Source organism: Myotis daubentonii, chromosome 11 (assembly GCF_963259705.1).
Source record: "Myotis daubentonii chromosome 11, mMyoDau2.1, whole genome shotgun sequence".
NCBI classification, from domain to species: Eukaryota; Metazoa; Chordata; class Mammalia; order Chiroptera; family Vespertilionidae; genus Myotis; species Myotis daubentonii.
In genome coordinates this window covers 15690653-15762741 of record NC_081850.1, presented here as the reverse complement: position 1 = coordinate 15762741, position 72089 = coordinate 15690653, and the positions used below count along the sequence as shown (strand labels likewise).

Sequence of the window (72089 nt, the reverse complement as noted above, 5' to 3'; positions counted from 1 at the left end):
TTTCACCTAGCCTCCCAACCCAGTCTCATCTAACATCTGTCAGCTGTTTTCTGTATCTACGAGTATGTTTCTATTTTGTTTATTTGTTTATTTTGTTCATTAGATTCCACATATTAGTAAAATCACATGGCATTTGTCTTTCTCTGACTGGCTATTTCACTTAGCATAATGCTCTCCAGGTCCATCCTTAAAACCATACCTTTCAACTCTATATGTGATAAATTGCTTCCCTCCATTTCATTTAGCTCTTTTCCTGTAGATTTCTCCTTTTCTTTCATTTTGGGCATGTTTCTTTGTCTCCCATTTTGGCTGCCTCTTTGCATGTATTAGGTAAATCTTGTATTACTCCCACTCTTAATAGAGTGACCTTATGTAGTAGGTGTCCTGTGCGACCAGTAGTGCAGTCTTCTTGATTACCTGACCTGGGTGATCCAGAAATGTCCTTTGTTTGAGTTATGGGGACCCTTGTGTTTTATACACCCAAACCAACCACATAAAAATATTGCCAAACTACCCTGGCCAGTGTTGATTAGTGGTTAGAGCATCAGCCCTTGCACCAAAGGGTGACAGATTTGATTATATAGGCTCCTAGTCAAGAGCACATACCTGGATTGCAGGTTAAATCCCTGGCCCCAATTGGGCCATGTGATGGAGGCAACCAATCTATGTGTCTCTTTCACATCGATGTTTCTCTCCCCATCTCTCTCGCTCTCTCGCTCTCTCTTCCACTCTCTCTAAAAATCAATGAAAAAAATATCCATGGGTAAGGTTTAACAACAGCAACAACAAAATATTGCCAAACCTTCCTTAATGATATAGAATTAAAAAACTTTAAAAAACACAGATGCAACTTAAAATGAAATCAGTTATCTTAGTTTCTTTGACCAAACACAGAATCAACATATAGACTGAATAAAAATTTTTTCTTCTAAAAATAATCACATCTTTTATTGCAAATGATTACTTCCAAAAAGCCAAAAAGTTGGTTACAGAAATTAAACACGTTTGAAATTTTACTTCTGATCAACATAAAGTTTAACTGTTTTCCTTTCAGAAATGAAGATATATCTAAGTTGCATATATTTCATCTCCTCAGTCATTAACAAAAATGCCCTTTCAGATATAATTCCACGTAGGTGTTGTCACAGTCTTTCTTCATACCTTTAATTCTTAGAGAGGAACACCTCAGAATGTCTACTAAGCAAACCAGAATAGAACATTTCAGACCTAAAATAAAGCTAAATAGCTATACCTAAATCTAACTGCTCTAAAGAAAGTATATTTCTTTTATGAGCAACTCATTTCAAATATTTGGCATTTTCAAAAATATAACCAAAAGTTTTCTCTCTATTCCTGCTTTATCTGTTTCCATGTAAGCTTTTACTGCATAGTTTAATAAGAGTGGGTTGCACTTTTGTTATTAACCACATTTTTCAAGAGTTTACAACAGTGTTGAAATTTCTTTTCTACCTTTCTTACTTGGTATTACAAGAAAATTCGATTATATGCTTGGAAACTTGAAAAGACTATTTTTAAGAGTTTTTATATTTCTCTTTTACTATTTTATAATAAAACAAAAATAAGCTTTTCTTTCAACAACACAGGGACTAAAATTTCAAGATTAAACAGGAATAGTCAGGCTTATTTTATCCTCATTATATTATCTAACTTCTCTCTACTTCAAAGAAATAATTTAATTCAAAAGGACTGATTAGTGAACTCAATAAATTGTTTTATTAAATAATTTTATTAAATAATTTTCCTTAAATAACAACACTCTCATCATCCTTTCATATTTCCTTCTGTTGGAATGGCAAGATTGTTGAACTAATGTAGTAATACAAAAGAGAATATCTGTATAATACAAAATAAATATGATGTCAATAGTTTTTGAAAGAGCCCCAACAGATTTCAGGAATATTAACTGATAGAATTTTTGACACTCTACAGGTATAAAATATAATTTATATATCATGTTGCATGTTCAATTTTAATAACTAGAAGAACTTGTGCCCTCAAATATAAAAAATTATTTTCTTATAAGTATATTTGATTATTATGCCCAGGGAACTCTTTTTTTCTTTGATGTGTTATGCTAATATAACTGGATATTGCCAATATACATATCAAAAGGGAAAAGTGTCCATGTGTCCATTTAGACTGCAGTATCCCTTTCACATTTTTTTGTGCAATGTCTTATGCTCCATGCAATTATCATGGGCAGTGTCTAAAGTTAGTATGGAATGGTAAGTAAAGAATCAGTTTTGTGATGTTTTAGATAGATATGTTGGTCCTAGTAATTCTACAGCATGAACAATTCCTAGGTAACTGGTACAGTAAACAATATGAATCTTATTAATTATATTAAATTTAATCTTTGATTAGCAAAGATTTCCTCATTTTTTATTATTTTGAGATTACATACTGGGATGCTGGCTTCAAGAATTATGCTGTTATTATAATTGGTTTAGTAGTACTAATTGTTATCATTAATACTATTAATATTATTTGAAGTACCAGATAGTAAAACTACAAGTGTTTTGATTTGGGCAATAATTACTTCCTTATCAAGAGCAGTATTTTCAGTAGATTTCTCAGAATTGCACCTCAGTTTCAACAGACTTCTGCTTTCTTCATTTGTAATTAACAACTAATAGATGTTTAAATAAAATCTTAGGTCTAGTCTAGTTCATGATTACTTTTAGGGCATATAATTTTTTTACCTTTTTGGTTGTCAAAAGAAAAGATTCAAGGTAGAATCTGAACTTTAATGGCATATTCTATTGTGTTTTCCTTTTTTTTCAGTGACTTCAGAGTTAGATACAGAAGACAGATGATATTATTTCCATTCTAAGTTACAGGAGTTCCAGGTTGAGCTGAGGGTAGCTGAGAAAAACTAACAATAACCTTAGTGTAAAAATTCAATTAAAATCACAGAGCAAAATAGTTTGTTTCCAATAGTGAACTAAAGATAATTCATCTATGTTACTTTTGTGCATCGTCACATAGATTAGAGGAATCAAATTCACCATGAAATGCAAAGATCAATTTAAAATACGTTATAAAACACCAAAATCTCTTTTGTTTGCCATTTAAAACCCAGCAGTGGTAACATCTTTTGTTTCAATTATATGTCTAAGTTTAATTTATATAGCGCAAACATATAACAAGTAATTTCTCCTCAGTGCTCTGTGAAAGCTGACAAAACTATTTCTGGGGTAAAATGAAACGCCTCTCTTAGTAAGTTATACATGCTTGGAAAAGCTTTTCATAGATTTTTAAATTCCAATAAAAAATTAGGAAGTGCAAAGGAATGGCATCAGACTCAAATAAAATTTGTCAGAGTATTGACTAGTGAAGCTTTTTATTGAGTCACTTTCAACTAAAGAGATCAACCAAAGAACTTGTACGCATATATGCATAACCCATGGACACAGACAATAGGGTGGTGAAGGCCTAGGGTGGGAAAGAAGAGGGGGGTGAGGAGGCAGGTTATAAGGGGTCAGTAGGAGAAAAAAAGAGATACATGTAATACTTTCAATAATAAAGACTTAAAGAAACAAAAAATAAAATAAAGATGAGTTTTCAGTAAAAAACATGAGTTCAATCCTATTTAATAGTAGACAAACATGGTAATTGACCGTACCTTCGCTACGCCTCCCATAGGCTAATCAGCGAGATATGCAAATTAACCACCAACAAAGATGGCGGTTAATTTGCATACATAGGCACAAAGCCGTGGAGCGAAGACTGAAGGCGGCTCTGGCCAGAGCAGCCAAGGCTTGAAGGTGACTCCAGCCAGAGCAAAGGCCTAGGTCCCGGGTGCCGGAGGAAAACCGGTGCCGGCAGCCAGGGGAAGGGAAGGCCTATTGCACGAATCATTTTGTGCAACAGGCCTCTAGTTTAATCAATAATAGGATAAAATGGGACTGTAGAGTGTAATAAAACAAAATCTAAAAGTGATTGGCTATTTCACACATGTATTTTGGATATAGTTAATATATTTGGATCTAACTTTTTTGATATTATAATATTTAACAAGAAACACATTTGGTGTAAATATTTCTAGCAAAACCTAAATTATAATAATTTAAGTATCTTTACCTCAATTTGCTTGACCTCTGTTAATAATTACTAGAAAGCTATAAAGTCCCATGATTCTTATAATAGTCAATTCCCTCCAATAATCTTTAATGGCTTTCAATTATAATTTTGTAGATACACTTAAGTTTCGAAGTCTAAATTATATTCAACTTTAAAAACTGCAACTGAATTGACCTAAGATGCTTTATCAGTCAGAAGTGGAGCCCAGACAAGACTTGGTATTTAAAAATGCCTCATCTGTGAATCAAGCATTTGCTATTTACTGCATAAAACAAGAGTTAGGGAGTTTCAAATACCCTGTGGCTTTTGGCCAATATTTAAACTATATCATATAAAAGATGTTTTTTCAGTCTATGCTTTACTATCTCCAGGAATATAAAATCTGTTCCATAATCTATTTCAGCATTTGCCAAAATATTTTTAATGACTTATCCTGGACTCCTAACATTTTTCATATGCTTTCATTATTTCTTTTTCTAACTAGAGAAGTGCATACTTAGCAAAAATTCAAACTTATAAATAAATTAAAATGAAAAAACACACAGTTCCCTCAGGTCTTTACCTTGCCTACTACATTTTCAGACCATTTCATTGATCATTGCTATTTTAGTTCAAATAGCAAGCACAACAGAGTCCTGATCAACATCTTTCACATATAAAGAGAGATATCAGATTGTTCATAAGGTTTCATTTGGCTGGAAAATATTAGAGTTGTTTGAATTATAGATCTTCTTGTCTAAAGACATTCTTATAGAACCACCCCTGTCTCTGATTTCGGTACTATGGTTGTCTTCAATTTTTATCAATGGCATTTATTCAGCCAGCGTCCTCCTCAACCATCTAGCTATTTGACAGTGTTTGACCCTTAGTTCATCCTCAAACCCTCCTCTCTGTAGCCATCTACCATATGCTAGTTCCCTTAGTACCTCTCTGCTCCTCTGTTACTTTCTTTAACTTCTATGCCAGCTTCCACCTCCAGAGTCTAGATTTCTCTAAGGATTTTATCTGTAGTGTTCTTTTTCCTCTCTGTACTAACCATGCAAGCTTGTCTTGTTTATTCAAATATGATATCTATTTACACAACAACCAAATATGTTACTGTAGCCTTACTCTCTCATGAAAGAAACAGCCCAGCCCTCTTCTTCCCCAGCACCACTTAAAAGCAGTTACCAAGTCCTGCCAAACTATTACCCTAAAGGTACCTAGAATCCATTTCTTCTCATATAATATCCTCCCACTATTAATAGCCATTCTGTGCCCCAATTACATCCCTACTCTACCATAATCCTCCATGCCTTCCATTTCTCCTATTCCAGAATGGCCAATTGTTTTTGTCCCCTGTGCCAACTTTGATTGGTTGGCAATAGAAGCCCAGAGTGCTGCCTTGAGAAAGATTCGAAGAACACGTCTGGGCTTGGTGAGGAGTTCTGTCTCAGGTAGTGAAGTCAGCTCTGTGGCACAGCTGCAATCCATCTTCTCTGTCACCATCAGAATAATTTTTTTTCAATCAAGGTGCAGTGAGAGTGCACCTTGATTGAAAAATCAAGTACAGTACAACACAGAGCATATCATCTCTGCTCTAAAGTCTTCATTCGTTCCCAACTGTCTGGCTAATTAAGTTCAAGCTCTTTGAATGTTGCCATTAAAATTTCCCAATGATCTGGCTCCCAACATCCTTTACTGCTTCTGTTTCACTCCATCCCCCTTATCTTTAATGACACTAATGGCTATTTCTTATACATTATTGTATTTCCTGTTGTATGTACCTTTATTGATCCAAATCATACTCACATACTAAAGTCCAGCTCCAAGGCCATTTTCTCTACCTGATTTTCCTGGATTTTTCAGGCACTAATGACAAGTCCCTCTTCAACCCTCCCATGGCCTCAAAAATCTTTCCTGAAACACATCTCATTCTGAAATTGTCACCCAGCACTCTGAGGAAAATGTCCTTCTTATCTTTGTGTCCCCTCAGACTCACGGTGCCTCAACATATTAGGAATGCAATAAATCTTTGTTTAATAAGGGATTCTCATGAAGGATCCATAAAATCATTTAAATCAGCATGCATTTATAATAACTTTAGCAACCTAGCACCTTTTATATTCTTTTCTTTGCATAAATAGCATATTTTGTAACAGCTGAAACAGTTAAATTTGAGATATCTCACTAAGTAATACCATAGTCAGAGGAGAATATAGAAATAGAGAAATACCTATGTTTTAACTACAGTAGGTATTAGAGTTCATGTTTGAAGCCAAATACCACATGTGCTTTCCTAGATATCAGAATGTATTTGATAAACAAAACAAGACACATATACATGCAAATACATGCACACACAAACTTGAACTTATGCTACTACTAGGTCTTGCCTGAATTATATATTTTCTTCTCGTACATCTTAATGCTGACGCTATAATTTGACACATGAAAATTCCAATCTTACTAAAAAGGAAATAAATGTGCAAATCCTGAAGTACTATTTCTAATGTACTTCCTGGATGATGTAAGACTGTAAAAATATTCTAGATTCTTGATAATCCAAGTGTGTCCCATGGACCAGCAGCATGCCATGATCTAGGAGCATGTTAGAAATGCAGTACCTCAGTCCCCACCAAAGTTCTACTGAGTCAGAGGCTGTATTTTTTTCCAGAGACTGTCTTAACAAGGTCCCCATGTGATTCACAGGTGGATTAATATTTGAGAAGCACTGGTCTAAAAAAATAGAATCAAATTAGTGCCAAAAAAAACCCCCACAAGCAATCTGATTAAAAAATGAATGGAGAATCTGAATAGACATTTTTCCAAAGATGACACACATATAGCTAATAGATAAAAAAAGATGCTCAATATCACTAATCATCATGGAAATGTAATTCAAAACCACAACGAGATATCACCTCACACTTGTTAGAACAGTTATCAAAAATACCAAAAAAAAAGTGTTGGTGAGGATGTGGAAGAAAAGGAACTCTTGTGCACTATTAGTCGGAATGTAAATTAATGCAGCCACTGTGGAAAACAGCATGGAGATTCCTTTAAAAAAACAACTAAAAACAAACAAACAAACAAACAAAAAAAAAACACTTAAAATTAGAACTACCATTTAATCCAGCAATTCAACTTTTAGGTATTTATCTGAAGAAAACAAAGACACTAACTTGAAAAGCTGTATGCACACCCATGTTCACTATAGCATTACTAACAATAGTCAAGATATGGAAACAATCTAAATGTCCATCAGTGAATGAATGGATAAAGAAAATAAATGGATATACAACATTTATAAAGAACTCATATAACTCAACATGAAAAACAAGCAAACAATGCAATTAATAAATGGGCAAAAGAACCTGAATAGACAATTCTCCAAAGAGGACATACAGATAGTCAATAGACATATGAAAAGATGCTCAATGTCATTAATCATCAGATAAATAAATATTAAAACCACAATGAGGTATCACCTCACACCTGTCAGAATGGCTATCATCAATAAATCAACCAACAACAAGTGTTGGGGAGGTGGTGGAGAAGAGGGACCCTGGTACACTGTTGGGAATACAGATTGGTGCAGCCACTATGGAAAGCAGTATGGATTTATCTCAAAAAATTAAAAATGGAACTGCTTTATGAACCAGCAATCCACTTCTGGGAATTTTTCCAAAGAAACCTAGAACACTAATTCAAAAGATTATATACACAAATATGTTAAATACAGTGTTATTTATAATAGCCAAGATTTAGAAGCAGGCCTAGTGTCCATCAGCATATAAGTGGATTAAAAAAAATAAAAGGCTGTGGTACACAATGGAATACTACTCAGCCATAAAAAAAAGGAAATGGGTGGACATGGAGAGATTATGCTAAGTGAAATAAGCCAGTCAGAGAAAGAAAAATACCATATGATTCCACTAATATGTGGAATCTAATGAACAAAATGAATTAACAAGCAAAATAGAGAAAGACTCATAGATGGAGAGCATGCTGACAGCTGTTGTGGAGGAGAGGCATTGAGAGATTGAGGAAAAAAATGGAAAAAATCATGGAGTGTGGTGATTGCTGGGGGCAGGTAAGGGAGGATATTGAGAAGGCTTAAAAGGGGCTATACGGTGATGGATAGAGACTTGACTTGGGGTGGTGAACACACAATACAGTGTACAGATGGTGTTTTGTGGAACTGTGCACTTGAAACCTGTATAATTTAGTTAACCAGTGTCACTCCAATAAATACAATAAAAAGAAAATGTGGTGTGTGTGTGTGTGTGTGTGTGTGTGTGTATGTGTGTGTGTAGTGGAATACTATTCAGCCATGAAAAAAATGAAATCTTTCCATTGGCAAAAACAGAGATGGACTTTGGAGACATTATGGCAAGTGAAATAAGCCCATGAATGTAGAACGCCGCCCGGGTAGAAGACTAGACGCTTACTCTCTGGAGACTGTGAAGCAGAGAACACCTGGACTTGGGTGTGTACCTGGCACGGGTGAGTACAGTGATGCCGCAAGTGAAACTCTGTACACTGAATTTTGAAATTTCTTTCCTATTCCTGCCTTAGTTAAGATTTTGCACAATTTTTTTCTAATAAAATTAATCCATTTGGAAGAAAAAAAAGTCAGGTTCTAACCTTTGGTGTCTTCCCAATGTAGTGGAGTCAAGTCAGGGCAAAAAATAAAAAATGAAGGAAAAAAAATCTCAGGGAGGTAAGATATAAGATTATATCTGTATGTTTCTAAAGCAAGAGCAGGATATTACAGTTGGGGAAATCTCTCAGAAACAGGCAAAATAAAAAGGTGGAGAGAGGAATACATAACAGATTTTGGATAAACAGAAGAATATCTATTCAGGACGGCCAACATCAGACCTATGAATAGCCTTGAAAGAAAAATCACAGAAAATGAAGATAAAGAAAAAACATGAGACTTTCCTGAAACTGAAACACATTAGTTCCCAGATTTAAATGGCCCACTGACAATAAAATGAATAAACACAAAATATACCCACAGTAAGTAATATCATATTGATATTTCAGAACACCAATAAAGGGACAATCAAAGTTTCCAGAAAGAAAAATAATTCCATTACATACAAAAGATCAGGTATTAGAATGCAATTGGTCTTTTCAATGGCAACTCTGGAAGTTAGAAATCCATAGAGCAATGTCATTAAAAGCATATAAAAATGATTTTTAACCCAGAACTCTACCCCCCAGACAAAACAGCAATTGTGTATGAGGACAAACTCAACATCTGACCTCAAAGTAACTATGTCTCAAGAAACTATTTGGAAATGGAGTCACCATATGCAAGAGAGCAAACAAACCCCTCTCCCCCAAATAAAAACGAAACACACAAAACCCATCAGATCCAAGACAACAACAACAAAAAAAGGATTAGCATCATACTTAATTACGAGGTGAAAGGAATTCGCAAGTAAACCCATGGTCCTAGAAAACAGCTGCACAGAGGCCTAATAATCAATACAAAGAGGTTGGAGGAAGGGGCTGAGAACTCCTAAAGAGATGGCTATAATTTTTTTTTTGTTAAAAAAGGACAGAGATGGTTACCCCATGGATTTGACGAAGATTATGATAGTTTCCTTATCAGCATTTCAGCTCTATTTAACTCAAAACTCCAGACATCCATTACATTGATAATTCTAAATGTCAGTTTAGTTTAGGTTTTCCTGATAATGTAGCAAACACCTAAAAGAACCACCCCTTTCTCAAACAAAAACACATCTCTCTTGGAAACATTTTGTTTATTTCTTTAAATCAAGAAATAAACCAGGATAGCTTACAATAATAAATTCTCATTTACTGATTCTTTCATTCCGCCCCCCACAAATTTCCTTCATCAAATATAGGTTCACCTTCATCAAATATAGGTAAACATACTTCTTAAAGTATTCCCATTTAAACCATTCATTTGATAAAGAAAATTACTGACATATTTTATTTTGAAATAAAGTAGAGTTATAAATACAGAAAGGAATAAATCCAAATTATGATAGAGAAAAAAGAATTTTTTTCTGTAATAGTCCCTTTCTGTAAAGCCACTTTTGATAGAGTAATATAGTATCACCTAGTATTCATAAACTCATTAACTGCCTGGCTGGTGTGGCTCAATGGTTGAGTGTGGATCCATGAACCAGGTCACCGTTCAATTCCAGGTCAGGGCACATGCCTGGTTTGCAGGCTCCATCCCCAGTAGGGGGCATGCAGGAGGCAGTGGATCTATGATGCTCTCTCATAGATGTTTCTACCTCTCTATCCTACTCTCTTCTCTCTCTAAAATTCAATAAAAACATATTTAAAAAATAAATTCAGTAACCAAATTAGTTACAAAATATTAATAAAGTTTTGTTTCTGTCAGTGACATTGATTGAAATAAGTGCACTATTTTGATCTATTTTTTTATAGGTTTTTGTTCACCTGGAAGTTTCTCCATATGAGAAACACCATATTGTCAACTTGGCTTAACAAGGTTGCTACCCACCACCTACATACATCGAAACGTTAAATGAGGCTCGGCTCATTTCCTTGAGTAACCTAGAGTATGTTGACCAGGAATAAGGAATAAAGGCAAAAAGCAAACATACTTGGTACTATACAGATCACATTTTGTCAAGTGAACATTTCCCAGTTACACGGTGAAACATGGAAGAGCTAAATGCTGAAAACATATTTTTAGAAAGTGACACAATGAAGAAGTAGTATTATTTTTCTATGGCTAAACTAGAAATCTGGATTAATACATAACATAACCAATTCATTTAAAAAAGCACAGTCAGTTAGATAACAATGATTCCTGGTATCATTTCACCTATTTTAACCTTTGTGAGCAATGTACCTGCTTAGTCTGACCAGATCAACTCAATTGGCCCAAATCGCTGAGCTTAAGTGAACAGTTATTTCTGATACAGACACATATTCAATTGGTTTTTTTATAAAAGTAAGAAAATTAGAGTTGGATGGGATGTTAGAATATTCTAGTAATTTCATTCCATAGATGAAAAAACTGAAGTTTAGGGGAAAATGGATAACTTGTCATGCACTTTCTGGTAGATGCCATTCTGTTCTTTTTGTTTTTCCTTGAAGAGTAGGACTATTTTGTTAATTTTAATATAGTTGGTATACAATCTTATGTTAGTCATATTAGATTCTGTTATACAATTAGTGATTCGACATTTTATACCTTACAATGTGATTGCACAACTACTCTTTTTAATCATCTAAATGTGTTTCTTTCTGCATGATAATTATATTACTAATCACCAGTATGTGTAAAACACTAGAATAAATACTTCATGTGCATTATTAATAACCATTATAATAGTCCCAGGGTTATTTTTTACACATGAGGAATCCGATTCTTAGAGAAATGAGAAAGCTCTCAACACCACAGAGCCAGTCAATGGCAGGAGGAGACCTTCAAAACTGTACTGATTCTGCTGTGTCGTGCTGGGTCCCACTTCCACTGGCCATATTATCTGATCCAGACACAATTCAAAAAAGATAAAAACCTACACCTGTCAAGTTTTTCATAACATAACCTCAGGTTTAGTCACAGAAGCTGAGTGAAATCATTACTCATTTCATCACACTGCTATACTATTTCCATGACTAACATTGTTGTCATTTTTAAGTGGTGAGCCAAATTTATAGGGCACCATCAAAACCTAAAGTTTGTTTTGCTTTGTTTTAACGAATCCAGGTGTACTAAAGCTTAAGTAATGTTTCTTGAAATATTTATAACTTTACCCTCTGATTGCCTGATGCCCTGTTTGCGATTTAATTTATTTATAAAGATGAACAGTAACACAATCCTAAAAATTCTTCTATCATAACTTTATATAAAAGTTCAGTTTAAAACAATTAAATAACCAAATTTCTTTTATATAAAGCAGAGAAGGAAATAGTAAACATATCCAACAATAAATCAATGCAATATTGGGATTAACTTATTACTATACAGTGAGACTATTCTCAAGGTGGAAGTATGGAAAAGATTATTTTCTTATGCTTTAAAATGTCAATGGGGGGAAAATGGTTGTTAGTCCCACATCTGCTGGTCAGTAAATTGGGGTATAGATTTCTTATTAGTTTAACTAAAGGTATAAGAGTCAAAATATAAAAATAAAAATGGCCCATCTTTAGGGACTTAGAGAAAAAAGTTTAGAAATAACAGACACATCTACCTGTTAGAAACTATCAATTACTACAATTCCATGTACTCTGCACTCCAAAGCATTCATTCTTAAAACTGAAAATTTATTATTGAAATTAATACTTATCTTCCAATGGTAAAACTTAAAGATTACCGAATTCCATTAAAAAGTAAAAACAAACAAAAAATAAAAAACAGCAAACGAACAAAACCTGTAACCTCTTTGGGATTCTGATGCAAGCTATGGACTCTCTCTCCTTTTTTTTTTTTTTTAAGAATATATTTTTATTGCTTTCAGAAATAAAGGAAGAGGGAGAAAGGGATAGAAACATCAATGATGAAAGAGAATCATTGAGTGGCTGCTTCCTGCAAATCCCACCTGGGGATTGAGCCCACAACCTGGGCATGTGCCCTGACCAGGAATTGAACCTGTGACCTTCTGGTTCATAGATTGATGCTCAACCACTGAGCCACACCAGTAGCGCTAAGCTATAGACTCTATACCCACAAAAATTGATCTTGAGTTCATCCACACACAGTGCTGTCTACCATCCCAAGGATTTACAGACACTCTGAGACCTACCTCCCATCGACTTGAAGCAGAGAAATATCAAGGCTCTGAAATTTCATCTGCATGGAATTATCCTTAACATTTTCTAAATTTTAAAAATATCATCTTATCGGTTAAAACTTACCTCGAGTTATAAAATATATCCGTGTTCCTGAATTTTCATGGCATTTCATAACTGGCATTACTGTACGTAATTGTTATTTTTTGTGTAAGCCTGGACTGAATGAGGTGGATTTCCCTCTTCTTCTTTATGCATCTGTTTCTAGCCTGAAAAGACTCCTATTTAGAAATTTATCCTATATTCTTTCGAATTAGTGTTTTGATTTTCTTCAGAGAATTGACTTGAGGTGGTGAATACACAATAAAATACACAGATGATATATTATAGCATCATACACCTGAAACTTATACAATTTTATTAACCAATATCACCCCAATGATTTCAATAAAAAAACCCTACCACAAATAACTGCTCTCTCTCTCTCTCTCTCTCTCTCTCTCTCTCTCTCTCTATATATATATATATATATATATATATATATATATATATATATATATATGCCTCCTGACAACAGAGACAATGTCTTGGTCAATTTTTTGATCCATCTTGCTACTCCTATGATATTGTACTCTGCCTTCAGAGCAGGAATAATGATCTTGGGGGCAATAGTCAAATCAAGAGGAAAGGAAGTATCTTGTTTAGAATAGGAACGTAACAGTATATAAGGCTGTCAAAATATATTTAGTAAATATCCAATATTCTTTATAATTGGTAAATAAGATTACAATCACTCCTCCCACCCCCCAAAAATCAATATATATTAAACTAAATTGTGAGATCTTAACAACCACGTTGCCACTGTCCACTAAGGAAAAGAAGGTTTAGACGGGGAAAGAAAATAAAGCAGTACCCATAGTTTCTTAGGCCCTTCACACCATATTCTCACTGAGTGCTCATACTGTGCCCTGAAGACAGACACAATTACTTCTTTATTACCCATGAAGAAAAAGTAGCTAAACAAATTGCTCTGAGACCCCCAGATGCTGAGTGTCAGGGGTCAAAGTCCAGTCAAGGTATCTAAATTCTCCATTTCGTTTCCACCATCTACTATGTGGGGGAAATGAGAAAAGACAGTAAAATAGATGGCATGTTTGTGATTGAATACGTATTGTGTGGTTGAGGTTGATAGTGATGGAGGTGGAACTCAGGAAAGGAGACAAAAATCTCCTCTTACTCTGGATATTGGATTTTATTTGCACCGTGGAAATGTGTGAGCATGCGGGGAAACAAGTTGTGTAGGATTGATGACTAAGAGTGATTTGAACATGCATCTGAAGAGCTGCACCTGACGTCCAGTGAGAAGGCAAGGGTCCCCAAGAGTCAGAGCGAAAGGGAGCCGACTGCTTTGAAAGTGGAAGATGTGAAATCCAAGTGTTACAGTTGGTGAAGACATGTGAGTCAGAGGCAATGAGGGAGGCATAAATCCCTAACATATTTGATTGTGAGATGTCTGATTTCTGATGTTTCTCCATGCTTAAATAAATTATACTATAATTTCCGTAACTAAGAATGACCCTTACATGCTTTGAGTCAAAAAAAAAACACAATTCTCTGTTTTTCTTCTATAGAAAGAAAGAAAAAAGTTATCATCTCAAGATCTTTCTTCTTGACACAGTATTTGTATTTTCATCAAATCTTTAATAATACCTCCTTTTCTGGCCTTGTCACACATAGTTGAGTACATTCAGAATAGTAAAGGGCATGGCCAAATTTGACATTAAAGTGAGTGCATCTTTAAAGGCACACTACACATTTAGGCTCCCCTCTCCCCCAATGCTCACTCTAAAGTGTCATTTTCACAATGATAATCCCAAATGGAGACTATCAGTGTACAACTGAATGCCAGTGGCAAATTCCATCTTCCCTGAGTAGTTCCATGAGAGGTACACTGATACTAACTTAATAAAAATTTAATGGGCGCGATCAGAGAAATTTACCAAGAAATAATGACCAATCTTAATGGATATGGTCAGTCTTGATGGATACGAGGTCCTTTGGCAAAATTGTCTAAACAGTCTGAGAGGTAATAGGGAGCCAGATCCTATATGGCCTTGTAAGATTCTGAAAAATCACAGTATCTATTGGACGATTGAACAATGAAGAGACATGCTACAACTTAAATTTGAACAGAATTACTCTGGCTATTAGATTGTCATAATAAGCTGGGGAAAGTGGGGCAAGAGGGAAAATAGGAATACCAGTTACTTAATGAGGCCATTGCAGTGCTCTGGGTGGAGGGTGATGGTGGCATGGACGGTGCTTGAAATTTGGAAAGAAAGAACTTAGTGGCAGAGAATATGGTGAAGACACAGTCTGAGGATCTGGAGTGAAAGGTCCCATTGGAACGGCCAGTGACACTGATCCTCCCTCTGGGGCAACATGGCTCAGAGGCAGTGACAAGAACTAAGCCATGGGCCAGGCCCCTCTGTTAGTAACTGGCAGGGGTTTATTCAACTCTGCCCAGTGACTATACAATGACCTTTAACGCAAACCATTTTATATCTTCTCTTCCAGAATCCAATGTTTCTTTCTTCCATTTTCCCCTTTTGAATCTTACTCAGACCTGGCTGTGTCCATCAGTATTACCTCCTTAATGAGCCCTTTTGAGCACAACAGCAAGATCTAGTCGCTCATTCCTCTAAACTATGCTATTAATTTGTAAGAACCACATTTACCTTTGATTTTTTAAATCATCTTCCCTATGACATCACGGAAGTGAGCATGGATCCAGTGCCAGGCTTCACATTAAGCTCTCTGAAAGCACCTCATCATTTACCTCGAACATGGGAGACTCTGCAATAAATGAACAAAGAGTTTGGCTAAAGATGGAAGTGGAAGGCAAGTTTGCTAACTTCTAAGCAAAGTCTCCCTCCACTGCCTAATACCTCAGCAAACTCAAATGCCCTTTCCTCTATAGAGGTAGCAAATTGACTTTCTAATATGGGCCATAAAATACTACATGTTCATCAGTTTGGCTAATTGAACCTACTTCATGCATCAACTTTTATAGAGCAATGCAATTCACGCCAATTGAACACCTTTTAAGCCACTTAGCTTATAGAAGAATGAATTATGCCTTCCATTAACTCGGTTCTCTTTATTTGTAGCTTATGGAAAAACACAGGTGTAATTAAAATACTGATGATACAGTAGAAATGATTCCCATATCACCTTACCTGGGCCCCATTTGCCACTTCTCCTCCTGAGGATGCTTCTGTTTTTACTTATTCTTGACAACTCACTGGAAAATCCTTTGAAGAAATAGAATTAGTAGTCATTGAGTATTCACCAGGTTCTAATACTTATTAGCTTTATCCTTAAATTATCCATTGAGATAGCTGATATTTTTCACATTTTACTATTTGAAGAAACTCAACATAGAGAGCTTAAGTAATTTTCCTAGGACCACATCCCCAGTAAATAATAAAATTTAAGCAGTTTCATATCTGCACTTTTTCTTAGTTGTAAACATGACACTCCAAAAGTCTACTTTTCTGGTTTTTATGAAATAAAACTTTCTCCTCTGGAGGCAACAGAAAAGTCTCATTCAAAAATTAGCTAGTTCCTTTCCTTTTTATTCTAGAAATAGTTGGACAATGTTACATTTGTATTAGTATTATTGGCCTTAAGTTTAAAACAATAAATCAAAAAGAACCTTTCTTATGCAAAACAACTTAATTGTATTAACATACTAAAAATCTACATGTCAGATGAGGCTAGAAAATGCCCTAGTTGGTTGGTTCAGGGGATAGAGCCTTGGCCTGTGGACTGAACGGTCCCAGGTTTGATTCCAGTCAAGCACACATGCCAGGGTTGTGGGCTTGATCCCCAGTAGAGGGCGTGCAGGAGGCAGCCAATCAATGATTCTCTTTCATCATTGTTGTTTCTATCTCCCTCTCCCTTTCTCTCTGAAATCAATAAAAATATTAAAAAACACAAAAGAAAATAAGCCCACATGTTTAAAAATAATGCATTACAACTAAAAGGAATACCACCAAAACTCAAGAAAAGGAAGGTATCTATTTTTTTGTCATTTATAGGAGGAAAGATGTGCATATTTTCATTCATTTTAATTAACTTCTTTAAAGCAGCTTAATGATAATTGGTAAATTTAATAATCATTACCTAAAAAGACATTTTAAAAGCAATTTGCATCTCAGAGGGAAGGTAGAGGTGGGTGGGTGGGCAGGAAGAGATTAACCAAAGAATTTGTATGCATATTTGCATAACCCATGGACACAGACAATAGGGTGGTGAAGGTCTGGGGTGGGAGGGGGTGTGGGCTAAAGGTGTCAATGGGGGGGAAAAAAGGTCATCTGTAATACTTTCAACAATAAAGACTTTTTAAAAAGTAAGCTAATGTAGATATTTTAGTACAAAAAAAGCATTTAAAGAAAAATTTTGAGAACTTGTCTCAATGAAATATGAATTATGTCAAGTAAACAGCAATGAATAGTGAATGAGGTCATAGGAAATGAATATGGAAAATGCTATGTATAAAAAGAAGATATCCCAGAAATAAATGTGTGCCACCCCTTGTTGCTTGTCAGACATTTTTATAGTGTTCAGGAAAATCAGAGGTAAATGTAGGCTAATTCCCTACACGTATAATGATAAAAATGAGAACCAAAATGAGAACTGAACATCATGGATTTACTTAGTAGTTTAGCAAGAATTAGATGACAACATTGTTAGAACAGAATGGTATCTGCTAGGGAAACAGGAACTTTTGGGGGTGAAAAAGACAGGTTTTAGGAAATTTTAGAAATTTTGGAAATTAAGGGGACCATAGAGGAAGCACAGGGCTGCAGAGCAGCAGGAACTATCTTTCCATTGCCTAGGGGAGCTGAAAAGCTGCAACAGGTACATTTCCATAGAATGGGGGAGCTGGGAACAGCAAAAGGTCTATGTTTACAAAATAAAGGGAAGGAGGCCCCTCATCCAGAAGGAGAAGAAGAAAGCCCAAAGGGAATAGGAAACCAATAAGGAAGGATGAGGGGTTGGGGAGAGCCTCACATGTCCCATGTGAGGTTCAACCTTTGAACCCAGGAGTCACTATAGTAACCAGTCTAAGGGCACAGTGACCAATCAGAGGGATATCAAGGCACCAGGACCTGCAGCCTTTATAAGCCACAGGGAAAAGGAACTCAGTGGGACCCTTTCCCCCTCCCCATGTGGGAGTCGGTTCTGTGGGACCCTTTCCCTCTCCCCAGGTGAGAGTCTGTACTTGTTTTTCAATAAATCTCCACCTTTGTTATACTACCCTCTGTCCGTGGATTCATTCTTTCACTCCGGTGGACAAAGAATCCGGGTTCCAGTCCAAAAAATTCTGCTACACTAGTATCTGCTGGTACTAGCTGACACACTGCTGGTACACTGATGGTATCTGCTAGTTTTGATGCGTTCAAACATGAACATGGGACCATTTACAGGGTAACCCTTCGATATTTCAAATTTAAACTTACACATCACTTTCCATTCCGTGTCCATGCACTCATTTCAAATTCAGAACCTTCCTCAGAAGCCCTGACTTTCATTTTATTGTTAATGAATGTGGAGAATTTTAATTACATAGAAATACTTGCAAAACATTTTGTGAAAAAGACAACAGTCAGGTGGAAAGAGCTGTGCATAAGAGTTCTGTGTATTACGTTAGGGGGAGCAGATGAGTCTCCCGTGTCCTATGCCATCCTAGAGTGACTCAGAATAGCTGATTCCTGGCAGCCTCCAGCCTCTTCCGGGTGAGAAGCGAGATTTGTGGAGTAGAGCAGAGAAAGGCGAAGTAAGCTGGAGGGGCGTTTCCATGGTGCTGAGAGTTAGACATTCACTATGCAAAGGAAGAGCGCCTCCAGGAGGCTTAGAGGATGAAGACATTGGGAAGCAGAAACCCCAGACTTTAAGAATGGGTGCTGTGGGTTATAATTCCACCTCCTTTTCTGTGCTTCAAGAGATGCAATGAAAGTTTGAAACATGTTGCCATTAGTTGCTGGACTGTGCTTCGCATGTGACAACACAGGAAATCCGGTCTGCGCGTGGTCCCTGCTAATATTCAGTCCTTGTGATCACCCCAACTGGAGAAGTCACCACTGTGCCAATCATTGTCATCGTAGTGGTTTGTTCAGTTCTTCTGGTCCAATGGCAGTACTGAACACTGTGCGCATGCTGCTATTTCGCTGCATCATACCGTAGCCAAGGAGATATTTTTCCAGAGAAATCGCTCTTACGCATTAATAGAATCAGTAGCACAGGGGCTAAGAAGGAGCATGGGGGGTGGGGGTGGCGTAGGGTAGGGGAAGAACCGCAGGTCTCCTTCATTCTTACCTAACCCACGACAGGAGCCCACTCCTAGACACGGCCCCCCGGCTTCAGGCCTTCCCTTTAGAAAACTAACCTCCCAGTGTGAGGTCAGAATCTGGGAGCATCCCTTCATCAGAAAGAAGTAGAAAGGGCTCTCAGTCTATCACATTCTGAAGTACCTGAGGCCAGTCTTGCTATGGGGGTCTTTGCGATCACATGCCTACCCCCATCACCTGTGTTCTAACCTTGTTAGATGAGGCTAACACCTGGCCTTAAAACTCACCTCCAGTTCCTAGTTTATGGTTTAGGCCTGTTGAGCCCAGGCCTAACCATTCTTCCCTGCCCTCCCCTGCCCTCCCCTGCCCTCCCTTCTCCTCTCCTCTCCTCTCCTTGTAAGATAGAGATAGAAACATCAATGATGAGAGAGAGTCATTTATCAGCTGCCTCCTGCACACCCTCTACTGGGGATCAAGCCTATAACCTGAGCATGTGCCCTTGACTGGAATCAAACTTGGGACCCCCCAGTCCGCAGGCCAATGCTCTATCCACTGTGACAAACCAACTGAGGCCAGGCCTAACCATTCTTAACCCACTTGACAATCTCTCTGAATCTTAGGCCTCCAACCTAACACCTAAATTCTTCTGAGGTCTGAAGTGAAGCCACTGACCTCAGGGGCCCTACATCCTGATGAGTACTATTTTCACACGTCTGCGATCAGAGATTGTAAAGAACAATTTCTAAAGTCCTTGCAAATCCCAATGTCTATTACAGTTGATGCTTGAACAACCCATGCATTCAAAAATCTGCATATAACTTTTGACTCCCCAGAAACTTAACTTGTCTCTCAGTATCCATGGGGGATCAGTTTCAAGACCCTGATGGCTATCATAATCTGGGGATGCTCAAGTTCCTGTATAAAATGGCATAGATCAATATATACAGTCAGCTCTCTATATCTGTAGACTCCCAACTGTGGATTGAAAATAGTACAGGTATTTATTGAACAAAATCCACATATAAGTTGATCCACACAGTTCAAACCTCTGTTTGTACATTGGCAGATACCAACAGTTCACCCAGACAACCACTGACTTTTCTTAAAATTTTAGTTCCCTAACAAAAAATCTATTTCATCATTATAGTCCCAGATCTACTAGTAGACTCTACTTTGATGGACTGAGAGGAAACTAAATAGAAACAGAGAAATATGTCTGAAATACAATGTAGGACTAGTGACAATCAATGAAATAACATAAGATTTGTAGAATTTCTTGAGACGGGAAAAAAAAAGAATTATTGTTTCATTATTTCAGTGGAATTATAATTTCTTACATTTTGACATCTGAATTAGAAGTACCTGAGCCCTAAGGGAGGAAATCTCATTTAAGATTTATATGTTATCAATAATAGAAATAGCTTTAAAAAATAATGACTTGCTAATTTCTGCATATCATGTACCATCCAGTTTCTTCTGCTATAAACTTTTATCAAGCACCAAGGACACTTGTTGAGCTTTGCAATTAGTATGGTTCAAGGAGTGAGGAATATTAGGAATTATTAGGATCACTTTCTATATCTCACAGAACTCTTTTTCCCTCTCCTCCCTCTCTCTCTCTCTCTCTCTCTCTCTCTCTCTCTCTCGCTCTCTCTCTCTCTCTCTCTCCTGGATTCATAAGAAGAATGTGACTTGCAGAAGAAAGAGATGGAGTGACCATAAATTGTCCTGGCTTGAGAGGGTTAGGAAAAGTCTAAAAAATTAAAAGCTACCAAAAATTTAATGAATAATAATTTATCTATTATTTTCCTATTTATACTTTTACTAGCTCCTCCACAAGGGGTTCAAGCATGTGGTCCCTTTATCTGCTTGGCTTTGACATTCAAAAACTATCCACATGACTCTGATGAAAGAGCTAAAGGGAAGTCAGATAACTCAAAAGGAGGCATTGGACAAGCAAAGATTTTAAATATCTTAATTGCTTTCTAGACCCCACATAATGAAACCACTTTGAGGCAATCTATAATTGGTGGAAAGCCCTTTCCAGAGCGTTCAGGGTGCTGGATAAAGAAAGTGAAAGAATTTAAATTCTCTAGGTTCAGAATCATTATCACCATCCAATCAAGCTTACTTAGCACTTTATAACATTTAAAGCCTTTCTTGAATTAGTTGAGCCTCTCAGACTGTTTAAGGCAGAGGTTCTCAACCTGTGGGTCGCGACCCCTTTGGGGGTCGAATAACCCTTTCACAGGGATCGCGTAAGACCATCGGAAAACACATATATAATTACATATTGTTTTTGTGATTAATCACTATTGTTTAATTATGTTCAATTTGTAACAATGAAAACACATCCTGCATATCAGATATTTACATTACGATTCATAACAGTAGCAAAATTACAGTTATGAAGTAGCAACGAAAATAATTTTATGGTTGGGGGTCACCACAACATGAGGAACTGTATTAAAGGGTCACGGCATTAGGAAGGTTGAGAACCACTGGTTTAAGGTATTACTAGTGTCCCCATTTTGAAGATGAACAAAATAGTTTCCAAGAGGTCTGTTGAGTGAGTGATAAGAATGATCACAGTGGAGAGCCAGCGCAGGGAGTGTTCCAGCTCTTTCCTGTGATGCTATTGTTAACTTTAAGAATGCAGAGGTGCAACTTGTACATTTTTGTAATGGTTTTTATCAGGTTGAGGAAGTTCTCTATTATCCCCAGGTTTTCCTATGAATGGATGTTGAATTTTGTTTAATGCTTTTCCTGCATTGATTGAATAATAATAATAATAATAATAATAATAATAATATAATTATACTAGGGGCCCGGTGCACGAAATTCGTGCACTGGGTGTGTGTGTGGGGGGGAGTGTCCCTCAGCCCAGCCTGCCCCCTCTCACATACTGGGAGCCCTCAGGCGTTGACCCCCATCACCCTCCAATCGCAGGATCGGCCCCTTGCCCAGGCCTGACGCCTCCGCCAGAGGCGTCAGGCTTGGACAGGGGACTCCCATCTCCCCCCAATCACTGGCTCTGGCCCCCGCCCAGGCCTGAGGCCTCTGGCCCAGGAATCATGCCTGGGCAGGGGACCCCCATCTCCCTCTGATCGCTTGCTCCACCCCCCGCCCAAGCCTGATGCCTCTGACCCAGGCTTCAGGCCTGGGCAAGGGGACCATCATATCCCCCCAATCCCCGGCTCCGCCCTCCACCCAGGCCTGATGCCTCGGCCAGAGGAGTTGACCCTCATCACCCTCCGATCACCAATCACCGGATCGGCCCCTTGACCAGGCCTGAGGCCTCTGGCAGAGGCGTCAGGCCTGGGCAGGGGACCCCCAGCTCCCCGTGGTTGCAGGCTCCGCCCCTGCCCAGGCCTAACACCTCTGGCCTAGGCGTCCAGCCCGGGCAGTAGGGACCCGCAGCTGCAGCGGCCCCGCGATCGTGGGCTCCGCTTTAGGCCCAGGCAAGGGGCCCCTAGCTCCTGGGACTGCCAGCTTCGACCGTGCCCAGCTCCCATTGCTGGCTCCACCCCTATTTCCTGCTTTCACTGGCCAGGGCGGCAAAGGCACCTGATTCTCCAATCATGGCTGGGGGGCAGGGCAAAGGTGGCCCCAGGGCCGCCTTTGCCCTGCCCCCCAGCTCTTAGATCCCCCTGGGTTTCTGATCACTGTCAGTGGCAGGGGGCTTCTTCCTGCTTTCCCTTTTGCCTCCCTGCATTGTGCCTACATATGCAAATTAACCGCCATCTTGTTGGCAGTTAACTGCCAATCTTAGTTGGCAGTTAATTTGCATATAGCCCTGATTAGCCAATGAAAAGGGTATCGTCGTACGCCAATTACCATTTTTCTCTTTTATTAGATAGGATGACTTTTTCTCCTTTACCTTGTTAGTATGATTAGTAGCTTGATATGTTTAAAATATTAAAAATCACCTTGCATTCCTGGGATAATCCTTATCCTTTTGGATGCATTATCCTTTTTACATATGCCTCTCTTTGAATTTATTAAACTTCGATAAAGATTTTTACATCTACGTGAGGGATATTGGTCAGTACTTTTCTTATAATGAGCATATAGATATAGAGATTATGCTGGTTTCGTGAAATATATTGACTAATGTTCCCTCTTCCTTTGTTTTTTCTGAAAAGCTTTGTCTAAGAGTGGTGACTTTTCTTATTTAAATTTTTGATAGAATTCCCCAATGAGGCCATCTGGGCCTAGAGTTTTCTTGAGGAGCGGGTTTTAATTACTTATTACATTTCTTTGAGAGATGTGCGTGCGAATCTGACTTATCATGTTTCTGTGCAGGAGGGGTATTTTGACAGAAGGTATTCTGCTTCATAGACCTAGGCCTTCAGAGTGATCTTTTGAAGAACACACACTTGATCAATTTATGCCTCTGATGTAACTCATTCAGCAGTTCGCTGTTCTTAGGCTAAAATTCAAAAGTTCAGGAAGATCTCCTGTCTCCTGCTCGCTCTCTCATCAAACACTGCCCTGTGACCTGGTCTCTGCACTCCATGCAGAGTTCTCTTTCCATCCTTCAAAGCAGCTGGCTTCCTACTAACTTAGGGCATTTCGTGTGTGTGCCCCTCGCCAGGAACTCACACCAACCTCCTAAATCCCCTCAGCTTACAACTCCCAGGCCATTTCACATGTCGCATCCAGTGCCACTTCTTCAGGGAAGCCTCCCCTGATAGGTCAGACTAAACCAGGTGCCTCTGTTCTCCACTTTCATGCTTCCCATTGGTTTTCTTGTCTTGTTTCTGTGATAGTTTATAACTATATACTCATATAATTAATGTCTATCTCCACTAGACTAAACTCTCAGTGGGAGGTGGGATCATATCTATTTTCTTTATGATATTTTGGGACCTAGTATAATAATAACTGGCAAACAGAGCCTATGTATTTATTGAATGGTTAAGTAAATGAATTAATAAATGTAACATGACTTTTGGATATTCCTGTCGGTTTTCATGCCTCCACCATTGGCTCCTGTTATGAGCTAATTCACTTTAACATTGCAGGAGAGTACAATGATTCCATGCTTTTCTCAGCTCAGCTCAAACTTTTGAGTTCTTACATTAATATACAGGAGTGAATTATAATGGAAATATTGTGAGCCAAATGTAAAGACTTTGGGGGCCGTTCCCTCCCTAACTCCCACGCTATTTCCTAAAGACCTACATTGACCACAAGTATTTATAAGCTATGTGATTTTGATCTTGGCCATTTGACACCAAATCCAACTTGATTACTTCATTTGAATCTAGAATAAATAATGTTACCTTCCCCTGTTAGTAAGATGTGAAACGTTGGATAAACCATACAATGTTACACAGTGCTGGAGGGCTGTCAATAGTAATCTGAAATTGGGAATGTTTACCTTGGAAGTATACATTTATGTTTCCTTTAAGTCAGTGGTTCTCAACCTTGGCTGCACATTAGAATCACCTGGGAATCTTTTTAAAATCCTGATTTCTGGGCCTCATCCTCTGGAAATTCTGTTTCTTTGTTATGGGGTAGGGCCACACATTAGTAACAAAGAAACAGAATTTCAGGAGGATGGGGCCCAGAAATCAGGATTTTAAAAAGATTCCCAGGTGATTCTAATGTGCAGCCAAGGTTGAGAACCACTGCTTTAAGTACTAATTCAAAATGAGACAATGAACTTTGCAGGAAAATTTTTCTATGACTAGAAAAAGTGCTGGAAAATATATTTCTAAATTTTCTCTAGGATACATGGATTGACATTTATTTCTTTTTTTAATTTTGTTTTATTGCTTAAAATATTACAAAGAGTAGTATGTATGTCTCCTTTTTTTTTAATGAGAGGGGAACACATTTAAATGGAGAAAAAGGAGCTGGGAGGCATATTACCCTTTTACTATATAGGATTGAGGCCTGGTGCACGGGTGGGGGCCGACTGGTTTGCCTTGAAGGGTGTCCTGGATCAGGGTAGGGGTCCCCACTGGGGTGCCTGGCCAGCCTGGGTGAGGGGATGATGGCTGTTTGCAGCTGGTCACACACCCTTCAGGGTGGGGGTCCCCACTGGGGTGCCTGGCCAGTCTGGGTGAGGGGCTGAGGGCTGTTTTCAGGCTGGCGGGTGACTGAAGCCCCCAACTGCTCCTTTTTTTCTTTCTTTTTTTAATTTTTTTTACTCTGGGCCAGCTTTAGCTCTGAGGCTCGGCTCCAGCTATGAGACCTCGGCTGCTGAAAGCAGGTTTCTGGCCTTTGTTTACCTTCTGTATTTGAAACAATGTTGTGATCCTGCTGGCTGAAGCCCGGTGGACTAAAGCAGGTTTCTGGGGTTTTGTTTAGCTTCTATATTTGTAACATAGTTGCTTATTATTGCAGCTCAGAGGCCTGCAGCGGCAGGTGGGGAATGTTGGAGTCCTCCGTCACTGAAGCAAGCAAGCCTCATGTTTGCTTTAAGCTGCCTGGCTGCCGGCCGCCATCTTGGCTGGCTGTTAATTTGCATATTGTCCTGATTAGCCAATGGGAAGGGTAGCAGTCGTACGCTAATTACCATGTTTCTCTTTTATTAGATAGGATTGCCTCTATGAGCTATCCCACCTCCCTGTATTTTTCCGTAAAATCGTGGTCAGTGCCCTGAGAAATCTCCCTAATGAACCACAATGAAGTCTTCTCTTCAATGTGGAAATGAAGCCACCGGAGCTTGGCATTTTCCAAGTCCTGGAATTCTTTGAGATGCTGGGAAGTGAAATGACCCAAAGCACAAAATCTAGAACTAGTGATTCAGAAATCAAACGGCTGCTTTGACACAGTTCAAGTAAGATAACAAAACCATTCAGTGATTTTACCAGCAAACAGGCAGCAATGACCTTGGAGAGAAACCATACGATGGCTAGAAATAATTTCAGCTGCCATCAGCAACATTATATATTTATGAAGTTATGTTTGTCCTTTGCATCAAACATACTCAAATTAATCAAGGACTTAAGTTGTCTTTGCCCTCTGACATCAGCATGAACAGCAACAATTCACATTACACATCTAACCACAAAGAAAATAACTTTTATAAAATATGAAAATATGAGCTGAAACCTGTTTTTCTCCTTCTGCTGTTCCCACTGTCAATTGAACCCTGCAGATTTTTTTTCATGATTTCAATGTGTGAATATAAACATCTCCTAACCTCTGTTAATTCTAGAGGCAAGGTCCATGTAAAATTTAGAAAAGAAAGGAAAAAGCCTATCTATGCACACTTAGCTGCACAGAGACAAATGCCCTGAAACAAAACGCATTTACGTGTTGAGTTTTCTCTTCTAATTATAAATGTATAATTTCAAAATAAAGGACACAGTAAAGTGACAATGTGTCCAGAGAAGCAGGGGGATGGCTCCCAGGAGGCTGTAAGAGGACAGTTCCTTTACCCAGTTAATCCCAGGCCAAAGTCTGCCCTTGGGTGATGAGTAAAAATCTGCTGCATGCGGTCTGGAAGAAGTGGGAAGTTCACATTAGCCAAGCTCACAGAGAGCAATGTAAAACAAACTATCAAGTCATTAATCAACAATGAAAATTGTGACAGTCATGAGGGCAGGGCCAGAATATCCTGTATCTCTTGAATGATCTGCATTGGATGCTAAATTATAATCCTATAGTTCCTTGGAGAACAGGGACTCAAAGACAAGAGAATTGCCTGGATGACTTACAAATCTAATGTCTTCAGGACAAGATAACTAACCTCGTGTCCATATTTGCTACAAAGGATCTGTTTGTGAAGTTGTCCAATCCACTATTTGATCATCACTTTCTCCTTATTCTTTGTAAATCTGGCTCACTAGTGGGAGATATATCATAAAACTTTAGGGCCAGTCATAGATTTTTGTTAAGCTCTCAGGGATTGATCAAATTGTTAAAAACTAACTTAAAAAGCATTGGTGCCTTGAATATATAATACATATATTCTTGGGAAAGAGAAAATGTTATTGGTGAAAGTGGGGAATCTCTTTCCTTACTGAGTGTTTGGAGTAGGTCCTTATGATATCTTGAGAAAAAGAGTTTTCTGAGACTCGCATGGGAGGATGAGTGATTTTTATTTGCATTGAATTACATCTCTCGGTTTCCAAAGTCCCATTTCCCTTAATCCAATCCCGGAAGTGCAGTTGGGGATTCAGTAGAACTAAAAGCAAAACCAATGTCCCGAGTTTCCGTTCCATGGTGGAGCTGAGTCCGATACAGCATTAGGGTAGTTGTTGTCCATCAATCCGTTGTGTGGGGTCTTCATGGCTGTGGGCCATATGGGCGGGTGCAGGGGAGCCAAGAGAGTGCACCCTTGCAACAAGAGTCCTGAGAGCACCAGGAGCCAAGAGAGCAAGAGAGCAAACTCCTTTGTTTAGGAGCTTATGGATCTCAAATCTTCCCAGGCTTGCAGTGGCCACACCTATGACCTGTTCCCAGGTGTGACTGAAAAGTACCTGCCCTATCTCACCCAGACTTTACTGGGCATGCGTCTATTCTCCACCCTGTTCAACCCCTTCCTCCAGTGATCTGTGGGGAATAGACTGGTGCCTTCCTGGGGAATGGCAAACTGTAGCTTTCTGGCAAAGCTGCACAAATGGCATGGGTGTCCCCAAAAATGTATACACACTTAGCTGATAACTCACTTAATTTTGAAAATGAACTGTATGCGAATAAACACTGACTTTTTAACCACTCAAAGTGTGTATACTTTTTGGGGGGGACACCCTGTATTTGGCCTTTCCTCTGCTTCTTTCCTATTATTCATAACTAGGTTAATTACAACGGTATCAAAAACATCTTAATATATTTTTAAAATATAAGGTATACTGTAGAAAGCTCTACTTTTGCTATGAGCATATCACAGAACTCACACACAAAGTAGTACACTGATTTGTCTCTTCCTCCCACTCCTCTGACCTTGTTACTATCCTGGACTCTGGGACTAAGTTTTATTCCACTCCATTGCAGAATTTACATCCCAATCCCTGGGTCCAGACTGTTTACTCACTAGTTAGATGTAAGTATATGAAAGAGCATCATTTCCTGTGACTCATGAATAAGACTTTGGGTGGATTCTGAGAACCTGCTAGGGTTTGTGGAGGGGTTGATGGAGGGTAGGGTTTGTGGAGGGGTTGATGGAGGGTAGGGTTTGTGGAGAGGTTGATGGAGTGTAGGGTTTGTGGAGAGGTTGATGGAGGGTAGGGTTTGTGGAGGGGTTGATGGAGGGTAGGGTTTGTGGGGAGGTTGATGGAGTGTAGGGTTTGTGGAGAGGTTGATGGAGGGTAGGGTTTGTGGAGGGGTTGATGGAGGGTAGGGTTTGTGGAGGGGTTGATGGAGGGTAGGGTTTGTGGAGAGGTTGATGGAGTGTAGGGTTTGTGGAGAGGTTTATGGAGGGTAGGGTTTGTGGAGGGGTTGATGGAGGGTAGGGTTTGTGGGGAGGTTGATGGAGTGTAGGGTTTGTGGAGGGGTTGATGGAGTGTAGGGTTTGTGGGGAGGTTGATGGAGTGTAGGGTTTGTGGAGGGGTTGATGGAGGGTAGGGTTTGTGGAGGGGTTGATGGAGGGTAGGGTTTGTGGAGAGGTTGATGGAGTGTAGGGTTTGTGGAGAGGTTTATGGAGGGTAGGGTTTGTGGAGGGGTTGATGGAGGGTAGGGTTTGTGGGGAGGTTGATGGAGTGTAGGGTTTGTGGAGGGGTTGATGGAGTGTAGGGTTTGTGGGGAGGTTGATGGAGTGTAGGGTTTGTGGAGGGGTTGATGGAGGGTAGGGTTTGTGGAGAGGTTGATGGAGTGTAGGGTTTGTGGAGAGGTTGATGGAGGGTAGGGTTTGTGGAGGGGTTGATGGAGTGTAGGGTTTGTGGAGGGGTTGATGGAGGGTAGGGTTTGTGGAGGGGTTGATGGAGGGTAGGGTTTGTGGAGGGGTTGATGGAGGGTAGGGTTTGTGGGGAGGTTGATGGAGTGTAGGGTTTGTGGAGGGGTTGATGGAGGGTAGGGTTTGTGGGGAGGTTGATGGAGTGTAGAGTTTGTGGAGGGGTTGATGGAGTGAAAGGGGATGGGAAATATAAGTGGGTGTGAAGCACAGACAGAAAAGGTTGGGGATCTCAGATATGTTTTCACTATAAATTTTGCACAGGGTTGATCTTAATCATAAATGGAATACTTCAAAATAATATAGCCTATATATTTTAATGCTGTCCCTTCTAGTTGTGTTCCTAAGTTAGATTTTATGGAAAAATCCTAAGGAGCAAACCCTCCCCACCATTTTCCTTCTTTATCTTCTCCTTCCTTGATGTAAATTCCAGGAACATGCAGATTTCAGGGATGACAAAATAGCAAAACTGAGGTAAGAGTTAAAAGGAATGGAGCAAGGCACAAAAAAATGTTCTCCAAGTTTACAAATTGAATTGCTACCTCGGTAAATTCTTTTTTAATAGCGTTGAAAGTAAATCAGAACTTACAAAGATTCAACAGAAGTGCTCCCACTTTTGAGGGATAAAATTGCATCTCAAAGGACTTTGCTAAAATTAAATAACAGAAGCCAAAACAAAACATTTCATATTAATTACACAAAGAAACACACGCAGTCATTATAAGATGAAAAAAACAAAAATAAGAACTCAGCTATAAATTCAATAACAAATAACTTAAATGGATACAAATTATAAAATTAAATCTGCCATACTACTGCAGAGTAAACAAATTCCATTTTTCCCCATGAGATTTCAGCCCAACTGTTGGTTTATTTCTTCTTTAACTTTTATTATGTTTTAAGAATTGTGTGACCTTCATTCTGAATGCAATTTAAAGAAACCAGGTAAGAGCAATGTGCACACAAATAGAAGTTGGGTATGTAAATGGAGCTGTGTCAGGATTCCAGTCTACTCTGGCACCAAGGCAGCCTATAGAAAATTGATTCATCTTTTCTGAGTCTAGTAGGCAGTCTACCTGTTCTATTGCAATTGCAGAATTATATAACTCATAATGAAAGTCAGATCACAGGTGATTTGCAGATCCATGGTAGGAATGCCACCAACACAGTTAAGTGTAATATATTTAGCTCATGGCAAAAAAAGAGTTCATAGAAGTCATAGAGATCCCTATATGATATAATAATTTGTATTAAGTGATTTCACTTTCATGAATCCAATCTGTACAAGCAGATATTGATTTATAACTGTCAAATCTTGAAGCAATTTTGTCTGAGTTGCTTAGAGTTGAACTGAAAAATTATACAAAAGTTTGAATAACAAATATCTTCTCATAAGGACTTTAAAAAAATTAGGGTGGAAGAATTTGGGTGTTGGTTCAATCTGATTTCTGTTTGTCCAGTGAAGTGATATGATGGTTAAATGCATGGATACTATAGACCTGTGGCAGGGGATTAAGTCCTGGAATTGCCATCTCTTAGCTGTGGATCACAGGGTGAGTTTTAAACTCTCTAACCCTCAGTCTTTTTATCTGTAAAATGGTGATAACAATAGCACTTAACCTGGAGAGTTATGTTGATTAAAAAAACGTAATAGGTGAGCCCTAACCAGTTTGGTTCAGTGGATAGAGTGTCAGCCTGCAGACTGAGGGTCCCAGGTTAGATTCCGGTCAAGGTCATGTACCTTGGTTGCGAACACATCCCCAATAGGGGGTGTGCAGGAGGCAGCTGATTGATGTGTCTAACTCTCTCTCTGTAAAAAAAATCAATAAAATAAAATAAAAACATAATAGGTGAAAAAGTGGCACATAGTAATTACATAAAAATAGAAGTAGAAAACTCCTAGAATATATTTTTTACACTCTATGAGACTTTAGAGATTTTTAAAGTTAAATAATAAATAGAAGTGATACACTATTTTTTCAGAACAAGATATTAATATAGACAATTTATGACTCTAAAAAGAATAAGTACACATTCTCATATTTTGGGCCAAGTTCCTGAATGGAACCCAAAGCCTTAGCACTTGAAGTCACCAGCGATGTCTTCTTCAGACTACAATCTTATCTTTCATAAAGATAGTAAAAAAAAACACATTTTCCTTTCTCCATTTAGAAGGACTTCCAAAGACATGAGCAACATGATAAATGAACAGCTAGATTTTCCTAATCCAACCTGAATTACTTAAATCCACCCAGAATCCATGTGGTAAATAGGATAAACAGATGAAAGGAACCACTGTTCATTTTATCTACTACAACTGTTCCATCAACTTTCTGTCCTGCCATAATCTCAGGCTAGTCTGTGGCCTTTCATTCCCTGTCCCTAAGCTGGCCTGAGAGAAGGGAAACTAAGACTGCGTAGCTGTCAGTGAGAGTGTAGAGATACACGTTGAGAAGATACCTGGATAGAACAAACGAAAGTAAATCACATAGTCAAAACGATCAATGTGTCCTCACTTTCTAAGAAATCCATATTGTTATCATTTTCAAATAATGGCACTTAGCCATTCTTAATTTATCCACACAGACAATGGCTAATAATGTCTACACTCAGGGTTGCTGTTAGAGATAACGCATGTAAAATACAGCATAGCATGTGACACAAACCGCCATACCAGAATGATGGCTATTATTACAAGTATCATTTGCTATGAAATATCTAGGAGGATATTTTACTAAGCTTTCTTATTCTTGAATGCTAGAGGCTAGCCTCCTGCTATATTTTTAAATCAAAAAAACCCCAAAAATCAGCTACAGCCTAAAAGCGAAGCAATACCCAAACATAGGAAAAAACGGTGAATGAGTAATGGTACATCTGTCCAAGCATATTCCCACTTAAATGACATTCAAAACAAGGGCAGTGTTCCCGTGAACCTGGAAGGTTATATATATACTAGGGGCCCGGTGCACGAAATTCGTGCACTGGGTGTGTGTGGGGGGGAGTGTCCCTCAGCCGAGCCTGCCCCCTCTCACATACTGGGAGCCCTCAGGCGTTGACCCCCATCACTCTCCAATCGCCTGATCAGCCCCTTGCCCAGGCCTGACGCCTCCGCCAGAGGTGTCAGGCTTGGACAGGGGACCCCCATCTCCCCCCGATCACTGGCTCTGACCCCCGCCCAGGCCTGAGGCCTCTGGCCCAGGAATCATGCCTGGGCAGGGGACCCCCATCTCCCTCTGATCGCTTGCTCCACCCCCCGCCCAAGCCTGATGCCTCTGACCCAGGCTTCAGGCCTGGGCAAGGGGACCATCATATCCCCCCAATCCCCGGCTCCGTCCCCCACCCAGGCCTGATGCCTCGGCCAGAGGAGTTGACCCTCATCACCCTCCGATCACCAATCACCGGATCGGCCCCTTGACCAGGCCTGAGGCCTCTGGCCTAGGCGTCCGGCCCGGGCAGCGGGGACCCGCAGCTGCAGCGGCCCCGCGATCGTGGGCTCCGCTTTAGGCCCAGGCAAGGGACCCCTAGCTCCCGGGACTGCCAGCTTCGACCGTGCCCAGCTCCCATCGCTGGCTCCACCCCTACTTCCTGCTATCACTGGCCAGGGCGGCAAAGGCGCCTGATTCTCTGATCATGGCTGGGGGGCAGGGCAAAGGCGGCCCTGCCTTTGCCCTGCCCCCCAGCTCTTAGCTCCCCCCTGGGTTTCCGATCACTGTCAGTGGCAGGGGGTTTCTTCCTGCTTTCCCTTTCTCCTCCCTGCATTGTGCCTACATATGCAAATTAACTGCCATCTTGTTGGCAGTTAACTGCCAATCTTAGTTGGCAGTTAACTGCCAATCATAGTTGGCAGTTAATTTGCATATAGCCCTGATTAGCCAATGAAAAGGGTATCGTCGTACGCCAATTACCATCTTTCTCTTTTATTAGATAGGATAAAACAGGGCCCTTTAAGACATGCACTCATATAATTTATAAGGTGGAGAGGAATGTAGGGGAGAGTTAACCCTATAGACTTATCTTAGAGATTAATAAATTCATGCCTAGAAAATTGGTGTCCTAGGTTACCAGTTAGTTACCAGCACTGGAAACCAAGTATCTGCCAATCTTTCCACTAAGACCAATAGCTTTCCATACAGTTCATTCCTGGCCTTAATTACCAGCTATGGTAGAGTTTCTTGTTAGGAAGAGTAGATTCTGAAGTCATTTCTTGGAGTGCCTCTGAACACTGACAAAAGCAGGAATTAGGACAGTGACACTTTATATTAGATTTTTGGGATGCTTTAAATGGCGTCATTTCTCCATTTCATTGCAGGACCATATGTCTGGGTTTTATTCTCATGATTCAAAGCAATGAAAAAAGTCAAGCACAAAAGGTAGTGTTTACCTGAATAATTGGAACAGCTTTTTATTTATTCTTTGGATAAATATATTTATTATTCAGGCAGTTTACTTTTACGCATTACATATTTATATAACATTTTAAATGCATATGGTTTTATAACCCTTGTCTAACATACATTGTATGCAGACTATAATTACCAGAAATTGAAGCATATCTTAAAATATTGTAAGAACCTTCAGAGAATGTCTAGCCTCTTTTATTTTACTACTGATAGAACCACTGTGGAATCTACAGAATGTCATTGCCAAACCATCTGATAGAATAATAATTTCTTGTCCTTTTCTGTGACTCAGTTCCATGATCTCTTAAATGGGATGTTTAATACCTACTCAATATCTGCCTGACTGCTAGGCTATTATAAGAAAGGAGAAGATAAACTTCTAAGAGTAAAAACTTATGCTTAGTATTTGGTGAGAAAACATTATACCAATCATGGTGGTCTCTGGAAGGATACCTCCCAAGCTATTCATTTTTTTAAAATATATTTTTATTGACTTTTTACAGAGAGAAAGGGAGATTGAAGGATGAGTGATTTTTATTTGCATTGAATTACAAGAGTCAGAAACATTGATGAGAAAGAAACATCAATCAACTGCCTCCTGCACACCCCCTACTGGGGATTGAGCCTGCAACCCAGGCATGTGCCCTGACCAGGAATCCAACACGGGACCTTTCAGTCCATGGCCCGATGCTCTATCCACTGAGCTAACCCGGTCAGGGCCCAAGCTATTCATTTTAATGCTTTCACCACACAAACCTTCTTTCCCATCCTAGCCCCCCCCCCCCCCCGCCAGCCACTGACTTTCCTCTTCTCTCTCTCTCTCTCACTCTCTCTCTCTCTCTCTCTATCTCCCCCCCCCCCCAACACACACAGTAATACAGTAATTACCCCATACTCTCTCAGGAAAATTATGATTCAAATCATAGAAAGTACAATGAAACAAATAGTTCTACTTTCTCAAATGTTTCATCTGTCATTTAGTGGATTACATAATAAGTACATTAATTTAAAGTATACTTCAGAGGTAATGAGAGGGATAGAGGGGGAAAAGAGAAAAGAAGAGAGAGCATGAGACATCAAAGACAGTGGCAAATCCTTGATGCTCCTCCACTGAGACAGGAAATCTAATGTTTCTACTCTTGAATTTGAACTGGCACTAGTGACTTGCTTGAGCAATACAACGCAGCAGTAGTGACATTCTAGGACTTCTGAAGGTCTATAACTATATTTTTAAGCCTTACATATTCAGCCCAAGCCTTCTGAAACATTTAGTGTTGCAGATTGAATGGTGTCCCCCAAAAAGTTACTGAATGAACCACAATACCTGAGAATATGACCTTATTTGGAAAGAGGATCTTTGCAGTTGAAAATATGAGGTTTATACTTTATTAGCATAAGCACTGAATTCAAAGGCCGGTATCCTTATTATATATCTGGAGAGAGGTATTAGGAGAGACAAAGGCACACACTGGGGGAAGAGGGCCACGAGAATACAGAAGGAGAGATTGGTGTCACGCAGCTACAAGCTAAGGAATGCCCGTCGCGGGAACCCTCCAGAAGGTAGGAAGAGGCAAGGAAGGGCTCTTCCCTGGAGCCTTCAGGGGGAGCATGGCCCCTCCAGCACTTTGATTTTAAACAGCTATCCTCCAATGCTGTGAGTATAAACTTCTGTTGTTTTTAAGCCACCCGTTTATGGAAATGTATTACGTCAGCCCCAGGAAACGAATATATCTGGTCTTGGGATGCTCTCTCTGGGAATCAACACTGCACCCAATGAGAGCCACAAGTCTCCTGGACAGACTACAGGCGACACTCATCAGCAGCCCCGCTGAGCTGCGGGTCAAGCCAGGATCACCTGCCAGGTGTCCCAACTGAAACAGCAGCTCGTGTGCGAAGTCACCGTGGAAGCTCACACTGGTGGTTTGGACGTGCTCTGCCTAACCAACCCCTTCTGGAATTTCTGATCCACAAAACTGAGAAACAAACATGCTGTTTCAGCTACTAAGTTCTGGCGTAATTTGTTGCATGGCCATCATTAAGTGGAGCAGAATCTAGTAGCTGAAAGTTGGTTACATAATAAACACATAAAATACATAGCCTTGGCTTTGGAACTGGGTAGCAGGTAGAAACCGGAAGGACTTTGAGGAGTCTTCTGGTGAAGATGGGAAGGACAATGAGGAAACTAATGGAGTCCAGAGAGCAGGGAGTCGTTATTCAGTGACAAAAAGTTTGGCAACCCTGTTGCCTGCAATATCGTGTAAAATAAAGTTTGCCCAATGAACCCTTGGATTTTCCTAGAAAGATTCCTAAACATAATGGACAGCCAATAGGCCCACAAAACCTCTCTCAAATTTCTGACCAAGAAATTAATCAGCAAAATAAATGATGCTGTAAGCCAAGCCACTGTTTGGGGTCAGAGAAAAGGAAGAATGGAGGTAGAAGAATAGCAGAGGGGAGTGTGCTAAATTCAGGATGGTGACAAATCCTTGGCACTCTTCCAACTGAGGCTGAACCTGAGCCTCCGGACCCTTGAATCTGGACTGGTGCTGCACAGCATTCCTCACAGGGATTTGCCAGGGAGCAACTGAAATAGGGAAAACGCTAGTGAGGGCACCAGAGCTCAGCTTAAATTGAGAACATTCTGAAGAGACTAAAACATGAGCTGCCCTAGCCGGTTTGGCTCAGTGGATAGAGTGTTGGCCTGTGGACTGATGGGGTCCAAGGTTTGATTCTGGTCAAGGGAACATGCCTGGGTTGCAGGCTCCATTCCCAGTTGGGGAGGGGGGTGTGCAGGAGGCAGCCTATTGATGATTCTCTCTCATCATTGATGTCTTTATCTCTCTCTCCCTCTCCCTTCCTCTCTGAAATCAATCAAAAAAGCAAAAACAAAAACCATGAGCTCATTCTGCCTCTTGATGCTCGAGCACTTCACCTGTAGCATGTTATTTTAATGTTTAAATATTGCATGTACAGCCACAACATGGTCACTAACACAAACCCACTACTTTACATGATGTTTTACCAAAGAATAGCTATCTGTTTAATTCTGAAGGAAAATCTGTATTTATTGAGAACTGTCATTTTTGTTCCTAATGTAGTATCTCCCTATAGAATTTTCAAGGGTCACCCCTCTTGCCTTAGGCACTACTTCAAAACCTCAACTGAACCTAAGATGTCATTCCATTATGTCCTCACAAATGGAAAGCTTTCACACAAGGAGGACACTCCTGACAAAGTGTTTGAGTGTTGGATGAAGAAGACACAATCTAATACTGTGCATTTATTCCACAAAGTATTTAAAGTGGCTCATGAGTGATATAGTCAACTCTCTATAAAATAAAAATATGTACAAATACTGAATCAGAGAAAATCCAAGGAGAATAAAAGCAACAATTTATGAATACTCAAACATGCTGTATTGTTATTAAGGTGAATTTGATTCTGAGCTTCCAGATAGCTAAACAGAAATGGAAAATACCTGTTGCATGTTTTTCATTGAAAGTGAGAAGAAAATATTTCTGTTGCAAATGAGAAACAAAGGTATTCATATCAGAATTCTGAAAGTAATATTCCTTAGGGAGTGACCACTAAGGACACCATGATCTCAACATCTCTAGTTAGCACCTTACACAGAAATACATTCCATTAATATGTTTCTTCAAGCCTTTCTCATTGGATAAGAACACAATTCCAAAGCTCAATTCAGTCAGACACACACAAGGCCAAGAAAACATGTCCAAAGATGCAGTTCTATTTTTCCCTACTCTACTAGACTATGAGCTAGCTCTTGAAGGTTAAAGAATCAGCAAAGAGAATTTAAAAAAGGGAAAAATAGCATATGTATCTGGCATGTGTGGACCATAGTATCAGAGATGGGCCATGGTTCTCTTTTCTGAGAGCACATGTGAGGCAAGGATCCATATATATATATATGTATATGTGTGTGTGTGTGTGTGTATATATATATATATATATATATATATATATATATATATATATATATATATATATATATTACATAATGTAAAGCCAACAGGCCCAGCAAAACCACTCCCAAATTTATGTATCCTTTCATTTTTGATGTTGTGTTAGTAATACGTATAATATCTACAGTAGTTTGTATCCATAAGACAATATTGATATAGGTACTGACAGATGATTAATCTTCTAAATTGGGCATAAACTTATGGTATTGATACAGTACAGTGCTATAAACAGATTTTATCTCCTTATGGTTTTCTTAGTACCATTTTCTTTTCTCTAGCTTACTTTATTGTAGGAATATAGTATCGAATATAAATTAACACAGAAACGTGTGTTCACCTACAGTTTATGCTATCGGTAAGGCTTCTGGTCAACAGCAGGCTACTTGTTACACTTCTAAGGAGTCGAGAGTCCTATGTGGATTTTGACTGAGCAGGGCTTTGGTGCCCCTGACCCTGCAGTTTGCAAGGGTCTAGTGTAATTCCTTTTATCCTAGTTTAACTAGCTGCCTAACTTTGGGAAAGAAGGTTCATCTCTCTGAGTCTATTTTCTGGGTGTTTTGGCTAAAATACACTCTCCATAAAGCCCTCTCAGATCTAGTAATCTGTGAAACCATGGACTCGAAGTGCATCATAAACTGCTCAGACCTCCAATGTGGAGGCCTGCCTTCAGCACCCGGGGGGTGGAGGTGAGTGGGGGGGCATGCTGTGGGTTGAAGAGGGGGAGCTGGCTGCAGGCCAGGCAGCTGAAACAGCACTTCAGTGCACAAGTCCCTACAGAAGCCTGCTTTAAAACATTTCTTTTTCCAAAATCTTGAAAATGTTCATGGTAGACAAGTCTCTATTCAAAAAGCAATTCTTACAGATGTTCAAAGATCAGAAGCAAAACTTGATATTAAAAAAACTATCTCCATAAAAAACATGTTGATCTGTAGGTTTAAACAAAACTAGAAACCATTCACATTATATACTTGATGCAAATTTTCCAAAATTTCTGTAGCGCCTATAATATATTTTAAGATATAAACTTCTGGATGGAAATAAAATTCCCCAATAGTGACTGGGACGGAATGAAACGTTGCCTCCTTTGGTGATTTTGCCACTGTTATTGTAATTCCATGCAAAACAGAAGCATGGTGTGACGGAAACAGCTTGAACCCGGGACACAGACCCAGCTTTAAGTCAGACTTCAACTGGAAATTATGAGAGGAGATCCTGGGCAGGTTTCCTAAACTCTCTAACGCTCAGTATTAATATATGTTCTGTACAATGGGGATAATGTCCAACAGATGGAAATGTTTGAGGATTAAAATGCCAAGTAGCAGGTGGTTTCAACCCTTAACTCCACTGTAATGCAGCTCTTCCATGTACAGGAATGTCTCCTAGAGCCGTTTGGCTTGTTAGGTGACAGACCTTGATGTAGTCGCTGTTGTTCCTGCACCGCTTCCCTGACTTACCATGACGACGGGCCTCCCTGAGAAAGGGCATCGAGTTGCTCCTCTGTGCCAGGCACTGTGCCAGCAGCATTCACCTCTGTGATTCTGCTTATCCCTCACAGCATCCTGAGGGTTACTGACACTGCAGTGTGCACGCGGTGCCAGGGCACCTGCTGGTGACCACTCACTACTCTGCAGGTGTCTTCTCTGGTCATGACTGTTATTCCATCAAGATCTCTTATTGGAGACTTTATTCTTTTTTGTATTTTTCCAAGTTATTGAAGGTACTAAAATGATAAACCCTTAATAAGTGAAGGAATCACCATGGTATAAAAATATTTCAAGCATTGAAACTATCAACCATATAGCTAACTACAAACAGAACTACCCAGCACACAAAATTAATTTGGGGCATCCTTCCTTCCCTCAAGTTCCACGTGTCTGGAGTAGATGAAAGGCCCTTTCGTGGCCTTATCCTCAATCTTTTCTCTTTTCCCATTATCCTATTGAAATACTTTTCCATTATCCTATTGAAATACCTGTCCTCTCTCTCATATTTTTGTTTGCATCTTCTCTTCTCTCATCCCCTGCCCTCATCTTTCCCCCTCCTTCTCTCACCTCTGTTTTTCTTTCTGAGCTGGCTTCATTCTCCTCTTTTTAAACTGGCTTACATGGAGACCAATTTCTTGCTAGCTGATTTTTCAGCTCAACATGTTTTCGCTATCACCCTGAGTCTTGTTATGTTCCAACTTTAGCATCACAACTTATCTTAGAATGAAGTGACCCAGCGAAGGGAGGCAGAGTACATGGTATCTTTGAGGCTCTGTGGAAAGGAGGAAGCGGCACTTTCAATCAAGGTTTTGGGGGGAGCAGGGGAGAAATCACTATATAGAAGCTTTTCCTATTTCTGAATGTACAGATTTCAGAAACCTTTGGTACAAACAAATGGGAACATCAGAATGGTCTTAGATCAGCCGTGGGCAAATTACGGCCCGCGGAGCCGAAAGAGCGGAGGGTTCTCTTACTCTCCCCTCCGCTCCTTCACCAGCAGCAGTGTTAACATGGCAATGTCGGGAAACACGGCCGCAGCTCCTTCTTCTGAGTCCAGTTTAAGAACCCATTGTGGCCCTCGAGTCAAAAAGTTTGCCCACCCCTGTCTTAGATAATGAAGAAATTTTAAAAAAAAAATTTGGAAGAGTGAGCAAGTACTTTTAAGAACTAAGAAAAGAATTATCCTGATTTTTATCCACCTTCTCTAAAGAACCAATTGTTGTGGAAAAACCATAAAAGTCTAAATTCAGGACTGATTCCAAAGAACTGACACGTAGACGTATTCAAATTCAAAAGAGCTTTACTAGGACACACTGGCATACACAGGCAAAGCAGCTGCTTGCTCCCAGTGGAGGCATTCCAGCTTTCGGGTAGTCAGCCAAGGCTGAGGCTATAGAGAGTTAACAGTCGCAGAGGGTTAAGCAGAGAGTCCAACATTTCCCAGTGGCTTTACTGCTGGAGCCATACTGCATCTCTGAGTTAGTTCCCGTACACTCCACCCCAGATGAAACATGGGTCCTTCCATTCTACGCGCCAATCTTCCGCAAATTCCCTCGGACCCTTCATACCATAATCCTTTGGAGTTGGAGGCACAGCAACAGTATACTCCATAGGGGCCCGACATAACACACAAACAGTAATAATAATGCCCAACAAGAGCCCCCTTCCAAGGTAGCTACACAGACTGAAACCAAGTGGACAGAGGAACAATTCCTAACTGCTGAAGAGCTGAGATGTGGTTAGTCCATGCGAGTCCCTTGGCAGCAGAAGAGGGCATTTCTCCGCTGACCCAGCAGTGGCTCTCATTCTGGAGTGCCGCCAAGGCAGGAGCCCAGGGGGGGAACAGGTTTCCTTGCAGGCTGTGGCCAGAAAGACACAGAAGTTACAGGCATGAGCAATGGCAAATCATAAGCTTCAGGAACAATACAGGCTACTTTGTCACCTGTACAAGCACTGTGGCTGGGAGTGGTTTCTGCCCTGGCTTATACCACCACACTGAGCTCCCAGCAGGGGATGGGGCAGGTGGGGGCACTAATGTAAGGGGAGGAATGATAGTACCCCAAATTGCCGTGAAGGGTGTGCCCTTGGCCAACGAGGGGGTGTTAGAAGCAACCAAGGAGTTATCTGCAAGATTTGTCCCTCCACGTAGGCTCCAATGAGCCCAAACCACCTGGGGGGACGTGCCATACCCAAGGTACTCGTAGGTGACTGGTCCCTGGCCCCAGGTCATGTGGAGCCGTCAACAATAAGGCACTATGTGGCCCAGGGGCAGAGTCCATTTGGGTCCAGCTCTCTACCTGAATCCTCATCGCTGTCAATGGTCCGCTGGTTAAAAGATGATTTGCACTAAGACGTGCTTGTCTGGCTTGGCTATTGGGGTCCACCAGAGCTCCTGGAAACCTATGTGTCCACCTCTTTAAAGAGTGGGTTTCTCTTCACAGAGCCTGTCTCAACAGTCCATCCATGCTCTCCATCCATCCAGTGGCTTTAGGATTATAGGGCAGATGGACGTGCCACATTATACTGTTCTCGTTGGCCCATTCCTGCACCTGGTGACCAGTGAAATGAGTCCCTTGGGCTGTCTGTATGGAGAACCCAGTTGCCTAAATCCCTGTATGGTAGCCTGCTGGGTTGCTTTCTTACTAGGAGCTGCTAGCAACAGGCCAGTAGCAGTACCAATGCATGTTAACATGTATCTGCACTTCTGAGATGGTGGCGAGGGTCTGATGTAGTCTACCTGCCACCTCATGGCTGGTGCCCTTGCTCTGTCCAAGATGCCATGGCAATTGGCGCTTGCATTCAAGGGAACAAGGGGTACACTCCTGGTATGCCTCCTTAATAGAGGCATGGGTGAGGCGGATGCCCACTTGTTAGACTATTTCCCAGAGAGTGTGTACCACCTTGTGTTCAGTCTATGGGGCCAGTGGGCGACTTCTGGAGGGTCACTGCTTTCCTCCATGTAGCGGACCTGGGCGGCTCCTGGTCTCCGGGCGGGGTTGTAACACTGTGGGCCGGTACATGGCGCACTGTGGCCTCCACAGCCTCTTGTCCTTCCCCAGATCTCATTCCACATTTCAGCTCCCATCATGGGTGGTGCTGCACTTGTCCTTTGTTCATTGTCCTCTCCACCGCGTGAGGCCTTTGTAGGCAGCCCAGCTGTCAGTCACCAGAGCGACAGGGCTCGATTCATGCATTAGAACCATCCAAGCGGCTTGCAGATCTGCCCACGGACTGCTCTGCGGGTTCCTCCATCCAACCGTGTAGTGTCTGCACTCCGCTGCAGGGCCACTGCAGTCCAGCGGGGAGGGTTGCCCTCAGTGGGCCCATCAGTGTACCAGGCAGGCACAGGGATTGATGCCTGACCTTCTTTAATAGGCAACTCTAATGGTGGATGTGTCTGTCCACAAACCCGTGTCAGTGTCTGCGGGCATTTCACTTATACACGTTACTGGGCCCAAGATGACATGCGGCTCAGCACTACTGAACTGGTCGGTAGAGCACCTCGCTGCTGCAGGGAGGCATACCACTCATGCAGGGTAGTGGACTGAGCCACCCAACTGGGGTTTGGCAAATTCCCAGGTCCATCTGGCAATGGGGTCTCGTGTCCTCAGTGTCTCTAGCAAGGCGTTGGTGATGCTCTCTGCATGCTGCAGACAAAGGTATGCTGCCAGCAGTTGCTTCTTCATAGCGCTCTCCCTCTGCTCAGTGTCCTCCCACAAGCGGGACCAGAAACCTAGGAGCACCTTCCTCCCATCCTGCTTTTGCCATAAGCCCCACCCAAAGCCCTCCGGATAGACCGAAACATCTAATTCACGGGGTTGGTTGCATCCACTACCCCCAATTATTGAGTTTGTTTAAATGCCACCTTTACACTTGCCAGGCATCAGTGTGCTCTTGTCTCCAATCTCAATTGCTCCTTTCTTTACAACCCACACACGTGGCATAACAGCTGAGCTACATGGGGTATAAAAGAGAATAAAAGGCCTCCGATATCCCAGCAATGGCACGAACGTTTACAATTGTTTCGCTGATTCTGGCACAGAATAATTTTGGATCTTGTCGAGCACAGCAGCGGGAATGACTTTAGTCTTACCAGACAAGTCCCCAGAATCTGACAGAGGACCCAGGCCCTTGCACCTTTTTTCAGTTAACGACCCATCCCTGTCCTTCTAAGGGCTTCAGCAGACGCTCTGACACCTTATATAAAATAGCAAGGTCATTACCAGTTAGCGTAATGTCATCAATATAATGGTGTAATGCCACCCCCTCCCCACCTTTCCACATAGATATATCTTTGCTACTAAACCATGGCACATGGTGGGGCTATGGAGGTAGCCCTCTGGCAGCACCTGAGACGTCCAGTGTTCTCCATTCCAGCTGAAGGCAAACTGGTCTTGGCTTTGAGGGTCTATGGAAATACTGAAGAAGGCATTAGAAAAATATAATACAAAATGGTATGTTCCCAGAGACTCACTGACTTCATTCAATAATTAGGCAATATAAGGAAGAGCAGCATGGATTTGAAGGTCTACGTTATTAAGCTCCCCGTAGTTCACAGTCACCTGCCACGACCTGTCTGGTTTATGGACTGGCCAGACATGGCTGTTAAAAAGACTAAGAATCCTGAAACACCAACTGGAAAGAATATGTGCACCCCTATGTTCATAGCAGCACAATTTACAATAGCTAAGCTCTGGAAACAGCCCAAGTGCCCATCAGTAGCTGAATGGATAAAAAAGATGAGGTATGTTTATACAATGGAATACTATGCAGCTATAAACAAGAAGGATCTCTTACTCTGTGAGACAGCATGGAGGGACCTGGAGAGCATTTGCTAAGCAAAATAAGCCAGTCAGAGAAAGACAAGTATCACATGATCTCACTCATATGTGGAATCTAATGAGCAAAACAAACTGATGAACAAAATTGATCCAGAGACATGGAAGCATGGAACAGACTGAGAGCTCTCAGATCGGGGGGGGGGGGGGGGAGAGAACGACAGGAAGAGATTAACCAAAGAACATCTATCTATATATGCATAACCCATGGCCACAGACAATAATAGGGTGAAAGCCTAGGTTGGAGGGGGCCAATGGGGATAAAAAAGGGAAAATCTGTAATACTTTCAATAATAAAGATAAATTATAAAAAAGGACTATGAGTTGGATGGATCATGCCCACTCTTTGTGGCTCTTTAACAGTATCAGTGACCTCTGCAAGCCCCCCAGGGTCTCACCAATGTAACCCTCCTCCCTGCACGGAGCTCCAGTGTCCATTTCCCCTTTCCCCTCGGCCCGGGCTTCATTCTCCGCAGCCACAAACAACGGAACTCTCCTCTTGTTGTGGATATTTGACTTAATGGAGCGAAGATGGAGATATCCGATTGATATTCAGGTAGGGGGGAAGTGAACACCTCACAGGCCCTCAGGGCAACTGAACAATCTGTGTGCAGAGCAAGACTGGCTTCCCCTTTACAGAACTACCCCACAGCCACCTATAGCAGTAACACAGCCAGTAACCGCACGGACATGACCATAGATCAGTGTAGCAAGCTCCTTGGCATGCTCCAGTATCTACCAGAGGCAAGATCTGTTGTTTATTCCATGGTGTCCACTGGATGATTAGCTGTACATGGAGGCTCTGGTCCCCTGTACTGCCCTTACAGTGGAGGTGAGGAGCCATAGGCCACTTCCCTAGCTCAGCTGCTCAGGGTCCTCTCATAAAGGGGTCCTTTCTTATGAGGTAGGTTCTAAAATTGCTGTCCAGGCTTGAGTTTTTGCCACACTTGTGCCAAAACAGCATTTGGCTATTTGTCAATTTTCTCTAATGGTGTACCCACTTTCATGAAATCAAACCACAGTTGTTGGTGGGGAGACCCCGATCACACCCTTCTCTCCACACTTCCCACCCTTCTTGCAGGTTGTCAGAATATTAGCCCATCTTCTGGCTGTTTCTCCTAAATCTGCAATAGCCTGGGCCATGTGATTTACCGGCAGTCTAACGGTGGGGTTCAGGATCCACACCAGGGGTTGGGGGAAGACTGTGGTATATTATCTTTCATGCCAGAGGTAAAGAGCTCGCTATCAGGTGCCCAGAAATGCTGTCCATAAACAGCATTCCTCATCCCAAGATCTAATTCCTACAGTTCTTCTAGGACCTGCCAGCAGGGTTGGGAGGAGGGCAGATGGCCCACACTGGGCCAAGCTTCCCCCCATGCCACCGTATCCATGCCAGCAGGGAGACCCGCTCTTCATTCACAGCCTCAGAGAGGCACAATCTGAGTTGGTTGTGTGGTAATTAAAGCTAATTTAGACTTATCTCCCCATCAAGGGGACACCCGAGTCCCACAAATGCAGCAACCAGCCTGCTGCAGATTCCTTCCCTTTCTGTCTGTTCCTGTTCCCTACCTCTCCTGACAGCTGAGGTACGTTCTTTGGTGAAAGTGAACTGACGCCTCTCTTGCACAGAGATTGGCCAGGTTCAATCCCTGCAGCCACGGTGGTCTGTTTTAACCTTTGTCACCATTACTGGTCATGTTTGTAACTCCGGTATCTCTATTATGTTCCCCTCTTCCTCCTCCAATGAGGGGGAAGAGCAGGATGAATCCTCCGTGGGGTCACAAGTCCTGGGATCCCAATGTGCCCTGATCATGACTGCCCAGACCCTTTCAGTTTCACTGCCCTACAGGCTAAAGTTTCTACTTTCTGTTATAGTAATCATTATGGTACTTAATGTTAGGACCTTAGACTGTAAGACTTAAAGCATGCAGCCCTGTGTGGACTGTTACAGTAATTATTATAGTGCCTAATGTTAGAGATAGGAACACTGTGTGAGACCCAAGAATGCACCCTTGTAACCCAACTAGTCCTGGTAAACAACCTATCTGATGGGAACGCCCAAAGCCTGTACACACCCATAGATTAACAGACCCCGGGTGGATCCACACATGGCAGCCGCTGATAACACACACACCAACGAAGACCACGCCTACAGAGGGGTATATAACCAGACAGTCTGATGGACCCAGCAGCACACAGCTCTCCTGTCGACAGAGCCTGAGGACCTGGGTGTGCTCATGTCTCCGTTCCCAGCATGAAACTCTGCCCAATTAACTGTCGATCGACGAAAGAGCCAGCAGCCAACGGCGCCATCTACCCCTTTTGTGTGTATCAGCGAGCATCGCCAGGTGGATCCTTCCCAGCGTCTGAGACCCATCAGGAACTGGTAAATAAACCCCCTGTGTGCTTGCATCTAACCTGTTTGTCTGTGTGTAATTTCTCCGGTTTGGCTCAGCTCTCGGTGCTGTCTCTGTGAAAGTGTCTGACCAGAAGGTACTGGCACAAGCCTCAAGCGGATGGTCCAGACCACCTGTGCATGCCCCACTTAGGAGCAGCACCTATATGGGAACCCCCCGCACCTCGACATAGGTGACAGGCCTTAAATATATAAGAACTAGAAGCTATTTGGGACACCTTCTCATCACTAATGCACAGATATTGCCAGAGCCCTTCAGTAGGAGCAGCCAGCGCTATGTGGGTTTCCCCTTCTAACCGGAGATTCTCCAAATGGTGATTCCTAGCGGCTAGTGCTAGTGCCTCTTCCCAGGAGAACCACACGCACAAAGGAGGGGCCAGCGTACTGCGACCACTGTGGCCTTCACATCTTGCTTTTCCTTACCTATCTTCAGCGGCTCCCATAACTCTGCTACTCTGGCAGGCGTTTTCAAGGCATCTCCATTCTCACTCACTGATCCCCAAGCCTTCGATACTCCTGCAAACTGGGCAAAGCGTGAGCATGGCCATCCTGGGATTTCCTCCAGAGGAGCCCGTTTCCCCCCATTTCACTCCGGGCTTTCATGGGTTCTTCAGAAATCCTGCTCACAGCACCAACTGTTGGGGAAAAGCCCCAACATTCTAAATTTAGGATCAATTCCGAAGAACTGATATGTAGCCTCACTCAAACTCATAAGAGCTTTCATAGGAGAAACTTACCTACACAGGCAAAGCAGCTGCCTGCTGCCAGTGGTGGCCGGCAGGGGAGAAATCCAACCCCTCCCAGGAAGGGCTCTTTCTCATAGGGGGTTAATAATAAAGCCATGTGGTGGGTAGTCACATAGACCACCAGAAAGAACAATGCATTTCTAAGTTAACAGATCACAGCAGGCAGTTAACCACACTCTATAAATTCTTTAACCTTCTTCCTGGGGCCTGACATTTATCTTAGGGCAGCATTCTGGCTTTCTGGGTAGTCAGCCAAGTCTGGTACTCAGCCGTGGTGACCCTCGAGTACGTGGACCAGGGGCTGAACTGGACCATGTTCAGCATCTCGGACAGTGGCCACTTCAGTGACAGCTCCCCAAGGAGGGCGCGCTGGGCCTGGTGGGCTTTCCGCGTGCCAGGGACAACCCTGAGAGTTGCACGCCAATATGCACTTCGTGGTGCCCGTGCCGGGTGGCCGCAGAGCCACGCTCTGGGTTGCCCTGGTTGCACGTGGGAGCTGCACCTTCAAGGACAAGGTGTTGGTGACGGCGTGGAGAAACGCCTCGGCCGGCCATGGTGATTTGTAACAAGGAGTGCCACAGGAACCTCACGGCGCCCATTTCCCACGTGGGGACAGGAAATATAGGTCATTATGGTTAGCTACTCAAAAGACAAAGAAATTTTGCATCTGATACAAAAAGAAATCCAAGTCAAAATGACCATAGGGGTTGGGACCCGCCATGTCCAAGAGTTCATCAGTGGCCAGTCAGGGGTGCTCCTGGTCAGCGCCTTCATCACCATGATGATCATCTCATTAGCATGGCTAACATTTTACTATATACAACGTTTCCTTTATACTGGCTCACAGTTTGGAAGCCAGAGCCATAGAAAAGCAACAAGTAAGTTATTGGCCGGCGTCCGCTTCACACAATAAAGCACGGAGAAAAGGGCACCGCCGTGGACCCTGAGAATTGTGCAGTGTGCATAAGGTGAAGCATGTTATCAGGAATCTGCCATGCAAGCATGTTTTTCACAGAATGTGCATTGACCCATGGCTTTCTGATCACCACACATGTCCAATGGGTAGCTTGATGTCATCAAAGCCCTGGGATACTGGGGAGAGCTTGAGGATGCCCAGGAGGTGCCCGCTGCTGAGGCAGGCCCGGGAGGTGCTGTGGCTTCTGGTTTGAGTGTTACTGTTTGCAATGAAGACAGCAGTGTCGGGGGCCCCTCGCCATTGCCCTCCACAAGTGACCCCGTGCCGCAGTGCAGCGGGTATCTTAAAGAAGACGCGGGAGAAAACACAGCCTCCTGGAGACTGGCAGTAGCAATCCTCAGGGCAGAGGACCTGTCTCCTCACTTGACCACTGACAGTGGCCTGGGCGGAGCTCTGAATTAAAAAACGTTTTTTTGTTTGTTTGTTTGTTTTTTACTTTAGCTTCTAGGTTATATATTTGAAAATAATGTACCTTTTGATGAACGATTTTACCTTTCATGGTCTGAGTTGATATACAAAGGGCTAAATATTTTATTCTTAAAGAGACTTAATTGATTACTGTTCATATATTTACTGAAGTCTATCATCCTATCTAATAATAGACAAACATGGTAACTGACCGTACCTTCGTTACACAAATTGGCTAATCAGCGCGATATGCAGATTAACCGCCAACAAAGATGGCGGTTAATTTGCATATACCAGCTGGGAGCAAAGACTGAAGACAACGTGGAAGCGAAGCACTTACAGAAGGGAGCAAAGTAGAGGCAGCGGAGACAGGAACGGAGCCAAGGCTGCAGAGGCAGGAGGCAGGAGGCAGGAGGGAAACCCAGCTGGAGCGGCTGGGAGCGGGAGGAAAAAACCCAGCCACAGCAGCTGGGAGCGGGAGCGAAACCTGCCTCAGTGGGTTTCGCTCCCTTCTTTGCTTTGCTCCAGCGGCAGGAAGCCCTATTCTTGCAGGAATCTTCCTGCAACTGGCCTCTAGTCTATACTAATAAAAGGGTAAAATGCTAATTAGATCAGACGACTTCTGGACATCCTTCTAGACAAAGCTACAGCGGCTGCGAGGGCCGAGGGACAGCGCTGCAGTAGAGGCAGTGGCGTGGGCCGGTCCAGCACCATGACCCCTTTCGCAGAGGCTGGCACCGCGGGAGAGCCAGCACCATGGGAGAGGCCAAGGCTGCGGGAGAGGGTCTGGGAGAACCAGTGCTGAGTGAGAGGCTGAGTCCTCTGGAGAACCTTGCGACGTGAGAGGCTGAGGCCGAGGCCGTAGGAGAGCTGGCGCTGCGCTAGAGGCTGTGTGGGATAGCCAGCACTGCACGAGAGGCCAAGGCCGCAGGAGACGGCGGCACTGCATGGAGGAGGGCCGCACCTTCCCCCCCTTTACAGAGGTGGCGCGGGAGAGGCATTGTTGTAGGAGAGACCATGGCTCAGGCCAGTCCAGCACCACGGCCCCTTCCACTGAGGCAGCCACAGAGGCATGGCGTGGGCCTGGTCCCGGTGCCACACCTCTGCAGAGGCTGGACAGGATGCGACCTGCTGTGCCTCAACCTCCCACAGCCCTTCCCCAGCCGAGCTGGCCCCAGATTTCCCCCCACCCACCAGTGGTGAGGGTTGGGGCCAGCGCTAAGAAGCCAGGGTCGAGGGCCAGCAGTGGCAGCAGCAGCATCGTGATGGGGGCGGCACTTTCCCCTGATCAGCCCAGTTGCCTCCTACAGAGGAAGGCCAGACTGCAGATTAGGCCTGCTCTAAGCTGTCAGTAGGACATCCCCTGAGCACTCCTGGACTGTGAGAGGAGTCAGGCTGGGCTGAGGGACCCTCCCCCCCCCCCGCAGTGCACGCATTTCGTGCACTGGGCCTCTAGTCCTATATAAAAAAAGGACAGAGACTGTAATGGCATCATGACCGTAATGACTGTTAGACCAGAACCACCATGGCCCCTCGCTGGGCAGGCCCCGCCCCCCAGCAAGCAGTTAGGGGCAATCAGTCAGGCAAGCAGAGCGGTTAGGGGCAATGAGGCTGGCAGAGGAGTGGTTAGGGGTGATAGGGGTGATCAGGCAGGCAGAGTCGTTAAGGGCAATCAGGCAGAGTGATTAGGGGTGATCAGACAGGCAGGGGAGCAGTTAGGGGCATAGGCAGACGGGCAGAGGGGTTAGGGGCGATCAGGCAGGCGAGCAGTTAGGAACCAGTGGTCCTGGACTGCGAGAGGAATGTCTGAGGGGTCCCGTATTGGAAGGGTACAGGCCAGTCTGAGGGAACCCTCCGCCCCATCCCCCGCATATGAATTTCATGCATCGGGCCTCTAGTTTACAATACATATGTTGTTTCAGATTGTTTATGAGGAGATGGCTAGGAAGGCATGCTGGTGTCAAGTGTTTCTAATACTAAATGAGCTCCTATGGTACTGCATGAATGAGGTTAATTCCATCCCATCTCTCAAGGGTGGCTTTATACTAAGCATACTGAATTTAGACTAGTTGAAGTGGAATTGTGTAATTAAATCCCATAATTTGACCACATCAGTTTTCCCTGGAAGGAAGGCATTTTTAGAACATTATACTTGTAAATGCAATGAGAGGAATCTACACCTTGGTATTACATAGAAATATTTCAAAACCTGAGAATCTTTTTCATTGTTGTATTACCCAATTTCTTGCGACACTTTGATGGGAAGTTTGCTCATTTTTTTTCAACAATTAAAAATGTTCAGAATCTGTATTTCTGTGAATATTGGGTCCCCCGTTGCCTGTGGGAAAACGAGTAGACAGCAAATGGTTTTCTTTGTAAATGACGAATACAATATATTGGTTCCAACAATAATCTGATATTTAAAATTGTAAGGGTGAAAGGTGGAGAATTTTTGATTGTTGTAACAAAATAAAACAATTAACCAGTTTCTTGATTAATTTTAAAGAAAAGCAAAAGAATACGTAAAAGAAACTAGTAAGATTGATGAGTTTAGGGGAGAACAAGATAAATCAGGACAAGGTTGGAAATAGAATTACTTGTCACTTTCCATCCATTTATATATTTTGATTTCTGTGCTAGGTGCATGAATTTTTTGCTAAAGGTAAATGGTCACTAAAACAATTATCTTTAAATGCCTCTTATCAGGGCTAGGATACAAAGAATATGAACATGAAATAGTGTAAATAGTGGTTACCATGCAGAAATAAAGCTTATGTAATTGGTCTGGTCATTCTGAGTCAACACCTAGAATGACAAATCCCAGAAAATACAGATTATGACTCAAACAGTATCCTAATAACCTGAGTAAAGATGGCAGCGCCAAGTCCCCTCAGCCCCGCTGGAGTGTTTGGGTCTGTCGGCCGGGCCAGGGGTCGCGGGGAACAAGCAGAGTGGCAGGATCCGCCCATTCTGGTAGCAGATCAAGCCTCGCTGCTCTGCTGCCTCTGGAGTGTCTGCGGCCAGAGGGCCTGCTTGGCCATTGCTGCGGCAACCCCCGAGCAGGCAAGCGCGTCTGCAGACAGCACCCAGCAGGGCCTGCTTGGCCGTCGCCATGACAACCCAGGAGCAGCCAAGCGTGGCCCAGGAGCAGGCAAGCGCTGCCCACAGGCAGCACCCAGCAGGGCCTGCTTGCTCATCGCCATGGTGTGGAGCAGGTAGGTACCGCAGAGAGCAGAGAACCACAGGGAGTGGGCCAAAGCCATCAGTAGGACATCCCCTGAGGGCTCCCGGATTGGAGAGGGTGCAGGTCGGGCTGAGGGACCCCCACCCCATGCACAAATTTCGTGCACTGGGCCTGTAGTCCACACTAATAAAAGAGAAACATGCAAATTGCCTGTCACTCTGCTACATCCACCAGCCAATCAGAGCAAGTATGCAAATTAACCCAACAAAGATGGTTAATTTGCATATGCAGGCATGGAGTGAAGACTGAGGACAGCGTAGAAGGAAGCCAAGCACTGCAGAAGGGAGAGAAGCATCAGAGAAGGACGGAAGCCAAGGCAGTGGAGATGGGAGCGGAGCCGAGGCAGCTGAGGGACGGTCACTTTGCATGTTTCCCTTTTATTAGTGTAGACTAGAGGCCCGTTGCAGGAAGATTCCTGCAGGAATAGTGCTTCCTTGGGCCTATTCCCTTCACTGTTTCGCTCCGGCCGCAGGAAGCCTTATTCGCGCAGGAATAGGCCTGAGGAAGCCCTATTCCTGCAGGAATCTTCCTGCAATGGGCCTCTAGTCTACACTAATAAAAGGGAAACATGCAAATTGACCATCCCTCAGCTACACCCACCAGCCAATCAGAGCAAGTATGCAAATTAACCCAACAAAGATGGTGGTGGCCACGGAGCTGGAGGCTTGGGTTGACCCGGCAATGGAGGAAGCCAAGCTTCCCGCCTTCCCTGGCCGCAGCTGAAGGAGTGGCTGGGGACCTGGGTCTACGGGGGGCCTGGCCAGCCTGCAAACAGGCATCATCCCCTCACCCGGGCTGGCCAGGCAACCCAGCAGGGACCCTCACCCAAGGGTGGTGTGGCCAACCTGCAAACCACCACAGGCCCCTCGCCTAGGCTGCCCAATGCCCCAAGGGAACCCCCACCCTGATCTGGGACACCCTTCAGGGCAAACCAGCCGGTCCCCACCCGTGCACCAGGCCTCTATACTAATAAAAGGGTAATATGCTAATTAAACTGGGAGATCTACCAGGAGACCTTCCAGACATTCTTCTGGACAAAGCCATGGTGGCAGGGCCAAGGTAGAGGCAGTTAGAGTCCAAGGGGAGAGGGCAGTTGTGGGTAATCATGCCAGGATAAGATGGCAGTTGTGGGTGATCAGGCTGGTGTGTGGGGGCCATTGGGGGTGAGCAGACCAGCAGGGGAGCCAGTTGGGGGTGATCAGGACTGTGGGGGGCAGTTTGGAGTGAGCAGGCCAACAGGGGTGGCAGTTGGGGGCAAGCAGGCTGGCAGGGGAGCAGTTGGGGGCGAGCACACTGGCACAGGGGCAGTTGAGGGTGATCAGGCTGCCGGGGGGGCATTTGGGGGTGAGCAGGCCGGTAGGCAAAGTGGTTAGGGGCAATCAGGCAGGCAGCCATGTGAGCAGTTAGCCAGCAGTCCTGGATTGCGAGAGGGATGTCCGACTGCCGATTTAGGCCCAATACCTGTAAACCAGCAGTAGGACATCCTTCCAGGGGTCCCAGATTGGAGAGGGTGCAGGCTGGGCTGAGGGACACTCTCCCCCCTACCCCGCCCCCGTGCACGATATTTGTGCACTGGGGCCACTATTATATTATGACTTCTAAAATACAGAATTTCCACCAAACAGTTCCCTCACTCCACTCTAAAGCACATATAAGTGCACACACACGAAAGAGAGAATTTTACAGCGTCTCAGCTCATGAACAAAATTTAAAGGTCTCTACCTGGTTTAATCCTGTGTATCAAAGGATTTTTAAGCTGTGTTCTATGTTGCTGTACAGATGACTTGAGGTATAAGAAGGTAGCCACATGGATAGCTCATGCTTCAGCTAGAGAAGCTCTGTTTTATATAATCAGTTTTCATCAAAAGTTTTTGTCTGAAGAAATGATTCTAAAAAATGTTTCAAGACCGCTGATGTGAGAATCTCTCTGTAATATGCTGGTAAGAACAATCCAAGTGCTGCAGGGTCTTGAGTGCTAGGAATTCTCCAGCTCATTATGTGCTTGAATAGCTCAACTTTTAGAAAGTTTGTCTTACAGTAAGCCAAACCTTGCCTCCCTATAACTTTGATCAATTGGTTCATATTGTTGCTTTGGGCTATTTAATTGCTAGTAGAGATTTTACTTGCCTCCCTGAAGGCAGAAGACTTAATGTTTTGTAACTACTATTGATCTTGGGCCAGCTTTGGCCTATAGCTGGGCAGCTAGATAATTTATTTCTCTTTGAGTTTCTCTGATATATTTCTGGCTACATTTTCTGTTTTACTTCTTGAAACTTTCAATTCTTTATGTGAAGAAATTCGAACACACTAACTTTTTAGGGGCAGGAGGTCTATGAGCTACACATTTTTACATAGATACCAATTAGCTGTTAATTATTAAATGTGTGGGTGAGAGTGCACAGATACATATTTATAGCTCAAATGAAAGCCTGGGGCAATTAAGATTAAATATGAAAATATTTATAACAGTAATATCAGAAAACTAAGTGATGGAACAGGTTGCTAAGAAAGGATGCATAATGACTGCCGCTGGAGGTATTCACAGCAGAAATAGCCACTTGTTGGAAAACGACAGTTTGGAGCTAGTTGTATCTTCTGGATATCATCTGTGGATATTTATCCAGACTACCCTCTTCAGGTTACTTGAAACTGTAGTGATTTTTAAAAGGTCACTTTCACCCTGGCCAGTGTTCTCAGTGGTTAGAGCACTGGCTCATGCACTGAAGGGTCTCAGGTTTGATCCCCAGTCAAGGGCACACACTTGGGTTGCAGGTTTGTTCCCCACCCCTGTCAGGGTGCATGCTGGATGCAACCGATCCATGTGTCTCTCTCAAATCACTGTCTCTCTCCCCCTCCCTCCCTCCCTTCCACTCTCTTCTCTCTACAAAAATCAATGAAAAAAATATCCTCGGGTGAGAATTAACAAAAAGGTCAATTTAAGCATCCTATATAATAAAAGCCTAATATGCAAATAGACTGAATGGTGGAACGACCTGTGAACCTACTGACCACCAAGGGGGCACTCAATGCAAGAGCTGCCCCCATCCCACAAGCCCCAGGCCAGCCAGGGCAGGTGCCAACGAGGGCCCCCAATCACTGCACATAGGGAGGCGACCGGTGGCAGCGGTGGGGCCGGTGAGTGGGCAGCGCCAGGCCAGCCAAAGTGGGTGCCAGCGGGGGCCTCCCAATCACCTTGCCAGTCACGCTGCAGAGGGAGGCAACTGGTGGGGGGGGGGCAGGGCTGGCGAGTAGCCGGCGCCAGGCCAGCCAAGGCAGGTGCCAGTGAGGGCCTCCCGATTGTCCCACTGGTCACCCCACAGATTGGCCCTGATCACAGGTCAGGCCTAGGGACTCTACCCCTGTACAAATTTTGTGCAACGGGACTTTAGTATTCATATAAACACATGACTGAGTTTTTGTAAAATTTTTGTAAAATGCTTAGAATTTTCAATTCTAAGGCTACTAATCTGGAATAAAATGGGGAACAAACATGTTCAACATAGCCTTATTTATGAGAATACATAACTTATAAACAACCCAAATGTCAAAACATAGTAAAATGGTAAACATAATTTATGGTACATGCATGGAGAGAAATACTTGATTACCAATTAAGTTGAAGTCTATGGAGAGCGGCTACAGCGTTTGGACAGGTTCAAGCCTTGGCCTGATGCGAGGGCATGGTCCTCTTGTGGCAAAGCCACATACAAGTCCCAGCTTGGAGGGCAAGGCTCTCCCAGCACAATTTTAGACAAAGGCTGTGGTTGTAAGCCTGACCTTACAGTCCAACCTTGTAGTCCTAGATCAGTGGTCAGCAAACTGCAGCCCCTTGAGTGTGGCTCTTCCACAAAATACCACGTGCAGGCACGCGCACACAGTGTTATTGAAACTTCGTGGCCATACTCAAGGGGCCAAAGAGCTGCATGTGGCTCACGAGCCGCAGTTTGTTGACCACCTGTCCTAGGTAGCTGAGAGATGTGTGCTGCGGGAGGTGCAGCAAGTGCTGCCAAAACAAAGCTTGGTAGATTTCAGAGAATTGCCACAACAGGAAAGAAGCACATTTGAAACTTGCAAAAACAATGTAAACATCTTGACCAAGCCCTTGTTTTGCTTTGTGTGATCTGACTATAAAATAAGGACTCGGCTTTATAGGCTGTGTCACTGTGTCCTCATCCAGGTGAGGTGATCCACCTGGCCCCAACTATATTCTCTTGTCTGTTTTCTTTAATTCTTCACTGCCCCTCCTCAGGTTCACCACTGGCCATGCTGGACACGGTTCAGAAATCATAGTTTGTAATAACATAGACAAACTTATTGTTATAACACTAAGTGAAAAACTAAAGCCTTACTAGGTGTACCAGTTAATAATGTGGATTTTTTTCAATAGATGGAGTTACACATATGTTGATATATATAAATTTGATATGTATGCTATTTTGTTGTATTAACAGCAAACTTCAAAACTTATGTCAAATGTTCTTAAGGCATTAACATCATAGATATTCTTACCTTAAAAATGTCGAATTTCATGCCAAAAAAAGACCATTTGTGGGAATTTTAATTCATTACTTTATTTTGAAGAAAAGATTATCATAAACTTCGGGAAGCTTATGGTGAACATACTCCATCTCAAGATACTTGTGAACGCTGGTTTAAACGCTTTAAAAGTGATGATTTCGATGTGAAATGCAAAGAACGTCAAGGTCAACCGAAAAAGTTTGAAGATCAACAATAACAAGCATTATTGGATGAAGATGTGCGCCAAACTCAAAAACAACTTGCAGAAATATTAAACGTTGCTCAGCAAACAATTTCCGATCATTTACAAGCAATGGGAAAGATGTTAAAGGAAGGAAAATGGGTGCCACATCAACTGAACGAGAGACAAATGGAAAACCGAAAAATCATCAGTAAAATGTTGCTTCAGTGGCACGAAAGAAAGTCTTTTTTGCATCGAATTGTGACTGGCGATGAAAAGTGGATTTATTTTGAGAATCGCAAATGCACAAAATCATGGGTTGATCGAGGTCAACCATCAACATGGACTGCAAGGACAAATCGCTTCGGAAAGAAGACAATACTCTGCATTTGGTGGGATCAGGAAGGAGTGGTGTATTATGAGCTTCTAAAACCAGGTGAAACCATTAATACTGATTGCTACTGACAACTAATAATCAATTTGAACCATGCTTTGATTGTGAAACCACCAGAATGGGCCAGAGGACATGGCAAAGTAATTTTGCTTCATGACAACACACCATCACACACTTTAAAACCAGTTAAACACACGTTAAAAGATCTTGCCTGGTAAGTATTAACCTACCCACTGTATTCACTAGACCTTGCTCCTTCAGTTTACCACTTGTTCTGATTGATAGCACACACACATTCTGAGCAGCACTTCAAAACGTACAAAGAAGTGGAAAATTGGGTCTCTGAATGGTTTGCCTCAAAACAAGAAGAGTTCTATTGGGACGGTATCCACAAATTACCTGAAAGATGGGGGAAATGTGTAGCAAGCGATGGACATTACTTTGAACAAAGCACTTTTGATGTTTCTCTTGAAATTACCATGTTTCTTTGATTATAAAATCTACCATTATTAACTGGTACACCTAGTAAAAGTTGCATACAAAATATGATTTCTGCTATAGGAAAAACTGAATAGAAAAAAAATGATGCAGCATTTCCATCAGAATGGAGAAATATTTTAATAATGACCACCTCCTCTGCTGCAAACACTTAGAAAGGCTAGATAAAAATATATGAAAAATATATGAAAATATATGAAAAACAGCCCAGGTGATGTGGCTCAGTTGTTTGAGCATCATCCCATGAACCAGGAGGTCACAGTTTGATTCCTAGTCAGAGCACATGCCTGGGTTGTGGGCTCCATTCCCAGTAGGGGGCAAGCAGGAGGCGGCTGATCAATTCTCTATCAATGCTTCTATCCATCTCTCCCTCTCCCTTCCTCTCTCTGAAATCAATAAAAACATTTTTTAAAAATTAACATAACATTACACTATTATAGAACTAATAATATTAGAGGAAATCCCTTTTGAGGGTTTCAGGTTCTCCCCCACTTGGCTCTCAGTTTGGTATGTAAAAACACAGATATATGAAGATGAATTTGTAAAAGGACCATTTTTATAGGTAAGGTCAAAGTATTTTCTTTGATAAACCTTATCAAGAACATAGAGTGGAATGAATGTATGATCCACAAACTAGGTTCTGAGAGGGATTCACGATAATGGAAACTGAACTATGAATAAAACTAAGGACAACATAAAATGTAATTAGGCATATCTGTCCCCTCTCAGCTGCAGAATACTGAACAGCCATTTCTGCAGAGGAGACTTGCCTTCATAAGTCTCTTTTTTGCTGATCTTTCCTGCATCTGCTCTCTGGACTTCTCTCTCCTCTCTACTGATTAAAGAATATTCAGGGAAATCTATGGCTGAAGAAATCTTCTGCCTTCACTTTCCAGTTCCAACAGCCTATTTTATCCCTATCCCAGTGTAACTTGGTGAGACTTATATTTTGGTGAGTGACCCTAACTGCGTATCTCTTCCCAATTTCCCACTGATTAGTCCAAGTCTATGGAAGGAAGCAATAGCATTCTCTCTCATTTCAAAGGCATAATATTTATTCCGTACTAGTCTCCTCCATTCCATCCTATAATCGTAGAATTTCTGCTTCACTTCTAAAATTATATGAAATTTGCTGTTCAGTATACATAATATCATCATTTGGCCTTATATATGGACACATTTTGTGAATGTCACTTTCGTCTTGATAAGACTAAATCTGTTCTAAAGGTCAGCTGGAGAATTTTAGATACATCCTTAAGATCGGGCTTATTATAATGAAATTTAAATATTCTATATTCTTGCTAATTTTATCTTCTACTATCAGTTTCTAGGAGATAATTATTTTAAGAGTATGGATTTGGTTGATAGGGTCAAAATTTTATAAAATGTTAACCTCGATCTAATGCATATACATGTAACTTACACATCATTAAAAGTAGTTTCATTCTTTTTAAGCATACAAAAATCAGTCCAAAAAACTGAGGATGAACTATGCAACAAAGAGAGTCTTATCAATACTAAAGAACAACTATCCTACAGAGTAAGTTCTTTGATGATAATGTTCTAAATTAAAAATTAACAAAAAATCAGCAGTTTTTAAAAATTTATAAATTAAAGAATACTTCCAAGTGTTTAATGTGTTACACAAGAATTCACAATTAAAATAATGATCTATCTATAATAATAAAAGTGTAATATGCAAATCAACCAAATGACTGAAAAGCAGAACAACCATCTGCAAGACATTCCGGATGACCACGCTATGACACGCACTGGTGCCAGGCCAGCGAAGGTGGGTGCAAGGCAATTGGTCGGGTGGGCCCCGCCATTGCCCCATGATCACCCCACAGAGAGAGGCCCAGGCCACCCTCTGCGGGGCAATCAATGAGGGGGCTCTGCAATTGATTGCCCCAAAGAGTGAGGCCCAGGGCACCGGCTGGTGGGGCAATCAATTAGGGGGCTCCATGGAACTGGGGCACTGGGGGGGTGTGGTGGGGGACACAGGCAGCACCAGGCCAAGGAGGGAACAGGCAGGGGGCAGAGCCGTGAGGCAGCCGGGGCTGAGAAGGCCTACCTTTGAATGAATTTCGTGCATTGGGCCTCTATATATATAAAAGCCTAAGCAACCAAACGACTGAACAACTGGTCGACTGGTCACTATGACACGCACTGACCATAGGGGGCAGATGCTCAATGCTGGAGCTTCTCTCTGGTGGTCAGTGAGTTCCCATAGCGGGAGTGCCGCTCAGCTGACTGACCTGTCCAGGCAGCCCACCAGCCCGATAGCAGCCACTCCCTCCCTCAGTAGTGCTGCAGGTCTAATCTCCAGAGAATGGGCCAGGCACTGTCGGACCAGCACTGCCAGCACAATCCCGACAGTGCCACAGGCCTCCTGCAAGTCAGCCCTGGAAACCACGGCTGCTTCCCCTCTCTAGGCCCTCAAGGAAGAAACAGTATCAAAGCAGCCACTCGGTGGCTCCAAACAATCGGCAAGAACGTCAGTGGGATGGATCCGGGTACCAGGCTGGCAAGGGAGTCCTACTGCCCGCCCACAGGGCCGATCGCATCCTGTCCCCCTCACCTTCCTTTGGACAGGTGTCAGACACAGGGCTCACAACTGGCAAGCGCCGCTGCAGCAGAGCGAGCCTATCCTGATCAAGACTGACTGGGCACAAGCCCACAGCAGGAGGAGCAGGGCCAGGATGAGCTGAAGCGGCAGGCAGGACTGGCAGGTGGCATTGGACTGCCGGTTTCGGCCCAATCCCCGCAGGCCATGTCATGGAACCCCATTGGTACATGAATTAATGCACTGGGCCTCTAGTTTAAAATAATGGAAAATCTATTTATCTAGGAACGAAGTATATTTCTAGAGAAATTTATTGCCTCAAAGCATACGGTATAATGATAATTTAACCACCAAATGGTGTTAGGCCAATGTCAATTTATATGTTAAAATACAGATCTCTGCCTCATACCAACTAAAACAACAAATTTAAAAAATTAAATGTTAATCAGTTAGTGTGAAAAGAAAATACAACTTTTGAACTCCTGGAAGAAAATATTAGAGAAAATCTTTATGACCATGAAACAGATATGGATTATTCAAAGAAGACATAAAGAGTGTTAACTGAAAGGCGCACCGCCCGCCTCTCCGGGCGGTGCGGGGGGGGGGGGGGGGGGGGGGGGGTTCTGGCCGCCGGGCTCTGGAATCCCTCTGCGCCCGCCGTAGGGCCTGGCCTCCCCAGAGCGGGTCCGAGTGTCCAGACCGGCTGCATGGTGGCCAACGGCGGGCCGAGGGGTGGGGCCGGGCGACGACCGACCACGGGGGAGGTCGTGGGAGCGGAAGGCCTCACCGCCTGGCTCTTTCCTCCCCTCCCCCGTGGTCGGTTCCCCGCTTGCCCGCGCTGGGGCCGGGGGTCTGTGCGGCCCTTGGGGCCCGGTCGGGGGGGGGCCGGAGCCTGCGTGGGCCAGCCACCAGGCCCCATGAGGGGGGCATTGGCTCCCCGGCCTACAGCGGGAGCCCGGCGCAGGCTGCCACCTGCACACTGCACCTCCCCCCCCCCCGACTGGGCCCACGCAGGCCGCGTGGACCCCGGCCCCGGTGCAGCAGCGGCGGCAGCGGAGTGGGGCGCGTGCCCTAGCCCGGGGAGGCCGCCATGCTGCAGTGCACCGGCCCCGAGGGCTGGGCCTGCTCCGAGCGGATGCCGCTCCTCCAGAGCTGGGCCGCTCCACCGGCCGCACCCCGTTTGTTGGGCCTGTGCCACCCAGACGCACCGCTGCGGGAGTCCCGGTCCGCCCGCAGGCCGGCTGCAGGTGCTGTGCGGGAGGGCCATCCTGCCTTGTGGCATGTTCAAGCGGCAGCAGCGGGAGCCAGGCAAGGACTGTGCCCTCCATCTTGCCTTGGGTCCTCCATTTTGGGACAGAGCCATGTGCTTCTTCCCAGAAGAAGCCGCTGCTAGCCACACCCAGGATTTTTCTGGACTAACCAATAATAATCAAGGGAAGTGCACGCCATCACTATGACCACATCTTGTAGCGACTTGTGCCTGGCCAATCGGTGGGGCACACAGTCCCCTCTCCTGCCCTCACTCCACCCCCCTTTAAAACTTCCCATCAGGCCTCGCTCTCTCGGCCACTGGACTTTCTGCTGTGTCGGTGGGTCTGGTGAACCGGGAGCGCAACCTGGCTTGCATTAAAGACTCTTTGCTTTTGCATCGGACTTACTGGCTCCCTGGGGGTCTTGGGAACCTTGAAATCTGGGCACAACATTTTGGGGGCTCGCCCGGGGTTCCCAAGACCATCGTGGGAACCCAATCCAAAGAGTCTGACTGACCGCGGTAGGGGTAGGTGAGTTGTTGTTTGTTGTGTGTTCTGTTCTGTGTGAGCTCGTTTCTGGAATCTGTAAGTGCCTGGGGTTGTCTAGGTGGACGCGCCCGAAAAAGACCACAGGCGGGGGGGGGGGGGGAGTTGGAAGACGTTCTGCTCCCCAGGAGGGATGGATATGCCCCTCATGAGGGATGAGTATGCCCCTCGCGGATTTGAGATGAGGCGGGTCGCTCCCGCTAGTTTGGCGTAAGGCCATTGTCTAGCTTTCGGGTTTGGCTTCCATGGAATTGGAAGCCTGTTTTGGTTCTGCTTCCATGGAGTTGGAAGACTGTATTTTCGGGCCCGTTTGTTGTTTGTGTTTGTGTCTTTTTGGTTTTATTTTGTGGACTTACTAGACGGACATTATGGGACAGACTCAAACTACTCCTTTAAGCATTATGGTCGATCATTTTAAAGAGGTAAGGGAAAGAGAGCCAGGGACCTCAGTGCAGAGGTTCGGAAAGACCGGTGGCAGACTTTTTGTTCCAGGGAGTGGCCAACTTTCGACGTTGGGTGGCCGCCGGAGGGGACTTTTGACCTCCCCACCATCCGCCGGGTCAGGGATGTCGTCTCCCAACTTAGGGGGGGACATCCAGTGCTAGGGTGAGGGGGGACTGCGGCATGGAAGGGTTACAGAATGTTACAGAATGTGCAAAGGGGAGGAAATGGGACATGAGAAATTGAATGTGCTGGGAGGGGGGACTGACGTATGGAGGATTGTTTCAGGGTTAGGAACCATAGAAGAAAAATTGCTAAATTGTCTTAGAAAAACAATGTATTATGATATTCTCCAGCCAGGTGTGACTCTGTTTACCCCCCCTTTGTTATTATGAACTTTCCATGAACTTCTAAGGTAACACTGTTTTGCTATAAAGGATCATACTGCACCCTTGATCTCTGCCACATGCTCCGAATCTCCCAGAGGGGGAGATAGGCGCTGTGGTCAGCTGGCCAGCTTAATAAAAGGCTCTTAAATTTAAATTCTGAGTCGGTGGTCTATCTCGTTGAGCCAACCCATAACATTTGGAGGCCCACAGCGAGATACCCGGCAGGGAGGAGAGGGACCCCTTGTTTAGGGCTGGAGACTCTCCCCTGGCAGGGAGTAGAGGGACCCCCTATTCAAGGCAGGAGGCTCTCCCCCACTTTTTGCCGGGCACTCAGTGAGATACCCCACACCTGTGGATTACGACTACCAAGGAGGCCTCCAGTCTACCCCAAAACTTTCAATTTGGAAACCGAGCCACCTGGACTCTCGAGAGAGGTAAGGACCGGTCGTTAAACTGGAATTGGGACGTCCCACAGAAGGACCTATACGGAGGGCTGGACGCAGCGGTACTCCTGGTCCTGACCAGCGGCCACGATGGTGGCCAGGGTCCCTGGTTCGTGCGGCTGTAGGCTGCACTGGGTTTGTCTGTCTGGTATTTGTTTGTCTTGGTGTTTATTGTCAAAAAGTTGTATTTTGTCTTTGTTCTTTGTTGTCTTTGTCTTTGTCAAATGGGATAGGGTCAGTCATCTTCGTCGATCCCCTATCAGTCAGGCCCACTCCGGGTGAGTGGAAGGGGAGCTTGATCACCTCCCGGGAAGCTATAGAGCTCCCTCAGGAATTGGGAAATTGTTAGGAATTGGGTGGATTGTTTAAACTCTGAGTGAATGTCTGGTGAAAGTGTGTGAGTGTGGAGGGAGGGGGCCTGCCCTCTCCTCTCCTTTGTGTGGCTCCACGACTTTGGTTATGGAGTCCGAGTGGGCCCCAACCTGCGGTTTTGCGATTCGTCATATGGCATAACGGTGACTCACCCCCATGTGGAGGTGACCAGGCCCGGGGTTTATACGGGTGCACCTTAGCTACGACGAATCTAAGCTCCCAAGGGACGCGGCCAGGCGGGCATCTGCTTGAGGATCTGTGAAAACAGGTCACCCCCTCCCTTGTCTGTCTCTCACCACCGATCATCATGGGGTCGGGAAAAAGTTTGTTTGTTTGGGACTAGCCAAATTACTACAGAGAAGGAGGACTAGATACAGCTCCAGCCTGGGCTGATCTACTAAGAAAGTGTAAATCATTACTGGTCTATGTAAAGTAAAAGCTACTTTGATTTGTTCTGCTTTCTGTTGATACGCTTGGCTGAACGTTTGGGCTGGCCCCTTTAATAGTCTTCAAAGCCTCTTGCAGCTGCGAGAATTATTTTTTCTCAGAGTCTTTTGCTCACTGTTAAAGGGAATCAGTCTACTTAGTTAATAAAGATTTCTGTCTATCAGTTGCTCTTACCTGGGTTGTAATTTACTGTATTAAACTGAAGTTCTGGGGTAGATTTAAAAGTTATAATGTTAATGATTTTGATTTACAGCGATTCTGTGAATGGGAGTGGCCCACTTTCCAGGAGGGGTGGCCGGATGCAGGGTCTTTTGATCTGACCGCTGCCTACCGGGTCCATTATGTCATATACGGCCGCCCAGGGCATCCTGATCAAATTCCTTATATTCAGGTTTAGATTGACATATTGTCCAAGAAACCCCGGTGGATGAGGGCATGCCTCCCGAGGGGAAAGCTGGGACAGAGACAGACAATTCTTTTGGCCGGGCCCCAGAAGGGAAAGGCTCCCCCCGGTCCTTCAGGGAGAGAGAGGGAGAACCTGCAGGACCTTGTGACATCCTCCAGTCCTGCTGTTCCTATGTTGCCACTAGGGTAGGCCGGCCCTCTATAGATCTGGGGCCAGACAAGCAGCCCTCTGGGGATGCAAGGCAGATAGAGGCGCTATTCCCCAGCTACAGACCAGGAGATTGGGTCTACGTCAGAAGGCACTGCCGGGAGACCCTAGAACCACGTTTGGAAGGGTCCCTACACTGTGGTGCTGACGACCACCACCGCTATCAAGGTCGATGGTGTCTCGACCTGGATCCATCACACTCTCGTCCAGTCAGCGGATCCATCATGACCCGGAAAGACTTCATCACCAAATGGAGCATCAATCGAGATCAACGCAACCCGCTCAAGCTTAAGCTACGGCGTGCTCGACCTGCCTGATGCCGGTAACATGGCTCGCGATCACTCCTGTCACCAGGAGTCCCCACAATACTGTGTAATACACTTAGATAATGCCTGCATCTTCATGGACAAGGCTCCAAAGAGACAAGGACAATTTATAGGATCACATGTTTAGTAGCAGAAGATTTGGCTGCCTAAAGCGGCCATGATGTTTCATTGTATTGATATGTTATATTAACCTTTGATTCTTTTGCAGGTTTTGAATGTATGTTGGCTGTCCTGGAAGGGAGCTGTGTGGGGTGACCCCCAAAAGTAAAGGGTGTCTAGCTGGCAAGGGGGCAGGTGCCCAACTGGGCAGGAAAGGGTGCCCATCAGGTTTTGGACTCTGTTGAGAGACAACTAACAGTTGGCAGCCTGTATACTGCCTTGCAGGCCTGAGTCACCATGCCCATGTCAGGGGTAGTAAAGCTGGAAAAAGCCTGTTTAGAATAGAAGGTCTGGGGCATAGTTATGCATAGGAAGAAGGTTTTATACCAACAGTTACTGTTTTGTTTTAAATCCATGAAAAGGAATTAGCAAGGAAATTCAGAAAATCTTAGAGTAGATCAGTATGTTCTCCTTATGTAATTCCTCTGGAATCTGGCAATATGTGAAGGGATTTATTCCCTCCTGGGAAGGCACTTAAGCATTCTGTATTGGCAAAAGGATCCCAATCGTCTACAGCTGTTGTCTGAGCTCTCCATTCAAGCTGGGTTTATGAAAAGCTGGTACCATGGATCTGTCTCTCGCCCAATGGTGTAAGCTGGGCCCTCTCTGGAGAAGAAACCTGAATTTCCCGAGAGATGTGATCAATGCCGGGGCCCCGCCAGCAGGCGAGGGGAACCCAAGGCGGGTGCTGGGCGTGGAAGCCACAGGGGGCATAGGCTAACAAGGAGATAGAACTGAACCTCACATCACCCTACTTGGCCCAGAGATGGCTGGTAGTCAAAGATGGGTAAGACTCCACAAAGGTGGGGCGACCTAAGACAGACACAGCCGGGGGCCAGTAGGAGAGAACTTGGGGTTCAACAGAGGTGGGGCACAGATCCTCACCCCCCCCCCAATGGTGCAGGGGCTTGAACACTCGCCCCTTCTGAGGAAGGTCTCCTGTCCCCGTGGCTGCTTCTTGCTTCCCATGCCCAGCCCAGACCAGGAACCAAGTAACAGAAGAGACTTGGTCCAGCTGAAAATGGTGCCCAGAAAAACGGAGGCTTAGTTCAACAGACTCTAAATTTAAACCTAGCCTAACAAACAGGAATGCTTGAGCCTCTTCAAGGCAAATAGTACTAAATCTTGATTTGGTTTTTCTTGATAACCATGGAGGAATTCTAAGAAGAAAGATCCTATTTCAATAGAAGTTATTCTTTCACTTCCACCGGACCATTTGTTAACCTTATAGGGATAGTTCAGTTGATAGTTTTGGTGGAATAGAATTGCGGTCCATCTCATGATTGAGCCAGAAGTTCCAAGACAAGGGGGGAATGAAAGGCGCACCACCCACCTCTCCAGGCAGTGCGGGGGCGGGGGTGGGGGGGAGCAGAGTCTGGCCGCCGGGCTCTGGAATCCCTCCGCGCCCGCCATAGGGCCTGGCCTCCCCGGAGCGGGTCCGAGTGTCTGGACTGGCTGCGTGGTGGCCAACGGCGGGCCGAGGGGTGGGGCCGGGCGGCGACCGACCACGGGGGAGGTCATGGGAGTGGAAGGCCTCACCGCCTGGCTCTTTCCTCCCTTCCCCCATGGTCGGTTCCCCACTTGCCCGCGCTGGGGCCGGGGGTCTGTGCGGCCCTCGGGGCCCGGTGCCTGCGTGAGCCGGCCACCAGGCCCATGAGGGAGGCATTGGCTCCCCGGCCCATGGCGGGAGCCCGGCGCGGGCTGCCACCCGCACGCTGCCCCCACCCCCCCGGACCGGGCCCACGTGGGCCGCGTGGACCCCGGCCCCAGTGCAGCAGCGGCGGCAGCGGAGTGGGGCGCGTGCCCTAGCCCGGGGAGGTCGCCATGCTGCAGTGCACCGGCCCCGTGGGCCAGGCCTGCTCCAAGCGGATGTCGCTCTTCCAGAGCTGGGCCACTCCACCGGCCGCACCCTGTTTGCTGGGCCTGTGCCGCCCAGAAGCGCCGCTGCAGGAGTCCCGGTCTGCCTGCAGGCCGGCTGTAGGTGCTGTGCGGGAGGGCCATCCCGCCTTGTGGCGTGTTCGAGCGGCAACGGCGGGAGCCGGGCGAGGACTGTGCCCTCCATCTTGCCTTGGGTCCTCCATTTTGGGACAGAGCCATGTGCTTCTTCACTGGAAAAAGCCGCTGCTAGCCACACCCAGGATTTCTCTGGACTAACCAATAATGATCAAGGGAAGTGCACGCCATCACTGTGACCACATCCTGTACCGACTTGCGCCTGGCCAATCGGCGGGGCACACAGTCCCCTCTCCTGCCCTCACTCCACCCCCCTTTAAAACCCCCTGTCCCATCAGGCCTCGCTCTCTCAGCCACTGGACTTTCTGCTGTGTCGGTGGGTCTGGTGAACGGGGAGCACAACTCGTCTTGCATTAAAGACTCTTTGCTTTTGCATCGGACTGACTGGCTCCCTGGGGGTCTTGGGAACTTTGAAATCTGGGCACAACATTAACCATCAATTACATTTTTTTAAATTTGATTATACTACTTTTAATGTAACAAAAAGACACCACATGTCAAGCTTAAAATAACAACTTAATAATGTCCAATTGTTTTAAATAGCAGTTATAAAATACATACTGCTTCCTGCTGTGGGAACCATGGTCCTGTCAGGGAGATGATATTTGCAAGCTATAAAATTTTCAAAATTAAAGTGAAAATGCATTGTCTAAGAAAATTACAATGATATGGTCAGGCAGGCAATAAAACAAGATAAAAATGCTGCCCTAGCCGGTTTGGCTCTGTGGATAGAGCGTCAGCCTGCAGACTGAAGGGTCCCAGGTTTGATTCTGGCCAAGGGCACATATCTGGGTTGCGGGCTTGGTCCCCAGTAGGGGGCATGCAGGAGGCAGCCGATCAATGATTCTCTCTCATCATTGATGTTTCTATCTCTCTATCCCTCTCTCTTCCTCTCTGAAATCATTAAAAATTTATTTTTAAAAAATGCCATTATATTTATGAAGAATCTAGAGGCCCGGTGCACAAAAATTTGTACACTCGGGGGGAGGGGGGGTTCCCTCAGCCTGGCCTCTGCCCTCTCGCAGTCTGGGACCCCTCGGGAGATAACAACCTGCTGGCTTAGGCCTGCTCCCGGGTGGCAGAGGGCAAGCCTAATCCCTAGGTGCAGCCCCTGGTCGGGCTCAGAGCAGGGCCGATTGGGGAGTTGGGGTGCCGCCCCCTGTCATACACAGAGCTGCAGGGCGATCAGGGGTTTGGTCCCTGCCCCCTGTCACGCTGATCCTGGTGCTGGGAGGTCTCCTTGCTCCGCTGATCCCAGGGCCAGGACCCCTTTCGCTCTGCTGATCCTGGGCCTGGAGGCCTCTCGGCTCCGCTGATCCCGGGGTCCTGAGGCCTCGTGGCTCCACTGATCCCAGGGTCCTGAGGCCTCGTGGCTCTGCTGATCCCAGGGGCCGGGAGGCCTTTCTGCTCCGCTGATAACCTGGACAGGGAGGCCTCTCGGCTCCGCTGATCCCAGGGGTCCTGAGGCCTCTCGGCTTCGCTGATCCCGGGGTCCTTAGGCCTCTCGACTCCGCTGATCCGGGGGCCGGGAGGCCTCTCGGCTTCGCTGATCCCGGGGTCCTTAGGCCTCTCGACTCCGCTGATCCGGGGGCCGGGACTCGGCTCCGCTGATCCCGGGGTCCTGATGCCTCGCGGCTCCACTGATCCCGGGCCGGGAGGCCTCTCGGCTCCACTGATAACCGGGGCCGGGAGGCCTCGTGGTTCCACTGATAACCAGGGCCTGGAGGCCTCTCGGCTCCGCTGATCCCTGGACCAGGATGCCTCTCAGCTCCGCTAATCCCGGGGTCCTGAGGCCTCGCGGCTCCGCTGATCCCAGGCCAGGAGGCCTGTCGGCTCCACTGATCCCAGGGCCCTGAGGCCTCTCTGCCCTGCCGCTTCAGGGCTGTTTGGCTTCGCTCCGGTTGGAGCCTGAGTATGCAAATTAACCACCATCTTTTAGCTTCTATAATTGAAACATTGTATCTTTTGGAGTTGTTGCTTCAGGAGCTCAGAGCCCCCCAGCTGCAGATGGGGAACCTTGGCTTCCTCATGCTGGGGCAAGCAAGCCTCCCTGTTCGCATCAGCTGCCTGGCTGCTGGCCGCCATCTTGGCTGCCAGTTAATTTGCATATCTTGCTGATTAGCCAATGGAAAGGGTAGCGGTCGTACACCAATTACCATGTTTCTCGTTTATTAGTGTAGATACCTAACCTCACTAATAGTCCTAGACATGTAAATTAAAACAATGAGGTAATATGGCCCAAATCCTATAAAATAAAAGGCTAACATGCAAATTCACTGAACAGCAGTATGACTGGTCGCTATGATGCGCACTGACCACCAAGGAGCAGATGATCAACGCAGGAGCTGCCCCCTGATGATCAGTGCACTCCCACAGGGAGAGCGCTGGTCAGCCATAAGCCCAGCTCCTGGCTGGCAAGCGCAGCAGTAGTGGTGGGAGCCTCCGGATGGCGGTAGGTCAGGCTGGCAGATGGTGCTGTCCCGCCCTGCCTGCAGTATGCAAATTAACGGCCATCTTTGTTGGGTTCATTTGCATACTTTTCTGATTGGCTGATGGGTGTAGCGAAGGTATGGTCAATTAGCATCTTCGTCTTTATTAGTGTAGACTAGAGGCCCATTGCACAAAGAGATTTATGCAATAGGCCTTCCTTCCCCTGGCTGCCAGTACTGGTTTTCCTCCGGCACCTGGGACCCAGGCCTTCGCTCTAGCCGCAGCGGAGAAGCTAAGCCTCTTTAGTCTTCAGTCAAGTTCAGTCTTCAGTCTTCTTCAGTCTTCACTCTGGCAGAGCCTTCAGTCTTCGCTCTATGCCTGCATATGCAAATTAACCGCCATCTTTGTTGGGTTAATTTGCATACTCATCCTGATTGGCTGGTGGGCATAGCAGAGTGACACCAATTTGCATGTTTCTCTTTTATTAGTGTAGATTGATTTCTTTCTACATCTTTTTAATTTTTTTTCTTCAATGAGAATGTTTTATTATTAAAACAAAATTCATTTTATTTAGAAAGAAGGTGTATCCTTTGAAGATTTCTTCTGAAAGTAAGTTGCCATCACAAATAGTGATATCGCTAGAGAGGGTATCATTTCTTTGAAAAGTTAACAGAAACATATTTTGGATTCCTTTCAATCCAATTATGGGGACTGCCTTTACTTACAACAGCTGACATGATGCTAACTTTTATTATCATAGAATCAGTGGGAAAGAATGAGTCTTTTTTTAAAAAAATGAAATTCAGGTTCCTGAAGAATAAAACTCCCCCCCACCCAAAAGCAAGTGGTCAAATTGAGTACGCTCTTTTTTCCTCTGTATCTGTAAAGATAACTTGGACTATATGATTTAGGCAGTTGCTTTCCTAAAAGTAGATTAGTGTCTCCTACCAGGTTTTGACTGACACTGGTCTGGAGTGCTAGGGAGGACTTTTATAAGTATTCCTTATAATACTAGGCTTTTAAATTTATATAGTCTGATTTTTTAAAAAATGGTAGCCTTTTTGTACTGAGTAAAACACCAAACTCAACATGTCAAAGGAGAAAGTCGATTTCTGGTCAGTAGAAAGTATAGCCACATCCACAGTTTCTCTAGCAAACAGTCATGCTTATTTAACACAATTTACGCCTAATTATATCTTAAAAACTGTTTTCACAAGAGTTATATCCAAAAATTACATTTGCCCCATAGGCATTTAATATATTACTTGGTGATTATTGATTTTTTTTCAAGGTCTTTCAAAACCTTGATATTTTAAAAAGGAATTATCACCCTCAGCATCTCTTTCCCTAAACTGAGAAGAAATGATTTTATCATGTGCACTGGGCTCAGACAGCAGACCAACCCTTCAGACTGATCACATTCTCAAAACTCCCTGGGGTTAATTAAAAATGGATACTGCAACATTATACAGAGAACTCTAAGCTTGCTTTCTTGGAATGGTAGAGAAATAAATAATGAATTTCCCTAGTTTTTTCTAGTACTTTGCAGAAATCCTAAAAGAAGATTGTGGGATCAATTCTTCCTGGAAGAAAATACTGCTTAACTTTTCTAAAAATCTTTAGATTCTGATCTTTCAAGGTTATCACTTAATTTATATAAGACACAGACACATGCACACAAACATACACACTGAACCTGAATTAAATATTCTATTTACATGCTTTAGAAGGAGGGAAGATTAAGCTAAGTGTTTTGAGATTCAGACCACTGTTCCATGGTTTCTAATCATTGCAAACCTGATGTTTTAAATCATTAAGCCATTCCCTCTGGCTTACCAGGGGAATATATTTCCATATAGTTTGCTGTGATATATTGAGAGAGATAAGAATTAGAATTCATTTGCCATTTAATTTTTCACCCCAAGTGACTTAAAAAGGTCAGCTAATGCCCACACTTCTCCTATTTCCAGAATATTTTCATTTCATCTATCAGAAACCCTTGTGTCATGGTAATTTATTTGACTAGAGTTAAGATTTTAGCATCATGGTTACATTTATTTGAATAAATCCAGAGTTCTATCTGATTTTAACCAACAAAGCATGGATGAAACAGAAAATGGTTATCTTTAAAAACTCTAATTTATCATGAAATAAAATCTTCTATTTTTCCTTCCATTGAATAAATCTCAAAGTATAGCTGGCCATTTAAAAAAAATATGTTTTAACTGACTTCAGAGAGGAAGGGAGAGATAGAAATAGCAATGATGAGAGAGAATCATTGATCAGCTGCCTCCTGCACGTCCCCACTGGGGATCGAGCCCACAACCTGGGCATGTGCCCTTGACCGGAATTGAACCTGGGATCTTTCAGTCCACAGGATGGTGCTCTATCCACTGAGCCAATCTGGCTAGGCTACAGGTGTCCATTTTTTATGTTAATATCAACTTACTTTTCAAACTTCTCCTAAGTTATTGGGGTAACTCTAATCTAAAACAAATTTTTTACATGATGGTTTAATTTCATTTATTGAATTTTCTGATAACATTATATATGTCCCCTTCCTCCCTACCTATTCCCTTTTCCAACCTGTGAAACTGGAGCAACCAAAATGGGAAGAAAAACCAGAAACCAAAAGATAATTAAAAACCTAAGGGAAAGCTGAGGTTCACAAACTCCAAAAGTAGAATCTGGGGAAATTTCTAAATCAAGTAGGCCAGGAAGCAGGGTCTTGAGATAGGAACCTGGTTCTGAGGGCAGGGAGGGCTTTCTGAAATAAACCTTACCGAACTCATAACCTGATGGATTCTAAAGCAAAGGGTAGGAGAAACATTATGCTGTATTTCCTTCATGTCCCAGAACTTAGCATATATCTGATACAGAGAATGTTCTCAATATATATGTGTGGAAATACAAGATAATAAATGAGTAAATAAACACATGAAAGTCACCAACTCAA

General features: G+C 43.8%; 1 pseudogene; it reads left to right on the top strand.

The window, feature by feature from the left end:
- The first annotated feature begins 46713 nt into the window (after window positions 1-46713).
- Window positions 46714-48297, top strand: LOC132212688 (E3 ubiquitin-protein ligase RNF149-like; annotated as a pseudogene).
- Window positions 48298-72089: the final 23792 nt, after the last annotated feature.